This window comes from Dendrobates tinctorius, unplaced genomic scaffold (assembly GCF_039654945.1).
Source record: "Dendrobates tinctorius isolate UK_male_01 unplaced genomic scaffold, ASM3965494v1 ptg000011l, whole genome shotgun sequence".
Classification (NCBI taxonomy): Eukaryota; Metazoa; Chordata; class Amphibia; order Anura; family Dendrobatidae; genus Dendrobates; species Dendrobates tinctorius.
The window spans coordinates 79199001-79271089 of NW_027361679.1; the positions used below are offsets into that span (position 1 = coordinate 79199001).

Consider the following 72089-nt stretch of genomic DNA (forward strand, 5'->3'; position numbering starts at 1 on the left):
GCCTGTGTTTGGGCTCTATCTGGTGAGTAAAATCTTATTAGAGGTATCTCTTAATACCCAGATAAGACACTATTGCGCTTTTAATTTCCTTCCAGCTTTTTATTGAAGGGTTAAAAGTTGACCAGCTATTTCTAATTTTTCCAATCAAAATTTACAAAATCATTTTATTTAGGGACCACCTCACATTTGAAGTGACTTTGAGGGATCTATATGATAGAAAATACCCAAAAGTGACACCATCCTAAAAACTGCAACTCTCAAGGTGCTCAAAACCACATTCAAGAAGCTTATTAGCCCTTCAGGTGCTTCACATGAATTTTTTGAATGTGGAAAAAAATTAACATATAAAATTTTTCACAAAAAAATTCTTTTAGAAGCAATTTTTTTTTATTTTCACAAGGGTAACAGGAAAAAAATGGACCCTAACATTTGTTATGCAATTTCTCCTGATCATGCCGATACCCTATGTGTGAAGGAAAACCACTGTTTGGGAGCATGGCAGAGCTCAGAAGGGAAGGAGCACCATTTGACATTTTGAATGCAAAATTTACTGGAATCATTAGCGGACGTCATGTCCCGTTTGGAGAGTCCCTGATGTTCCTAAACAATGGATATCCTCGACAAGTAACATTGAGCTGTGAAATTTTTTTTTAAAAAAAAACACAATTTTCCCAACAAAAATGTTATTTTAGCTCCAATTTTTTTTTATTTTCACAAGGATAACAGGAGAAATTGTACCATAAAATGTATTGTGCAATTGCTCGTAAGTATGCCGATACCCCATATGTGGGAGAATACCACTTTTGAGGCACAGTGCAAAGCTCAGAAGGGAAGAAGCACCATACTGGAGTTCATATTTTGCTGGAATGGTTTGAGTGTACCATGTAACATTGGCAGAGCCCCCTGAGATGCCAGAACAACAGAAATCCCCCCACATGTGAATTCATTTTACAACCTACACTCCCCAATAAATTCATCTAGGGGTGCAGTGATCAAATTGAAACCACTTGTGCCTCATAGAATGTTACACCATTAAGCCGTGAAGAAATAATAAATTACATTTTTACCACTAAAATGTTGTTTTTAATTTTTCTGAGGAAATTTTGAGGTCCATTTTTTCCTGAGTGCTACATGTATGGGAAATATTTTTCAGGCAGAGTCCAAAACTCCGAAGTGAAGAAGCGCCATACTATAGTCCAGATTTTACTGTTATGCTTTGCGGGTGCCATGACCCACTGAGAAAGCCCCTGATTTGCCAGAACAGCAGAACCCCCCCCATAAGTGACCCCATTTTACAAATTACACCTCTCAACAAATTCATCTAGGGGAGCAGTGACCATATTGACAACACGGGTATGTCACTGAATTTTATTCCATTGGGCAGTCAAGAAAAAATAATTACATTCTTACCACCAAAATTTTGTTTTAGGACCAGATTTTACATTTTCACACAAGAAGTGGATAAAAATGGCAACAAAACTTGTCTCACAATTTCTACTGAACGTGACAATACCCCATATGTGCCTGTACAGTACTGCTTAGCCATATGGAGAGACTCGTGAGGAACGGAGTGCTCTTTGCCTCCTGAAGCTCAGATTTTCCTTGAATAGTTTGCAGACTCCATATAAAGAGCCCCTAATTGCTAGGAGAGCAGAATTTCCCCTCAAGTGACCCCATTTTGGATTTATACACCTTTGAAAATTTATCTATAGGTATAGTGACTATTTTGACTCCATGGGCATTTTCCAGAAATAAGCAGCAATGACTGTTGCCGAATGAAAATTGCAAATTGCCGTTGTAGTGACCAGTACGTTGCAGTCACCACTATGTTATGCATAGCTCATGCTTCTGGAGACATGCACCCTTAAGTTAGGTGAGCTCTCATCGCTTCAGAAATGCCAAACTTATGGACGCTATATGTGGTTTAGGAACACTTGGCAGTGCATAATTTGCTGAGTTTTCTTTTGATGGGTGAGGAGTCATTTTGCTTTTCCAGAGCCATTGTACTACCAGTAACATGGAAGCCCCCTATATTTCTATTAATAGATGACAGACCTGAGCGTGGGCTTGCATTTTTTATCGATTGAGTTCAAGCTTTAATTGGGAACATTTTACATAACATTTGGGATCACATTCACTTGGTGCTCTACGCTGAGCACTTACATTTGGGTTTCCAGCTAAGTCTCCAATTGATGTGATTTAGATGAATCCCCCGAGGGATCCATTCACTATAATGAGGCAGCAGAGTGAGGGTACCGTTACACTAAGCGATGCACCAGCGATCCCGACAACGATATAGATCGCTGGTGCATCGCTAAGTGGTCGCTAGTGAGCTGCCACACAGGCAGATCTCACCAGCGACATAGCAGGGGTCGGTACTTACCTGTCAGACGCAGCGATCCTGACGTCCTCCCGCCCGCGTCCACGCGTCGCTCGTCAGTGCCACAGGAAGCCCAGCAGGAAGCGCCCGACGAGAAATGGTCCAGGACCTTCTCGCGCGATCAGCGATAATCAGCGGGGGAGCCGGTCGGAGGTAAGTATCACATGTAGCGATATCGCTAGCAATATCACTGCTACGTCACAAAACCAGTGACGTTACAGCGATATTGCTAGCGATATCGCTATGTGTAATGGGGGCTTTACTCTGGACTCCGTCTGGCCTCTGTTCAGCGGTGTCCTTTTCAGAAGTGCACAAAACTGTGGCCAACGAATCTTTTTGCAATCTAAAAAGACGGACACCGCCAGATCAAAGGTCCTATGGCATCCACAGAGCCTCTATTTATCTCACTAAAGGGAATCTTTCAACGAGTTTCATCTAAATCACGTATTTCAGAGATTTACATGGAAACTCCGGGGTAAGCACTCAGTGCAGAGTGCAGGATAAATGTACGCCGAGCCTTACTGCGATCTTTGGGAGACAGAATGAACAAATCAACAGCAGGTGAAGAATTTATTTTACTAATTTTTTATGCCATTCCTCTTGCAATATAGGTGCTTAGATGACTTTATGCTTCGGGTAGGTGCTATTACAGCGATATCAGACGAATATCTTTTTTTATGTTTGGCATCTGTCACACACTAAAAGATGCTTTTTATTTTGAGAGCTATAATTTTTCCATATTTTGGCCCAGTCACGTGAGGGCTTGTATTTTGCAGGACGAGAGGACGAGTTGACATTTTTATTGGTACCATTTTCAGACACATGATTTTTTTTTTTTATTGTTTTCTACTACGATTTTGGGGATGTCTTTGAAATGCAGAATGAATAAAAACCAGCAATTCAGGAATTGTTTGGAGGGGGGTGTTTATGTCATTCCACGTGTGGTAAAATTGATAAGGTAGTTTTATATTTTGGGTCAGTATGAATACAGCGATACCACATTTATATCTTTTTTATGTTTTGGCGCTTTTACACAATAAAAATTATTTTAAAGAAAAAAAAAAATTTTTTGTATCGTTTTATTCTGAAAGCTATCACTTTTTTATTTTTCCGCTGATTAAGCTGTATGATGGCTTGTTTTCAGCGGTACCATGTTTATGTATACTTGTCTTTTTGAACGTGTTTTATTCCATTTTTTGTTTGGCGATATGATGATAAATCATTATTTTTTTGCCTTGTTTTTTAATAATTTTTTTATGGTGTTCACTAAAGGGGTAAAGTAGTGGGACAGTTCTATAGGTAGGATCGTTTCAGACACAGCGATAACAAATATGTGTACTTTTATTGTTTCTATTTTTTCTCATAAAAACATAACAAAAGATTCTTGTTCTTGGCGGTGCATCGTCCTGTGTAAAAATCGATTGGCACTGACGAGAACACTGGCAGCCTAGACGCAATGAGTAATATACTATAGAGAGCTCAGTGGTCTACTTGCGTAGACCGGAAGTTAAGTGATTACCGATCCGTAAAAGTTTAGAAATCGGTATTGTGCCACCAGTTGGTCCATGTAAACAGACTTTAAGGCTGAGTTCACACGTGGCGTTTTTTTCGTGTTTCCGCGGCGGTTTTAACCGCGCGATTTTGCCGCGAAAAATAAGCATCCCATGCATTCCTGTGGGATTCCGCAATGCTGTACTAATGCTGCGGAATGTATTGTTCCGCTTACTTTCCGCATGTGGCTGTGCACACCATGCAGAAAGTAAGCTGAACAATTGCGGATGGTACCCATGGTCCGGAGGAGAGGAGACTGTCCTCCGGGCTTTGGGTACCATATCCCTGCAAAAAATAGAATTTAAAAATATTGTTATTCTTACCTTCCGGCGTCCCGCGCAGTCTTCCTGCTTCTCTTCACGCTCTCGTTCCCAGTAGTCCTTTGCGAAAATGCCCGCGATGGCGTCCGTTCTCGCGGGATCGCGAAGTCTCACGGTCATTCGCGCGACGTCGTCGCGATCCCGCGAGAACTGACGTCATCGCGGGCATTTTCGTAAAGGATTACTGGGAACGGATGCGCGGGACGCCGGAGGGTGAGAATAACACTATTTTTTTTTTTTTTTACATTCTATCTTTTACTATTGATGCCGCATAGGCAGCCTCAGTAGTAAAAAGTTGGTCACATTCGTCAAACACTATGTTTGACGAGTGTGACCAACCTGTCAATCAGTTCTCCAAGCGATGCTACAGATCGCTTGGAGAACGCTAGCATTTTGCAAGCTAAATACGCTTGCAAAATGCTAGTTTTTCTGCGGGAAAATTGCGGGAATTTAAAATGCGATTTTCCCGCGGACTGGAATTCCGGAATTCTCGCGGTAATTTCCGCGAGAGTTCCGGTACGTGTGCACTTAGCCTTAGTCCTGTCTGGAAAACGGACCAGCAGTAGTACATGTCCATCTTTTTCACGAAGACTAGTAGTATGCCGAAAAAAGCCATGTGAATAGTTCCATAGAAAATAACGTGCGTTTGTAAGGCCTGTTTTACACATCCGTTTGTCTCCATCAGTCAAAATCCGCCGTTTTGCAAAAAAATGGATCCGACATTTTTCTTGGCGGATCTGTTTTTTTCCCCTTTCACTTGCATTATCGGCGGATCTTGATGGATGGTCACCCGTTGGATCTGTTTTTTACGGATCCGCCAAAATTTTGGCGTCCGCTGACATGACAGGACGGATAATGAAACGTTTTTTATGCTGGCCGGATCCGCATTTGTCACTGCGCATGCCCGGAAGCATTGCCTTTGCCGGAAATTTAACCCTAAATTTCCCCCCCTGGGCACGAGTTCCTTTAAAATTTCTGCTTTCCTCGAATCCGTCAAAGCAACGGTCCGGTAGCACACGTTCTTTCAAAACAGTTGCGGATCCGTGTTCCGCCATTTTCGCGGATTGCAGCTGATGTAAAAAACGTATGTGTGAAACAGGCCTAAAGAAAAAAAACAGTATACAGACAAAAGGCTTGTTCACGTGCGTTTTACACGGACCTGAGATAAAATTGGATGGCACATTGACAGCGCAGCAACCGATGTTATGGAACAGGGCTGTTCCGATTGTCTTTGTGAAAACAGTGTCAGCGTGCACTATCCTCATCCGTGTGTAGGATGAGACTCGCCTATACAAGTCTATGGGGGCATAAAATAATTGGATCCCATCTGGGACATCCATAATCCATATTCCATCCCATTGTTATGGATGCATTGCCATTAGTAACTGAAGAAACTGATCCTGTACGTTACATTGTTGATGTATAAATACAGATGGCACAAGGATGGAAACACGGACAGAATACGGATCACAAGCCATCATACACTCGTCTGCAATGACATCTGACTAGGCCATGTAGTGACATCGGTCACCATAAGAATCAGTATTAAATAAAAAGCATACACATTTAACACGGACATTTTTACTGGAGCCCTGTAACTGGATTTCTGAAGCTGTGCAGTGTGGGAAATAGCAAAAAAAAAAAGTCATTTTATGTAAACTACAGTGTGTGACAATGGAGGGCTCCTAGCTAATATGTGTGCTCATGGCATACATGAGATGCTTATTATTAGGTTTTACTATACGCAAAGCTGCTCCAGATAAAAATAGAGATTGTATGCAAATGGTGAGGCGTTTCCTCGTCCGCCTTCCCGTCACCACAGGCTCGTGTGTTACCTCACAGAAGCTGAGGCCGCCATACACTGCGCGTGACTGACGTATTCTTTACACTGGCGGCGGGAAGTTGACACAAGCCTGTGGTCACACTACAGCTCACGTCTCGCTCTATTCTGTGCGCTCTTTGTCTCTGTGAAAGGCAGGAAGCAACTGCAGAGCCGTCTCCTCCATTCACACACGTCTCCTCCTCTCCGCTCTTATGAATGGGCGCGCTGGGCCGGCTTCATGTCCCGGCCCTGCTCTCCTGGTGACGTCACGCCTCATTAATGGCGCTGCCTCCCCTGCCCCTCTCATTCAGTAAAACGAGGGCAGATGGGCGCGTCCCTAGTTGTTGTGAGAGGAGGGGCGACATGCACGGGAATAAATGAAGAACTAGAGGTTAGGACAAAGGGGGCTGTTTGGTAGACCAAGAAGTCGCCCAGCGGTCTCAGCTCCATAGCTGCTGCGCACAAACATGGCGCAGCCAGGAGAATAGCTGCACTCAGCCCTTGTGGTGTAGGTGGCAGTCATTAGTGCAGGGTGCCCCATAGCCAGCGGTGAGGGCCGTGTATTGATGGATAATTCCTTTCATCATGCCCTTCGCACAGATGGCGCAGGGCGCTCTGATATTCTGTCAGGTTTCTGTGGTACACCTTCCTAGTGTACCAGAGGGGCAGGATGGTCGTGGATGGAAACTGCTAGAAATACGAGTGTTCCCGGCTGCCCTGAGCATATGATGCCATGTACCAATTTGTTTGTTCCCTCTAAAGCCGGGGTCACACATGCGAGAAACTCACATCAATACCCGGGCACTACTCGGGGCCAGAGTGTGCGGCTGCATAGAAAAACATGCACAATACACTGGCATTGAGGACGCCGGATCAGTCTAGTTGGAGTGTGGCCTGGAATGTGCATATCGCATACGTGCGGTCACACGACGGCTGCTCCCGACGCTGACACCAGAGTCCTCACTGTGCGCGCTGTGAGGATTCCCAAGTCTGCAGTCGGATAGAGTGACTGCAGACTCGTCATTTTATCCTGGACAGCCCCTTTAGGCTGTGTGCACATGTTGAGTGAGGCTGTGTGCACACGTAAGCGTTTTTACTAGCAGAAACACTTAAAAAACACTTACAAGAAGCATCCCATTCATTTTAATGAATTCTGCACTTCTTGTGCATATTGATGCGTTTTTCTCCGTGAAAAAAACGCATCGCGGTAAAAAACGCAGCATGCCCATTAATTTTGCGGGAAAGTCCACGTTTTTAGCTATTTTCTATGAGACTGGGGACGCGTGGAAAAAAACGCATAAAAACTGCGCGGAAAAAAACGCGTTTTCTGGGAAGGAGTCCGGTTTTCATGCAGAAATTTTCTGCATACGTGGGCACATAGCCTAAGGGTACGTTCCCACGTTCAGGAGCTGCTGCGGGTTTGACGCTGCAGAATGTCTGCACCATTTTTGCCCCTATTATGCAAACTAGCGGACACGCATTTATGTTTTTTACACATGCAGGTTTTCATTAATGCAAATCCACATACCCACAAAAGAGATTGACTGCGGATGTGAGATACGCGCTGCTCGTCAGTGTCTATGGGTGATCTGCAGGCGACTGTGGATGCATAGTGGACATGGGATTTCTAGAAATCCCATCCACTATGATGTAACATCTGGCCGAGGCAGTTTCGACACTGCATAAATACACAGCATCAAAGCCGCTGCAATTCCTGAATGTGGGAACGTACCGTACCCTTGATGGATGCAGTAAAAATGGCAGTTTATTCTATGTCAAATCAGAGGCTGGGTGTAGCTACAATAGGTGCAGGGGTTGCAATCGCATCCAGGCCCAAAAAGACCCTTTGGCCTATACGAAAAGACCAATACATTATACAGTGTGTATATATATATACACATACAGGGGTGGATTAAGGGTAGCCAGGGCCCGGGGCAGTTCAGACTCTGTGGGCCCCCCTCGTCACGTGACGGGGGTCACGAATCGTAGAGCCACACTCTACATAGAGAATAATGGGGCCTCCAGCACCGACCTCCACCCGCAGAGCCACACTCTACATAGAGAATAATGGGGCCTCCAGCACCGACCTCCACCCGCAGAGCCGCACTCCACATAGAGAATAATGGAGCCTCCAGCACTGACCTCCACCCGCAGAGCCACACTCCACATAGAGAATAATGGGGCCTCCAGCACCGACCTCCACCCGCAGAGCCGCACTCCACATAGAGAATAATGGAGCCTCCAGCACCGACCTCCACCCGCAGAGCCGCACTCCACATAGAGAATAATGGAGCCTCCAGCACCGACCTCCACCCGCAGAGCCGCACTCCACATAGAGAATAATGGAGCCTCCAGCACCGACCTCCACCCGCAGAGCCACACTCCACATAGAGAATAATGGGGCCTCCAGCACCGACCTCCACCCGCAGAGCCGCACTCCACATAGAGAATAATGGAGCCTCCAGCACCGACCTCCACATAGAGAATAATGGAGCCTCCAGCACCGACCTCCACCCGCAGAGCCGCACTCCACATAGAGAATAATGGAGCCTCCAGCACCGACTTCCACCCGCAGAGCCGCACTCCACATAGAGAATAATGGAGCCTCCAGCACCGACCTCCACCCGCAGAGCCACACTCCACATAGAGCAGGGTTTCCCAACTCCAGTCCTCAAGGCACACCAACAGATCATGTTTTCAGGATTTCCTTTGTATTGCACAGGTAAAGCAATTATCACCTGAGCAATACTAAGGAAATCCTGAAAACATGATCTGTTGGTGTGCCTTGAGGACTGGAGTTGGGAAACCCTGACATAGAGAATAATGGAGCCTCCAGCACCTACCTCCATCCGCACTCCACATAGAGAATAATGGAGCCTCTAGCACTGACCTCCACCCGCAGAGCCACACTCCACATAGAGAATAATGGAGCCTCCAGCACCGACCTCCACCCGCAGAGCCACACTCCACATAGAGAATAATGGAGCCTCCAGCACCTACCTCCATCCGCACTCCACATAGAGAATAATGGAGCCTCTAGCACTGACCTCCACCCGCAGAGCCACACTCCACATAGAGAATAATGGAGCCTCCAGCACCGACCTCCACCCGCAGAGCCACACTCCACATAGAGAATAATGGAGCCTCCAGCACCTACCTCCACCCGCACTCCACATAGAGAATAATGGAGCCTCTAGCACTGACCTCCACCCGCAGAGCCGCACTCCATATAGAGAATAATGGAGCCTCCAGCACCGACCTCCACCCGCAGAGCCGCACTCCACATAGAGAATAATGGAGCCTCCAGCACCGACCTCCACCCGCAGAGCCACACTCCACATAGAGAATAATGGAGCCTCCAGCACCTACCTCCATCCGCACTCCACATAGAGAATAATGGAGCCTCTAGCACTGACCTCCACCCGCAGAGCCACACTCCACATAGAGAATAATGGAGCCTCCAGCACCGACCTCCACCCGCAGAGCCACACTCCACATAGAGAATAATGGAGCCTCCAGCACCTACCTCCACCCGCACTCCACATAGAGAATAATGGAGCCTCTAGCACTGACCTCCACCCGCAGAGCCGCACTCCATATAGAGAATAATGGAGCCTCCAGCACCGACCTCCACCCGCAGAGCCGCACTCCACATAGAGAATAATGGGGCCTCCAGCACCGACCTCCACCCGCAGAGCCGCACTCCACATACATGGCTGCTCTCAGTGCTCTGTGCTGTGCGCACAGGACCTGTGATGAGGTCACAGGAGGGGAGGAGACAGGGGTCACATGATCAGGGGCCCTGACACCTTCCCTCCTGTGATCTCATCACAAGCCTTTGCACGCTACCAGCAGCATCAGCGTTCACGCTACTTGTAGATGCTGCTGGTAGCAGAGCACATAATGCCGCCCCCACGGTCACTCACTTTTAGGTGGGGAGAAGATGGAGTGCCATTGCAGCAGCCAGCAGGAATGTGGTGGGGGCCCCGGGGCTGAAGCCCCGCCTGCCCTGCCTATAATCCGGCCCTGCGCGGTGGCGGATTATAATGGGGCAATTTACTGGCCTGGGCTGTGGGCCCCTTAACCCCACTGGGCCCGGGGCAACTGCCCAAATTGACCTCATTATAATCCGCCACTGATATATATGATCTGCAATAATTTGGGGCCCCTTTAGATAGTCTGCATTGGGGCTCATGAGCTTCAAGCTACGCCACTGGTAAGAGGGGTTGTCCATTATTAGGAAAGCATGTCTGCTTTCATCTAATAACAGTGACACACCTGTTCGCAGGATGAAGGTGGTATTACAGCTTAGCCCTAGCCTGCGCAATAGTGCTGAGCTGCAATGCCACCAGGTACGGACTGGCACTGAAATTCAGCCCTGGCATGTGAAATCACACAGGCCCATGCTGTCCCTATCCCCAAGCACCAGATGGGACATATTCCTAATATTACCCTGGATGGAGGAAAGCAAGATTTACTACAAGACCAATATTTCTAATGATACCCGTGGCCTGCTGGGGTAAGTGATGGAGTCAGCGACTTGGTGCTCCATCACAACTCTTAACAGTATGGGTGTCTTGAGAACACTGATTCTGTTAACGTAGCAGACAAGGCAGTCCATGGCCAGACAGGGCCTTCTGGCATTTGCCAGAATTGCCAGATGGTCAGTCCGACCCTGAATACCACACTCAACCTGTGGACAAGTATGGCAATGATTCTGGAAGACAGCTGCCATTTTGCTAATGCTGGACACTCCATTTAAAGGGGTTGTCCTCTTCCAGAAAATCCGGGTCTGCAGTATGTAAAAAAAAAAGTTGTTCTTTCTTCACCCTCCCGGGGTCCAGCACTAAGCTGCTGCTCCCAGTCTGATATTTGCTGCACTGACCAGTAAGCTCAACGGCTCTGAGCGGGATGATCTGTCTACACAGGCAGAGCCTGATTGGCTGCAGCGCTGTCGACATCACATCAGCGCTACGGATAGTGACAGACGGCGGCGATTAAACAGTGCAGTAAAGCGCAGTTTGGGTTTACTAACAAACTGCCCGGGGACCAGGCTTTTTGTAAGACCCCTTTAATTTAGTAGTCTCCCCCTTTTTTTGCATTAGAACAGCACTGCCATAGTAGTTGCCCCTAGCAACCCGCTGACTACTCTGCACTCACACACGGTGCTCCCCGCGCTGTGGCTGTGGGGCTTGTGCAGGGTGAAGCTGATAACGCCCCTCCCCCTTCTACTGTCTCTCCCAGCTGTGGGCGGGGACTGGGACAACGTGCAGCTGAGCCGTGTCACTCATTCGTCGGCGCTGTAGACAGCACGTCAGTGCGAGCGCTCCGGAGCAGGCTTGTGTGAGCGCGGACTCAGTGCTGTGCTGGCTCCTGCCGACTATTATGCTGATCATGGAGGAGCTGAGGGAGATGGACTGCAGCGTGCTGAAGAGGCTGCTGAAGCGGGAAGCCGTGTACCCCAGCAAGCACCACACCAATGGCACCTGCCTGCTGCTGGACTGCAGACCCTTCCTGGCACACAGCGCAGGCTTCATCCAGGGCTCGGTGAACGTGCGCTGTAATACCATTGTGAGGCGCCGAGCCAAGGGCTCCGTGAGCCTGGAGCAGATGCTGCCCGCGGGCAGTGAGGAAGAGGTGCTGAGCAGGCTGCGGTCAGGACTCTACTCCGCGGTCATCGTGTATGACGAGAGGAGCCCCCGCGCCGAGTCCCTGCGGGAGGACAGCACCGTGTCCCTGGTGGTGCAGGCTCTGCGGAGGGGCACTGACAGCGCCGACATCTGCCTGCTCAAAGGTAACGCTCCCCCATAGGGTGCTGCCTGCTCGGAAGGAGCTGTCAGGGTGGCCCAGAGACTAATCTGCACTTGGGTACATCAGCCCCTTTCTTATTGTGGGCACTGTGTGGTGTGTAGGCCGCAAGGGCCTAACCCCCAATATGTCACACCTATCATCTTATACTCCTTTCTCCACGATTCCTGGTACCCAATGTGTACAAGCATTCCAGGGTCACATTTACCTGCAAAGATGGCTGACCGAAATGTCACAGACCGTGTGACATTCTAAACCAAGGGCCACGATTCCCCGTCCCTTACAGCTGAAAAAGCCCAAATAACAGCGGTGGTTGTGTCTATATGCAATATCATCAAATCTCTCCCACTGTATTTTACCTACAGGAATGACTGGAATTCTTGGGAAAGCAAAATATATCTATATATTTTTATATAATGACATAGATGTAGCACTTTGCTAATGAGTAACATGACCTCGCTCCGTGACATACACACGTCCATTATTGATAGAATGGGGTGTGTGGGTATAATATATATTATGTGTGTGCGTCTTATAGATGTATTTATACAACTAATTAAAAACATATAAAATGATTTAGCACGTTGCTAATTTCATAGGATCCAATATATTCAGTATGATGTATCACCTAGCATTAGAGTTATGTTGAACTGTAAAATGTGCTCCGTTTTCCCGCTGACATTGCTGGCCAGTGATATTTTCCCAATCTAGTATCATCTTAACAGTTAGACACCTGTTCTCTGCTTCTCCTCTCTTCAGGCTTGGCCTTGACCCCTATTCCTGCACAGTATGAGAACATGCCTTCTGTTATTCCCTTGTTTGATCTTTTCATGTGCGTCGGACCACAATGCTGTATTCTATAAAGCGGCCGAGCACTGGGCTGTCAGATGAAGAGCGATCTGTTTACGTGAATTCTTTACCATTGCTCACTCCATTCTTAAACGTGTAGTTATTGTTTCTAGTGTTGTTACATTTGGTTTAGCAAAGGTAACAGTCTGATGATAGTGAGCACATCACATTTGTGCTAAAGCAAGGCTTTCTTTCTGTAGCCATCTTCTTCCATTCATAACTTCTTGACAGTAACCATTCATAATTTTGCTTTTCCACATCTCAACCATTGTTTGATATTTACCTATTTTCATCCCCTCTCACTAGTTTTGATAAATTCTCTCTTAGCAGGGCCATTGCTATGTTTCATCCTCCCCTCCCCGACTTGAAATATTTCCCATCCAATTTTAGAATTCTTCTCTTGTCTGATTATTAACAACTCTTTACTACCCCCACACCTTCAGCCTGGTATTATCCAATGAAAAGACACAAGGGCTGCTGCCTTCTTGACAATCGAGGAAACCCTCAATAGCAATTAGCCTCCTGTTATTATAACATACAATGCAACATTGTTATTGCTTTTCACTCTAATTTACTTATTTGTAGAATTGACTCATGGTACAGTGTCACAAGGGGGTCAATATTTAGTGGAATGACAGGATATCTTGATTATCTTTATTTTTTTTTTTATGGATACACTGTCGAGAACAAAGAAAAAGACAAACCTGATGCCTGATCTGGTGTGCTGTAAATTTTTTAAAGCTCCGTGATAAAGTGCTGTGCATGTAGATAATTTTCTTGTGTACAGAATGGCTACTGGCATGCATTGATACAATTTATAAACAAGAAATGTAATCTGGACATTCTACATAGTAAAGTGTGACTATAGATTATAAGCATGGGAAAACAAATTATTGCCTAAACCCTTCTGATCATCTAGAACAGACATAACTGTAGGAGAAGCAAGAGAGATAAGAAGTCATGCGCTAATGGCAGAGATGTATGTGTGTGTGGCGAGCCACTTCCTTTCTTGTTTTCCTGTCCATGTTAATGAATTTTTTTATTTTTTTTATTTTACCAAAATATACTCTTGTCCGGTATATGCTAAAATTCCAGATTCTTACTCACTTTTGACAACCTTTTTGTTCTTTACATAGTCTTCCTGGACATAAACATAAGTGCCTTCTTACACAAGACACAATTTTTTGGGTTGATCGAATAGCGCTTGCCGAATAGCTGCATTGGGAACCCGGATACCTGGAGCGCTCCTGATGATCAGCTGTTCGGCTCCGCAGCTGCATGTGTAGCGGCTGTTTCACTGTCACAACACATGTATGGAGAGCTCAACAAACAGGCTTCTCCATGCATGTGTTGTGACTGTCACACAGCCGCTACACATGCAGCTGCGGAGCCGAACAGCTGATCATCAGGAGCGCTCCAGGTATCCGGGTTCCCAATGCAGCTATTCGGATAAGCTCTTATCCGAAGTTATTCGATCAACCCTACTTATAGTCTGTCAAATTCAAATGACATGGGTGGGGGGGTATGTTGACCAAGGACCCAGTAACTAGAATGAGATGACTGCAGTGCTTAGTAATATGTATGTGAAAGAAGGCAAGACTGAAAATTATTTTTTTGTTTTATTCCAATTTGAAGTAAATAGTTTGCCAGTGTCCAGTACCGCTCAATCTCCTACATTCTAGGAACTGGGAGTTTGAGCACTGACATCCACTTTCGCCACTGAAAGATCTTCTATGACGCGGTCAGGATCGCTGGTACATCGCTAAGTGGTCGCTAGTGAGCTGCCACACTGGCAGATCTCACCAGCGACATCGCTGGGGTCAGGGGTCGCTACTTACCTGTCAGACGAGGCGATCCTGACGTCCTCTTGCCCGCGTCCACGCGTCGCTCATCGTCACAGCAGGAAGCTGACGACGAGAAACTGCCCAGGACGTTCTCGCGCGATCAGCGATAACCAGCGGGGGAGCGGTCGGAGGTAAGTTTCAGACATGGCAATATCGCTATAACGTCACAAAAACCAGTGACGTTATAGCGATATTGCTAGCGATATCGCTTAGTGTGACAGACCCTTAAAGGGAATCTGTCACCCTTTTTTTTTTTTTTTTTTTTCCCCCCCCCTATTAGCTGCCGGCATAGACATCGGGGGCTTATCTACAGCATTCTGTAATGCTGTAGATAAGCCCTTGATGTAACCTGAAAGAGAAGAAAAACACGTTATATTATACTCACGGAGGTGGGCGGTCCGGTCCGATGGGTGTTGCGGTCCGGTCCGGCGCCTCACCTTCTTCATGCGATGCCGTCCTCTTCTCCCGTCCTGAAATGGCTTCGGGGCAGAGCAGAATTCTGCAGTGCGCAGGCGCCAGACCTCTCCCGACGCCTGCGCACTGCAGGACTCTGCTCTGCCCTCAACAGGGCAGAGCAGTGCGCCTGCGCCGGAGCCATTACAGGACGTGAGAAGAGGACATCATCGCATGAAGAAGGGAGGCGCCGGACGGGACGGCGACACACCACCGGACCGCCCACCTCCGTGAGTATAATATGTGTTTTTCTTCTCTTTCAGGTTACATCGGAGGCTTACAGAATGCTGTAGATAAGCCCCCGATGTCTATGCCGGCAGGTGAAAGGCCAAAAAAAGGGTGACAGATTCCCTTTAAAAGGCCTTTTTAGGCTTTGTTCCCACAATGAGAATTTTGGTGAGTTTTTCAAGCTGTGTATTTTCGCTACTTCAAAAATGCATGGCCTTACAGTTCCAGCAAAGTGGATAGGATTTATAGAAATCTCATGCGCTCCGTGCTTTTTTTTTTTTTTTTTAACTCCTGAAAAATGCAACATGTCAATGAGTTTTGTGTGGATATTCCCCATAGACTTGCGTCAGATGTGGAAAATCCACAGGGAAAAAAAAGCATGTAATCTGCACATGACTATCAATAGTTTTGTTAAAGCCAAATACCAGGGAGTATCAAAAACAAAGCTGCTTTGTTTAAAACATGACCTACCATCAAGAGACAAAAAAAATGCATGTAAGGCCCCGTTCAAACGTCCGTACCTGGAAAAAAAACAATACCTGTGTCATCAGTGTTTTTTCAGTATGGAAAAATAAACTACAAAGGTTCTCCTCTCCCTTGCAATGTTAAGGCCCCTTTACATTTAGCGATGCACCAGCGATCCGACCATGATACGACCCGGTCAGGATCGCTGGTGCATCGCTAAATGGTAGCTAGTGAGCTGCCACACAGGCAGATCTCACCAGCGATGTAGCAACACAGCAGCGGTCGTTACTCACCTTTCACACGCAGCGATGCTGACGTCCTCCCGCCCGCGTCCACACGTCGCTCGTCGGCGCCAGCAGGAAGCGCCTGACGAGAAATGGACCCGGCCGATCTCGCGTGATCAGCGACAGACAGCGGGGGAGCCGGTCGGAGGTAAGTATCACACATAGCAATATCGCTGCTGCGTCACAAAATCGGTGACGCTTTAGCGACATTGCTAGCGATATCGCTATGTGTAAAACCCCCTTAAAACACAGATGCCATCTGTGTTCTGTATGTGTTTTTCACAGACTTGTATTGGCCCTTGTCCTTCGTGCTGCCGGAAAAACCGGACATGTCTCCGTGTCATTTACACAGACACACGGTCCGTGTAAAATACCGACAAGTAATTAATGGGTACTTGTGGTATCCGTGAAAGAAACAAATGCCACACGTATCGGAGTCACGGATGTGTGAAGGGTGCCTTCTCCCTGCCACACTCTCCTAGACTTGACAGTTCTCTCCCTGTAGACAGTGAGAGACACCTTGCAAGTCAAGGGGAGCAGCAAGAGACCTACGTCTTGGACTAGTCATCCAAGCCACCTCGCCCTTGGCTGGCTGCTAAAAGTATATTTTCTCTGGAATGCACATGTAAAGTGCCATGGAATAGATGGAGCTATATAAATGTATAATAATAAATGTGTTGATTCCGAGTAACACATACATGGCTGGTAGAATAGAATTGTTCTCTCATGCATGCTGCCAGTGGTTTGAGCATAATAAATCAGCTGTTAGTTTCACTTTAATATTTAGGTATTTCCGGCATTTCATCATCATGAAATTTGCCGCAAGCTTGAAATGCTTTTTGGCCTGCAGTCTTTAGTCAAATCTAGAAAGTCTGAGTGCATGAAAATTGTGTGTATAGTAGATAAATGTAATACACTGGACATAAAATGTGCAAGAATATAGGAGTGTAGGTGTTAGGATGCCATTTAAATGGTTACTCCCTTCTTCCTAAATGAGTATTGTTGGGCAGGGCTTTTAAATCCAAGCAATTTTGAAGTTTACTGCTGATTAACATTTTCATCTGTACTTTTATTTTAACACTTTTTTTCTTTTATATTATAACTTGTTGCCATGGATACCGACAACCACTGCTGGCAGCAGAACATGTCCAGTGCTTACCGTAAATATTTTACAGCTGGTAAGCATTGCTGGAGCGTGTTGCTGCCTCCTAATCGTGGGCAGCTTCAGCGCTATACTTACAGCAGCGGTGGTCAGTCTCCTAGCAGTAAGCTTTAAATAAAGTGTTACACTGTAATATCTCTAGAATGGCTGCATATTGTAAAAGTGCTTGTTTTTACAAACAATATCATCTATGTAAAATAAAACTTGGACTTCTTGAACTGGTCAAGAGCTTCCCTTGGAAAATTTCTCTCCACTCTGGACAATAGACTGTCTCCTCATGGTGTTTTCTCCCTTTCTCCACCACCAGCATTAATATGTAAGCAGTTTTAGTTCTGTCAGGCTGTGATAATATCCTGGTTGGTGTGATCTTGCATTTCCTTTCTGATCATTTGAGCAGTCAGCTGTTTTTGTCTTGGTAATTTTATGACAGTTGTCCCACAACCTGTTTGCTAGTCTTCAGGATCTAATATGTATTTGCAAGTGGTTAGGCCCTTTTAATCCTAGGCAAATGTTTTGTTAAGAAATACACATGACTGTTTATTATCCATACTTTGTGATACTCTTCATTTGTGCTATTGTATGGAGTCTTCTTGCAGACTTTCTTAGTTGAAGGCCTTTCCAATGACTAAATGAGGTTCCTTCAGTACATTGGCGGTTCTGTTATTCAAAACATACCTGTTTGAATTATTTTATTTTTTTTTACATATGGACTCATTCCTGCTATCCACTTTTCTTGCAAGATCCTTTAATGGTTTGTTAGGCACTGCCAAAAGTCAGTGTGATAGTCTGACCTCTGCAGTCAGTGACTTAAATGAAGAAGTAGATTACACATTAGAAGCAAAGTTACCCTAAGGCTACATTCACACGTAGCGGAACTCTCGCGGAACTTACCGTGAGAATTCCGGATTCCATTCCGCGGGAAAATCGCATTTTAAATTCCCGGGATTTTCCCGCGGAAAAACTAGCGATTTGCAAGCGTAATTAGCTTGCAAAATGCTAGCGTTTTCCAAGCGATCTGTAGCATCGCTTGGAGAACTGATTGACAGGTTGGTCACACTCGTCAAACATAGTGTTTGACTAGTGTGATCAATTTTTTACTACTGATGCTGCCTATGCGGCATCAGTAGTAAAAGATAAAATGTAAAAAATAATTTAAAAAAATATTGTTATTCTTACCTTCCTGCGTCCCGCGGCAGCCTTCCCCGCCTCTGTCCACGCTCCCGGTCCCAGTAATCCTTTGCGCGAATGACCGCGAGACGTCGCGCTCCCGCGACGTCATCGCGAGACGTTGCGCTCCAGCGAGATCTCGACGTCATCGCGGTCATTCTCGCAAAGGATTACTGGGACCGGGAGCGTGGAGAGGCGGGAAGGCTGCGCAGGACGCCGGAAGTTGAGAATAACAATATTTTTTATTTTAATTCTATTTTTTACAGGGATATGGTACCCACAGCCCGGAGGACAGTCTCCTCTCCTCTGGGCCGTGGTTACCATCTGCAAATGTTCTGCTTACTTTTCGCGTGGTGTGCACAGCCACATGTGGGAAGTAAGCGGAACAATGCAATCCTATGGGTGCGGGATCGCCGTGATTCCGCTAAATTAATGAGCATGCTGCATTGTTTTATCGCGATGCGATTACGCCGCGGAAAAAAACGCAGCATTAGCGCAGCATTGCGGAATCCCATAGGATTGCATGGGATGCTTATTTTTCGCGGCAAAATCGCGCGTTTAAAACCGCCGCGAAAAAAAGCGTGTGAACTCAGCCTAAGGGTACATTCCCACGTTCAGGAATCACTGCGGTTTTGACGCCACATATTTATGCAGCATACATGTATCAATCTACTACATTGCAGCATAATGCAGGTATATGGGCTAGCATTGTGAGCTGCAGGCTACCATGCCATGACTACCTCTTGAAGCTCATCAAGAGAATGCCAAGAGTGTGCAAAGCAGTAATCAAAGCAAAAGGTGGCTACTTTGAAGAACCTAGAATATAAGACATATTTTCCCTTCCCCATGACAGCACCGCAGACGAGAGATGGTATCCGCCCCCAGGAAACAGGAAACCTGTAGCAGAGACATAAGAAGGCGGCGGCACCTCTCTTCCTCAGTTTGGTTTCCTGTTTCCCGCAGGCGAATGCCGGGGGCAGAGTCCGTACCTCCGGAGGAATCCCCTTCTGATGTCTGGTCAGGAGGCTGAGGTCCGCGGGGAGAGGATGGCAGCGAGGCGCGGTGGCGCGCGCCTGTCAGCCCAGCTCGGTGGGCACTGTGAGCGGTGTCCTCCTCGTGAGATTCCCCGGCGGCCACTGCAGTGGGAGGCTGGGCTGGGGGAGGCGTGGCCACCACGACGCTGGCGCCGACTGAGTGGCGACGGCTTCCGGGGTCGCACCGGAAGTGACGTCACACGCCGGGGGAGCGATGTACTGGGCACTTCCGGGTGGGAGCGGTCCCAGAAGCGCGCACCGCTCCTCCATAAAAAGAGGCAAGGCAGGTGCCACTGGTCCCTGAGAGGCTTCACACAGGCTCTGGAGTTGTAGAGCCAGATCAGCAGCGGAAAGCAGATGGATCCTGAAGGCGAGATGCGCGCGCAGGAGGAAGAGCTACCGGGGTACCTAGAGGACCGGGTGAGTGCCTTTGTAAGGCAGCACAATATATTAACTGCCCTATGTATGTCTTCTGTAGGGAAAGGCCACATCAAAGCAAAAGAACAAGGAATGTGCACTATGCAAAAAGGCCCTAGCTAAATCTTATGAGAAGCTACTTTGTCGCTCGTGCATTAAAAAAACAGTGGCCGAAGAGTCACCATCCCTGCTCCAGAGCATTAAAACTATGATCCGGGATCAAGTAAAGTCGACGGTAAAAGATGAATTAAAGGAACAGACTATACTTGGCTCCGATATAACTCCTGCTTCACCCCTGCCCCCACCTCCTCCTCTCCCTCCCACAGAAATAACTACAGACATAGAGTCTGAGGAAGAAAAAGGGGAGATAGGGCCCTCGGACTCAGACCTGGACTCCTCAGAGGAGGAAAAGCGTCGTCCATATTTCCTATCTGAGGACGTTGGGAAATTACTAAAGCTTGTAAGGTCCACAATGGGACTTGAAACACCAAAAGAGCCAAAGTCAATTCAAGATGCTATGTTTAGCAATCTTGAGGGGAAAAAACGAAGGGTTTTTCCGTTCCATGATAGCCTGTTAAACTTGATCAAGAGGGAATGGAAGAAACCCAACAAAAAAATGTCCATACCGCAGGCGCTCAAACGTAAATACCCGTTTGATGAGGAGGTTTGCGATAAATGGGAAAAAGCTCCCAGACTAGATGCCGCCATTGCTAGTACATCCAGGGGAATAGCATTGCCATTTGAGGACATGGGCGCCTTAAAAGATTCCCTTGACAAGAAAGCAGACGCTTTTCTAAAATCTGCTTGGGAAGCATCGGCTTGGTCATTTAAGCCGGGGGTGGCCTTCACTTGTACAGCGCATGCTATGGTCAAGTGGTTAGACGAATTAAGTGACCAAATTAAGAATAAATGCCCAAGGGAGACACTGCTGGAGGCAATACCTTCCCTACAGAAGGCAGCGGGATTCCTGGCTGACGCCGCAGTAGATTCCGTCCGAGGTGCCGCCCGTGCATGCGCCCTTTCAAATTCAGGCCGCAGAGCACTTTGGTTAAAGAACTGGTCGGCAGACTTCCAGTCAAAGGTTAAACTCTGCGCCGTCCCATGTGAGGGTCAATACCTATTTGGGAAAGCATTGGACGAAATTTTAGATAAAGCGTCAGATAAGAGAGAACATTCCACCGCCTTTCCCTAGGCGTCGGTGGACTGAAGCTCGCTTGTCCTTTCGTGGAGCAGGGAACAGAGGGAGCCAAGGGCGGCCAGACGATAGAACCACGCGGGGCAGACCCTGGAGGGGAAAAGAGAGAGAGGATTCCTCTTGAGTAAACCCACCCCGAGACCCGATACTAAGCAATGATGCCAGGGCAGTTGGGGGGAAGGCTTCGGTTCTTTGTCCATCAATGGGTAGCATTGCCCGCCTCAAAGTGGGTAACCAACCTGTTAGCCGAGGGCCTACGACTAAGTTTTCTAAGCCTTCCACCTCAAAGAGTAAAAGTGACCCGGGTAGCCAAAAAGAATCAGGCCACACTAGAAAAGGAGATTCAACTCCTCATGCAAAAGGAGGTACTAATGAAAGTACCGTGTCATCAAGTAGGGAAAGGATTTTACAGCACTCTGTTCCTCACGCCAAAACCAGATGGGTCACTAAGAACAATATTCAATCTCAAAGCCCTGAATCAATACATCAGAACAGAGAAATTCAAAATGGAGACCTTGTGGTCAGCAATGAAGCTACTCGACCTGGGTTGCTACATGGCAGTAATAGATCTTACCGACGCCTATTACCATGTCCCAATATGGGGGGAACACCAACAATATCTAAGATTGGTAGTAAAGATTGCTCAAGTCCCCACTCATCTACAGTACCAGTGTCTACCCTTCGGGGTATCGGTGGCCCCTCGTATATTTACAAAAATCATCGGGGAAGTAGCGTCCGTTATAAGAAGGGAAAATATCCTGTTGGTTCCCTATCTAGACGATTTCCTCGTCATAGCAAAAGATAAGCAAAATTGCGAAAATGCAGTTACAAAGGTCCTGGAAATATTAACCAGGTTAGGCTGGATGATCAATCTAAAGAAATCCAAATTAACTCCAGTGCAGTCACAAGAATTCCTTTGAATTCAATTGGACTCATTAAAACAGCAGTGCATTCTTCCAGAAAGGAAAGTTGGGGCTATCCAACAAAAAATTCAACGGATACAATTCCGTCGAGCCATATCGGTAAGAAAGGCAATGTCGCTCCTGGGCACGTTAGCAGCAACAATCCCAGCGGTCCGGTGGGCACAAGCCCATACGAGAGAACTACAGTGGCAGTTCCGATCCGAACAGGAGAAGGGTCCTTCCAACTTAAATCGGGAGATCATTCTCTCACCTCAAGTGCAGAAGTCATTAAAATGGTGGCTGAGCACAGAAAACTTCAGATCAGTGCCCTGGACTACTCAAAACTCTGTGGTACTGACCATGGACGCAAGTTCGAGTGGTTGGGGGGCACACATAGAGAAACGAACCCTACAGGGACAGTGGGAACCCGGAATGAGGGATGTATCCTCAAATCTAAAAGAACTGGCGGTTGTGAGGCGAGCCCTTCCCCTAGTAAAGCGAGAAGTGCAAGGGAGACATGTCACCATATTATCTGACAACAACACTGTCATGGCATACATTAACAGACAAGGGGGTACAAGGTCGGCAACCCAGGAATTATTCGCATGGGCGGAAAACAATCTTCTGTCCTTATCGGGTACACATTTAAAGGGGGCAGACAATTATCTGGCCGATTATTTAAGCCGTCATGTACTACACCAGGGAGAATGGTCCCCAAGTCAAAAAATATTTGGGGAAATCTGCGCTGCCTGGGGCACACCAGAAGTAGACCTGTTTGCTACCAGGGAAAATCGAAAAGTGGACAGGTTCTACTCCCTAAATCCAAGAGAGCAACCAGAGGGGGTGGATTCGCTACTACACCGGTGGAAATTTCGTCTGGCCTATGCGTTTCCCCCCCCCCCCCCCCCATTTCCATTGATTCCAGTAGTCTTGAAAAAGATCCGACAGGACAAAGCTCGAATAATCCTGGTTGCGCCCTTCTGGCCGAAAAGGGCATGGTTCACATGGCTCGGACGCATGTCTATCTCGGACCCATGGATCCTCCCAGATACCCCGAATCTGCTATAGCAGGGCCCACTAGAACACCCCAGGGTTCACATGCTGCACCTCACTGCGTGGAACTTGAGAGGGGACTCCTTCTAGCAAAAGGGTTCTCAGTCCCGTTAGTAACCACCCTGCTCGCTAGCAGAAAGGAGGTAACTTGACGTAAATACCAAAAAAATTTGGGAAAAATTCTTGCAGTTCACGGGCCGACAATGGACTGGGACAGCCCAGAAAATACCAATAAAAGAGATCCTAGAGTTCCTCCAGAAAGGACTGGAAAAAGGACTGTCCACAAGCACCCTAAAAGTGCAGGTATCGGCCCTGGGTGCGTCGTTTGATCAAAAACTGGCTGATCACCCATGGATCTATAGATTCATTCGGCCCTCCTTTACATCCAGGCCCACAAAATTAACATCTAAGGTAGCTCCCTGGGATCTAAATTTAGTATTATGGGCACTGACCGTCTCCATTTGAGCCTATTGCTTCCATCTCAATAAAGGCACTAATGCTAAAAACAGTACTCCTGGTGGCCCTAACCTCAGCTCGTCGTGTCTGCGAGCTGCAGGCAATATCTGTAAATCCACCGTATACCACCTTTTTGGATGATAGTGATCATAAAAACTGATCTAGCCTTCCTACCAAAGGTAAATTCCAAATTCCACAGAGAGCAGGAGATAATTTTGCCCTCGTTTTGTCCAAATCCCAGGGAGAGAGAACCTTCCATTGCTTAGATGTCAGACGTTGCCTGCTTCAATCTATAGAAGCCTCAAAATCATGGTGACAGTCTTCAGCCCTTTTTGTCTCCTTTCAGGGGACAAACGGGTAAGAAAGCTTCAAAATCAACAATTGCACGATGCCTACGTATGGGTATTGCACTGGCTTATTCTTTAGATCAGACTCCCCCACTGGGTGTAACTGCTCACTCTGAGAGCCATAGCCACGTCCTGGGCTGAAAGGGCAAATGCTTCGGTTGAGCAGATCTGTAAAGCAGCAGTATGGTCCTCACCATCCACTTTATTCCGACACTATAGACTAGACCTATGGCCCTCAAATCTGGCCTTTGGGAGAAAAGTGTTGTCTGCTGTTGTCCCACCCTAGGAGTCTATTCTATCTTTCCTCTCATGTCTGCGGTGCTGTCATGGGGAAGGGAAAAAATGATAATTACTTACCGGTAATTTGATTTTCCAGAGCCATGACAGCACCGCATTGTTCCCGCCCTATCTTGGTGATGGTTGTGTGGTGCACCAGAAAATTTAAAGTTGTATCTGGATATGTAAATCTATGTGAAAAAAATAAAGATAAATAATAAAGGAAAAAGGTGAATATTAGTGACACTTCTATAACATGTATGTAAACTAATAAGGCGGTTACCTTTGCATACTGTGAAACAAACTGAGGATGAGAGGTGCCGCCCCCTTCTTATGTCTCTGCTACAGATTTCCTGTTTCCTGGGGGCGGATACCATCTCTCATGTCTGCGGTGCTGTCATGGCTCTGGAAAATCAAATTACCGGTAAGTAATTATCATTTTTTCAGTTGTTTCACACTTTTTTGTTAATTATATAATTCCACATGTGTTAATTCATAGTTTTGATGCCTTCAGAGTGAATCTACAATTTTCATAGTCATGAAAATAAAGAAAACTCTTTGAATGAGAAGGTGTGTCCAAACTTTTGGTCTGTACTGTGTGGTTTTTTGTTTTTTTTTTAACCCTTTCTTACTATAAGATTAATAATGGATAGGTCTCTTATTGACGCCTCTCCATTATTAACCGGGCGTAATGTCACCTTACAATAGCAAGGTGACATAACCCCTTATTACCCCATATGCCACCGCTACATGGCAGTGGGAAGAGAGGGGCTAAGTGCCAGAAATTGGCGCATCGTACAGATGTGCCAGAAATTGGCGCATCGTACAGATGTGCCAGAAATTGGCGCATCGTACAGATGTGCCAGAAATTGGCGCATCGTACAGATGTGCCAGAAATTGGCGCATCGTACAGATGTGCCAGAAATTGGCGCATCGTACAGATGTGCCAGAAATTGGCGCATCGTACAGATGTGCCAGAAATTGGCGCATCGTACAGATGTGCCAGAAATTGGCGCATCGTACACATGTGCCAGAAATTGGCGCATCGTACAGATGTGCCAGAAATTGGCGCATCGTACACATGTGCCAGAAATTGGCGCATCGTACACATGTGCCAGAAATTGGCGCATCGTACACATGTGCCAGAAATTGGCGCATCGTACACATGTGCCAGAAATTGGCGCATCGTACACATGTGCCTGAAATTGGCGCATCGTACACATGTGCCTGAAATTGGCGCATCGTACACATGTGCCAGAAATTGGCGCATCGTACACATGTGCCAGAAATTGGCGCATCGTACACATGTGCCAGAAATTGGCGCATCGTACACATGTGCCAGAAATTGGCGCATCGTACACATGTGCCAGAAATTGGCGCATCGTACACATGTGCCAGAAATTGGCGCATCGTACACATGTGCCAGAAATTGGCGCATCGTACACATGTGCCAGAAATTGGCGCATCGTACACATGTGCCAGAAATTGGCGCATCGTACACATGTGCCAGAAATTGGCGCATCGTACACATGTGCCAGAAATTGGCGCATCGTACACATGTGCCAGAAATTGGCGCATCGTACACATGTGCCAGAAATTGGCGCATCGTACACATGTGCCAGAAATTGGCGCATCGTACACATGTGCCAGAAATTGGCGCATCGTACACATGTGCCAGAAATTGGCGCATCGTACACATGTGCCAGAAATTGGCGCATCGTACACATGTGCCAGAAATTGGCGCATCGTACACATGTGCCAGAAATTGGCGCATCGTACACATGTGCCAGAAATTGGCGCATCGTACACATGTGCCAGAAATTGGCGCATCGTACACATGTGCCAGAAATTGGCGCATCGTACACATGTGCCAGAAATTGGCGCATCGTACACATGTGCCAGAAATTGGCGCATCGTACACATGTGCCAGAAATTGGCGCATCGTACACATGTGCCAGAAATTGGCGCATCGTACACATGTGCCAGAAATTGGCGCATCGTACACATGTGCCAGAAATTGGCGCATCGTACACATGTGCCAGAAATTGGCGCATCGTACACATGTGCCAGAAATTGGCGCATCGTACACATGTGCCAGAAATTGGCGCATCGTACACATGTGCCAGAAATTGGCGCATCGTACACATGTGCCAGAAATTGGCGCATCGTACACATGTGCCAGAAATTGGCGCATCGTACACATGTGCCAGAAATTGGCGCATCGTACACATGTGCCAGAAATTGGCGCATCGTACACATGTGCCAGAAATTGGCGCATCGTACACATGTGCCAGAAATTGGCGCATCGTACACATGTGCCAGAAATTGGCGCATCGTACACATGTGCCAGAAATTGGCGCATCGTACACATGTGCCAGAAATTGGCGCATCGTACACATGTGCCATTTCTTGGGTGGCTGTGGGCAGGTATTTGTAGCTGGGGGGGCAATATCCATGGCCCCTTCCTAGGCTATGAATATCATCCCGCAGCTGTCTGCGTAGCCTTTCTGGCTATAAAATATAGGGGGACCCCACGTCATTTTTCGGGGAGGTCTCCCTATTTTAATAGCCAGTAAAGGCTATGCAGACAGCTGTGGGCTGATATTCATAGCCTAGGAAGGGGCCATGGATATTGGCCCCCCTGGCTACAAATACCAGCCCGCATCTATGGATATATCTATCTGTCTATCTGTGTGTGTAATGGAGTGTGGGTTGGACGTAAAAGAGGAGGTTGTACCAGAAATGACATCACAAATCATTTTTTTTTTTTTTTAGTTAAATAACGTATCTTTATTTAGCTTACAAAACCGCATACAATCCACCTGAAAAAGCGCATCATACACGTGGATTTTTACCTGCGTTTTCTGCCAAGAGGTGCAGAATATTCTGTAGGCAAATCTGCAATGTGTGCACATATACCCTAAGTTAGGACAAAGTAACATGAAAAGTATTTAGAAAACATGAGCCCCTAGATCTGCCAAACACAGGGTTTTCTGCTTTTGGTTGCATAATGTGTAAGTAGGTGATGGCAGTAGCATTAGTCATTGTTTATAATGTGTTCATGACAGGAAGATAGTCCACAGCAAAATGTTGCAGTATTTGTTTGCTCAGATCCAGTCAAATAGATTATTGCATTATGAGTATATATGTTTCCAGGTGACTCATTCAGGATGGCAATGCATGTTTTCTGGAAATCTATGTTGAAACTTAATAAGGTTAATTTTTCCTGCACATACAAAATGCAATTTTATCTCAAAGTACCAATTTGAAAGTCTTCAGTTCCATTGATGATCTAAAATGATGCTTGAGGAAAATGATTCTAGAGAAGTCCTTGTTTTCTTGTGTTAACCTCTGAGTAACTTGTGTGGTGATGATCTGGCTAATATTAAGGCCTAATCATGACTATCAATTAAAAACTTCTGATAGTGTTTTGGGACCTGACAGTCCAACTGAAATATTAAACGGAATCTGTTTAAACCACCACCATTTGGTATTTACGACCTTACACCTGTATTAAAATTTATTTATTGGGCTATATAAATGTACCTATTTGTAAAAATCAACTTGTACATTGCCACAGAAAATATACAAATTAAAGCCAACCTGTCAGCAGGATTGTGCAGAGTAACCTACAGACAGTGTCAGGTCGGAGCCATTATACTGATTACAATGATACCTTGATGATGAAATCCGTCTTGTGGTTGTTTAATCTTTATTTTCAGTTTTGAATTAATGATATGCTCGTGCTCTGAGGTGGCCTTTGAGGGGGGTCTTCATGTGGTGCTCTGATTAGATATTCATCAGTATTGCTTCTGACTGGTCACTAATCCATAGGTGACCTGTCCCATATTGTACATAATGAGTAAATATATGTGTGTATGTGTGTGTGTGTATGTATATATATATATATATATATATCACCTTCTGCAGTATAATCTCATCTATAATGTGCATTTATTCATTTTCTTTGATAGTATTAAAAAAAAAAATCAGTTTGAAAATGGCACTGACCACGCCTGTGCGGAAGCAGCTATTGGTGATTCGATAGCTGCTACTGCTGTGCAGGCAGTGCAAGCTTGCTACAGAAGAAAAAAAATTGCCTCCTCCGCTGATAGATACTACTGTGCAGGCGCAGCTGGTGCCATTTTCAAACTGATTTTGTTTTTCTCTAGTCACCTTCCACGACGGTATACGGAGGTTGCCTCTTTGCCCTGATGGGGGACAGGAAACACAGAGAGGATAAAAGGCCCTCCCACCTGCCAGTGTCTTTCCTGTTCCCCATAGGGCAGGGAGAGGTCCGCATACTCTGGTGGCCGGCGGCTACAGTAGCATAGTACAGGGGTTACCTGTCAAAATGCCGGGCAGCGGTGGTCGCTTCATGCCTCCTCCTAAGCTGCTCCCATCGTTCCCGCTGGTGGTGACCACGGGACCCGCTCTGGCCTTCCCGCACCCCCGTGAGGGCAAAGCAGGCCAGGGATCCCCGGCCGGGGGCCTCCCGGAGCTCCCCGGTCCTCTCCCCCTCCAGCGCGGCACCCGGGCGTCAAGGAAGTGACGTCGGGGGACAGCTCGCGTCACTTCCGGTATCGGCGCTCCAGGAGGACGCCGACTTCCGGCTAATGGCCGCCCCCATACCGCACATGGTGCCCGCTCCCAACGCCGGCACATGGACCCAGGAGGGGGAGGGGGGGGAAACCGGAACACTGGAGGGCAGGTGCTGGCTTCGAGCACAAAAACCCTGCCGAAGGCTGCACGAGGTAAGACAGATATCCCTCAGTATGGATAGCACTTCATGCCCTGCATCTGCAGAGCCCAGCGCTGCCCCTGCTACAGTGAGTATTGCAGGGAAGGGGTCCGTGGGATGGTGGTTTCACTAGGGGCCTCCCCCTTTTTATCTGACCTGTCTCCCCCTTTTATTTTAGGTAGAAACGTCTACCCCTAAAGCCGCAACCAGGAAAAAATGCCCGATCTGTAACATTAAAATGCTCTCTTTATGGGATAAAAAACTTTGCCGGTCATGCACCGACAAAGTAGTTAGAGCGGAGCAGCCATCCCTGCTGGACGAGATTCGCTCCCTGTTCAAACAGGAGGTGCAGTCTTCCCTATCGGCTTTTACTCCTCCGCCACCATCCCATTCTCCAGCAAGGAAAAGGAAAATGCAGGTTGAAGACTCTGATTCTGAATCCGACCTGTCTCATACATCGTCCTCGGTGAGATGGGAGGAACCCGTATCACCCAGGGCTGCTGAGATTAGAAAATACCTCTTCTCCTCTGACTATACGGAGGAGCTGGTATCCGCAGTACGCAGCACCCTGGGTTTAGAAGAAGAACCAGAGCCTCAGTCCATTCAAGATCAAATATTTGGTGGCCGTAAAACAAAAAAACGCATAGGGTTCCCAGGGCATCATATTAGACATGATTTCGCAGGAGTGGGAACTGCCGGAACAATGCCTCAGCACTCCCTCAGAAATGAAACATAGGTTTCCCCTCGAAGGCGATTCTATAAAATGGGACATCCCCCAAAGTCGACGTCCATGTGGCGAGAGTCGCAAAAAGAACTGCGCTCCCAGTTGAGGATTCTTCACAATTGAAGGACCTGATGGACAGAAAAATAGTCTCCTAAAGAAATCTTGGGAGACATCTACGGCCACGTTAAAGGCTAACATCGCCTCCACCTGCGTCGCTAGGGCTTTGTTTCGTTGGCTTGAGGAACTGGAAACCCACATATCACAGGGTACCTCCAGGGGTGAGTTATTAGACACTCTACCCATTCTGCATAAAGCTGCAGGGTTTTTAGCAGATGCTTCCATGGAATCCGTTAGGGTGGCTGCTAGATCTATGGTACTGTCCAATTCAGCCAGGAGAGCGCTCTGCCTCAAGATGTGGAGCGGTGACATCACCTCCAAAGCCAAATTATGTGGCATACCCTTTAAAGGTGAATACGTTTTTGGGCCGGCCCCAGACAAAATACTGGAGAAAGCCACCGACAAGAAAAAAGCCCTCCCAGAACAGAAACCTTTCAAAAAATGGCCCTTTCGTGCCCCACAGGCTCAAACCTCCCAAGCAAGAGGCAAAGGCAAAACAGGGAGATGGATCTACGCAAAGGGTAGGGGGAAAAACATTCTCGTCCCACAGCAGCAGCAGGCCCAACTGGAGAAGCAATGACTCTGACCCGGTGTCATCCCAGATTGGCAGCCCATGTCCAGTGTATACAGAAAGCTGCCAATCAGTGGTGGCTACAGAGCTCATGTATAGGTTTGACTACATGGCAGCAGCTTTACTAGTCCTCTGATGAGAATCCTTAGCTGATCAATCAGGGATTTTATTCAAAAATACACTAAGCAGCTAAGTCATTAAGAAATCACTGAAATGGGGGTCTATGCCCCTACATTATGCTTCTCTAAAACCTGGTGACATTCCCTTTAAGACTCCAGTATGGTAAGAAATCGGTACACATTCCCACCATCCCATGTCTGTTTTGACAGTCTGGGAAATATAGACTATTTTACAAGTTTAAGTACAGGTTGAGAAACCATCAGACTTCTGCTGTGGATATTTCATTTACCGTAAATTGCTGTGGTATTCAGGTGCCTGCAATCCATATTCTTTAAGTAACATAATTTATTTTGGGAATACTGTTTCGTTGGAAGCAATGGGGTTTATTTTGTCAGCTTTTTCTCACGCAAATTTTTGCTGCACAAAAATGTGCAATTTTCACCCTAGAACCAATCTGAAAGCGCTGCTTGAATATATACGTAATCTCATAGGGACGTCTTGCTGTCACATCTAATTGTGTATTTTATTATCATATAAAGTAATGGCTTATTTTTTTGCAAGGTGCCATCACTTTCTGGTTGGTGGAGGACTGATTATCAGGACTGGCAGGTGATGGTGCATCGGCATCATTCATATTTCTATTACTATTGTAGTGTTATATTGCATTTGCCGTCCATCTGCATAACACAAGCTACTTGCAATAAACAATGATTAACCAGCTGAGATGACCTAATCTCTTCCTTTCATGCTCACTTCGTCCTCCCCCTTGCTGATATATACTGCCTGCTACCATAGAAACTGATCTATGCAATTGGTATATTCGTTGATAGTATTCTGCGCAGCTTTGCCATTAATATGAATCATTTCAGTGTTGGATAAGACTGTCAGCAAAGCTTCTCGCTGCAGGCATATTGACGATAATTAATGGACGTGGGAAGTCTTTCCTTGGATGCAGTTGCAACCTGGGTCCATTCAGAAAATTCTGAGCCACCCTTGGGAAATTAAAACTAGGCAGCTGCTTCGCTTCCTTCCTGAGCTTGTGTTTCCAGTTGTATCTGAGGTGTTAATCTTGCCTCCCACTCAGATTTTCCCTACGGTTCATTCACAAATGTGCACACAGCTTTCCATGCCTTATCTGCAGCGCAAGTTTAGCATTTATTAGAAACCAAACAACCCCTTTTGAATGTAGCATACATTTACGTGTTTGAAGCTTTGTGGCGATGGAAAAGTAGACTATTACATTATTCTTGATATAGTGATTTATAAAGTATCCATGCTCTCCTAGGTACACTTCAACTATTAGAGACAATCTTCAAAAAATTCCATTAAATCACATTGTATGATTTTTACTTAATTTAAATTTTATTGTATGAAATAAGTATTTGATACAATGAACAGAACTTAATATTTGGTAAAGAAACCCTTGTTTGCAATAAGAGGTCAGATGTTTCCTGTAGTTCTTGACTTAGTTTGCACACATTGCAGCATAGATCTTTCAGGTTTTGGGGCAGTGGCTAGTCAACATGAGTTTCATCTCCCGCCAAAGATTTTCTATTAGGTTCAGGTCTGGAGACTGGCTAAGCAACTCCAGCACCTTGAAATGGTTCTTATAGAGCCATTCCTTAGTTGGCCTGTCTGTGTGGTTTGGGACCTTGTCATGCAGGAAGACCAAGCCACAACCCATCTTCAATGTTCTTACTAAGGGAAGGAGGTTGTTGGCCAAAATCCATTCTTCCTTCAATACAGTGCAGTCATCCTGTCCCCTTTTGCAGAAAAGCACCCTCAAAGTATGATGTTTCCCTCACCATTCTTCACGGTTGGGACGGTGTCATTGGAGTTGTACTCGTCCTTCTTCCTCCAAACACGGCAGGTGGAGTTGATACCAAAAAGTTCTACTTTGGTATCATCTGACCACATGACTTTCTCCCATGTCTCCCCTGGATCATCCAGTTGGCCATTGGCCAATCTTCAAATAGGCCTGGACATGTGCTGGTGTAAGTAGGGGGACCTTGCCTGCCTTGCCGGATTTTAATCCATGATGACGTAGTGTGTTACTAACAGTAATGTTTGAGACTCTGGTCCCAGCTCTCTTCAGGTCATTGACCAGGTCCTCCTGTGGGTAGGACATTGAACTGGAAATGTCTGACCCGGTGACCATTGGAAACCACAAATCTGAGGAACTTCCCGTGGTCCGGATGGATCGGCACATGATAGTATGCATCCTTCAGATCTACTGTAGCCAATACCCAATTCCATCCAGTGAGCGGAATTGCTAACCTGATTGATTCCATTTTGAATCGTCTGTATCTGATCACCTGGTTCAGGGGTTTTGGATTTATGATAACCCTGTGTTTCCCCGAGGAATTTGGAGATGTGGCGACTGCAGGGAGGTAATTCTCAGGCATTGAAGGGGAGGACTCTCTAATTCTAACCTCAGACCATCCCGTATGGTATGGAGAACACACTGGTTTGTGGAAATTGCAACTGGGTGAGGAAATGCGAGCGTCGACCGGAGAGCAGTTGTTGTTTGTCCGGGGTTTGTTGGTGGTGGGAAATGAGAATGTTTTTGCCCTTGCTACCTTTGGGATAACTCCATCGCTCTGTTTTTCCCTTCCCCTTGAACTCCCTCTGGGATTACTGGTCACAGGGGGACAAAAGTATTAAGTTACGTACCGGTAACGGTATTTTTCGGAAGCCCATGACAGCACCACGAGAGAGGGGATCCGCCCTATAGGAACAGGAAACCTACAGATACAAAAGGGCGGCACCTCTCCCACGCATCAGTTGGATTACAGAGCTTGAGAGGCTACCATGGTTAGTACACAACATATAATATATACAACCTATCTACCCTATTTACCAGAATTATTTTACACCATCTCCCACATAAAGTAATTTTATGAACAATCTTCTAAAGGAGTGCACCCCTATACGTGAACAAGGGAGGGAACTAAGGGTGCTGTCATGGGCTTCCGAAAAATACCGTTACCGGTACGTAACTTAATACTTTATTCGGACTCCCATGACAGCACCACGAGAGAATTACAGATATGTAAACTAACTTAGGGAGGGACTACAGCCTGCAGCACCCTTAGCCCGAAGGTGAGGTCTGAGGAGGCACCCATGTCTAACCGATAGTGGTTAAAAAAGGTGGAAGGAGATGACCAGGTGGCCGCCTTACATATCTGATCAATTGATACTCCAGATCTTTCTGCCCAGGATGATGCCATGGCCCGAGTGGAATGCGCCCTCAGATTCTGTGGAGCTGGGCCGCCACCTGCTGTGTAGGCAAGAGAGAGAGCCTCCCTAATCCACCTTGCTAACGTGCGTTTTGATACTCTGTATCCTTTCCTGGGACCTTGGAAGGATAGGAATAATGCGTTCTCCTTCTTCCAAGGATCCGTGGCTGCTAAATATGTAAGTAAGCATCTCCTAATATCTAATGCCTGAAGTTTTTGCTCTTTAGGGTTGGTTGGATTAGGGAGGAAGGAAGGCAGAACTATCTCCTGTGTCCTGTGGAATTGTGTTGCTACCTTGGGAAGGTATGCTGGATCTGGCCTTAAGATTACTCTATCTTGCAAGAACTCTGTGTAAGGGGGCAATCTGGAAAGTGCCTGTATGTCGCTCACCCTACGTGCGGATGTTATCGCTACCAGAAATGCTGCCTTAAGAGATATAACCTTTAGTGAGGCAGAATCTAAAGGTTCAAACGGACTTTCCGTCATGGCTGTAAGGACTAAGTTTAAGTCCCACGGCACACATCTGTTTTTGTGTATAGGTCTCGATCTGGCCGCTGCTCTGATGAACCTTGCTACCCAATAATTTTTTGCAATATCACCTGCAAACAGGGCCCCTAAGGCTGAAACTTGTACTTTTAACGTACTTGTGGAGAAACCCAATTCGAAACCTTTCTGGAGAAATTCCAGAATATGTTTCGTGGGAATTCCGTCTCTGACGTCAAAGTGAAAGGTGGACAGGAATCGTTTCCAGGTCCTAGCATAGATGTTAGTGGTAGTTAATTTTCTGCTCTTTAGGAGGGTGTCAATTAAGTTCTTGGAGAACCCTCTATCCTTTAATAGTGACCTTTCAAACACCACGCCGTCAAATGAAGTCCCGCTACTTGTGGGTGGCTGACTGGCCCCTGGTAGAGGAGATCCGGAAGGTTCGGCAGTACCCAGGGATCGCATACCGACATGGTCCTCAACCATGCGAACCAGGTCCTCCTGGGCCAAAAGGGGGCAATTAGTATGACTTTTGCCCGATCCTCTCTGATCTTCCTGACTACCAGAGGAAGAAGATTCAATGGCGGGAAGGCGTATGCCAGAGAAAATCCCATCTTATCAGGAGGGCATCCACCGCCAGGGGATTTTCCCTGGGGTTCAGAGAGCAGAACGATTTTTCTTTTCTGTTTTCTCTGGTGGCAAAGAGGTCTACCTCTGGCTGACCCCATCTGCGGACAATCTGGTGGTAAATATCTTTGTTCAAAGCCCATTCTCCTTGCCTTAGAGTCTTGCGGCTTAGAAAGTCTGCTCTTACGTTGTCCTTTCCGCTGATGTGGAGCGCGGTTAAAGATAGAAAATTTCTCTCTGCTATCTGAAGGAGCCGTTCTGTTATCTGCATCAGAGCGCTGGAGCGGGTTCCACCTTGGTGGTTGACATATGCTACCGCTACCTGGTTGTCCGAGTGTATCCTCACGTGATGGCCCTGTAGGTACATAATGAGTTTCTTGACTGCCCATTCTATCGCCAATAGCTCTCTCTGGTTGGATGAGATTTCAGAATCAGAATCCCAATGTCCCTGTACCACTATGTCCCCCATATGGGCTCCCCAACCGAAGGAACTAGCGTCTGTGGTTATAATACGGGTTATCTGTGTTATCCAGGGCACCCCTGATGCTAGGTTCTCGCTATCAAGCCACCATCTAAGCGATGTAACAGCTGAGGGGCTTAGCAACACTCGACCTTGTAAGGAGCCTTCCAAGGCCCTGCTATTAACCAGGACGTCGTTCTGAAGGGCTCTAATATGGAATTGTGCCCACCTGACTGCTGGGATGCATGAAGTTAGAGAGCCTAACAGGGACATGGCCTGTCTGAGGGTCATAGACGGATTATCAATTGCCCGAAGAACCTGCTCCTGTATCTTTTGCAATTTATCTAGTGGCAGCAGGCACTGCTGAGTTTCTGAATTTAGTAATAAGCCTAGAAACTTCTGTATTTTTAAGGGCTGGAGTCGGGATTTCTCGTAGTTTAAAATCCATCCGAGGTTTTCTAATCTGGATTTAGCTTTTTCTATCTGGGATCTACAATGACCCACCGATTTTCCCACAATCAAGAAATCATCTAAATATGGGATGATTAAGACGTCAACCTCCCGTAAATGAGCCATAACTTCGGCCACTATCTTTGTAAATACCCTGGGTGCTGCTGAGAGACCAAAGGGAAGGGCTCTATACTGATAATGACGCACTGTGCCACCTACTGAAACCGCCACTCTCAGGAACTGCTGGAAGTCTGTATGGATAGGTACATGATAGTACGCATCTTTCAAATCTATGACTGCCATAAAACAACCTTTAAACAATATTTTTATTGTTGTATTAATGGACTCCATCTTAAATGTACGATTAATCAAAAACTCGTTAAGGAAATGAAGGTTTATAATCGTTCTGAATGTCTTATCAGGTTTCTGGACTAGAAACAGGGGAGAGTAGAACCCTCTTCCTCTTTCAGCTTCTGGAACCTCTACCAGGACATTTTTCTGGCATAGGCTCAAGACTTCCGCTTCTAAAGCCGCTTGTTCGAGAGGAGAAGATCTTAAAGGGGTTAGTTTAAAGGTATCCCGCGGGACCTGGGTAAACTCCAATCTAAGCCCGGTGGATATTACCTTGCGCACCCAGTCACTATTTGTAATCTGTGACCATGCCGGGAAGAAGGATGACAGTCTACCCCCCACGGGAATTACTAGTCATTGATTTGGTCTCTTTTGATCTCTCGACAAGCGTGTGAACATATAGCCCGTACCTCTTCTCCTTCTGTCTTCCCATCTGGGGCGATCTCTAATAGGCGAAGAGTTGTGCCTTCTCCCCTGGCCGAATCTCCTTCTACCAAATGGACGACGGTAGGACTCAGACGAAAGGTTTGGGAATTTTTTCTTGTCGTCCCCTGCCTTCTCAAGCAGCTCGTCTAGGACAGCGCCGAACAAATATTCGCCCTCACATGGATTCGCACAGAGCTTTGCCCTGGACTGAATGTCTCCCTGCCAGCACTTTAGCCACAGGGCTCTACGAGCTGCATTAGAGAGACCTGCTGCTCTGGCGGCCATTCTCACTGCATCCGCTGAGGCATCTGCTAGGAAGGCTGCTCCCTCTTGGATGGTTGGTAGGGCCCCAAGAATTGTCTGTCTTGATGTACCCTGTTTTATTTGTGACTCCAACTGGTCCAACCAGACCATCATGGACCTGGCCGTGCACGTTGAAGCCACTGCTGGTCTTAAGGACCCGGCCGCCATTTCCCAGGTGTTTTTAAGGAAAGTATCTGCCTTTCTGTCTAGGGGATCTTTAAGGGATCCCATATCCTCAAAGGGTAGCGAGGATCTTTTCGATGCCTTTGCAATGGCTGCGTCTAATTTGGGGGCTCTGTCCCAAGTATTCACTGCCGTATCGTCGAAGGGGTATCTGCGTTTGAGGGCTGGTGGTAGCGACCCTCTTTTATCCGTTTTTTTCCATTCTCTGTGGATCAGATCCTGGATCTTTTGATTTAATGGGAAGACTCTCCGCTTCCTCTGTTCCAGCCCACAGAACATGACATCCTGCATGGATAATTGGGGCTTAGGCTCCTCTACCTCCATTGTCCCTCTGACTGCTTTGACCAGCTTGTCTACCCGGTCAAGAGGCAGACAAAATCGCCCCGAGTCCTCTTCTCCTGAGGAGGACGAGGGAGATGAAGCCTGGGAGTCTCTGCTTTTTCTCCACTCTACCGAGGAATCGGACTCCACCGGGACCTCGCCCCTTAGACTTCCCGGCTGGGACAAGGACTTTAGGGTTTCCCTCATTTCTGCCCTGACAATGTCCCTTAAACTCGCCGCTACCGCGGGTCGACTCTTCTGCCACCGTCTGCTGAATACAGGGGGGGCACAATTTTTTGAGGCATTGGTCCGGTAATGGGCATGCATTCCCTATGTTTAGTCTTACTTGTAGCCTTTTTCCCCTAGAAAAAAACACAGAAGGGGGGTCCCGTCACTGAGTGAACTTTCACAAAGATCACTTACCAGTGCCACAATCAAGTACCGGAGAATGAGGGGGATTTCTCTCAGTCGATGCTCCTGTCTGCCTGGAGGAGCTCTTACGAGTGGACTGGTCACTTCGTCCCGCCCGCTCATTACTGTCACGGGACACCTTTTTTTTTCTGTTTGACCTGCCGAAGGTCATCCAGGGCCGGCAGTGATGCTTGCCGCTGCTGTCGCCCTTGCTTCTGTCGCTGCTGCTGCTGCTGGTGTTGCTCTCGATCACTCTCCATTACCACTGCTGCTGCTGTACGCTGCTGCTTGTAATAATGTGGCCAAGGCAAGGTACCATGCCAGGGTCCTGCCTAAATACCCCTCCTCCGGTCAGCAGTATCCATGCCGCGCCCCTCCCCCCCCCCCAACAGGGCTCCCTACCCCAGCTGGCGCCGCACCTGGTCCGAAAGCCGATGCTATCGGTGTTTCCGATGGGCGCCGCCATCTTGGATTCTTCGCGCATGCGCAGTGGCGCGCCGACCCGGAAGCGCATCCTCCGCCCGCCCCCTGACGTCACCGCTACCCCGGGAAAGATCGGAAGTCACGCGGGACGCCCGGGAGCCCCGGAAGCAGCGCCACCCGGTCACAGCCACCTGCTGCCGCCGTACCTGCGCCGCCGGAGACGGGAACCCCCGGGGGGAACATACTCACTGGCCTAACCCCGGAGACGGACATCCTCCGGACGCCGCTCCCTGCTGAACACGCCACTGCCGTGCCACCCATCCTGGGCCACCGTGGCGTCCTCCAGGAGATCCGCACCAGGCCGAGGTAGGAGACCCCCCTCGCTACCGGTAACGGCTGGCCGGCCTGGGATCCGGTCTTCTGTAGGATCCCGTCCCCTCAGGAACAGGAAACCAACTGATGCGTGGGAGAGGTGCCGCCCTTTTGTATCTGTAGGTTTCCTGTTCCTATAGGGCGGATCCCCTCTCTCGTGGTGCTGTCATGGGAGTCCGAATAAAAACATTTCCTAGAACTTTTCTGCTCGGGAAGTGCATATACCACACTTGCTGTTGTGCACCTTATCCTTAAGAGCAGGGACCTTTTCTCCCTAACAAGAGAGAAGGTATACTAAGTAACCTGTGGGCTATGAACACCTGGACACCAAGGGACCATCACCCAGTTCTTAAAGCAGGAGGGTGAACGCTGGGCTCTGCAGACGCAGATAGAGGGAGGGTTTGTCGCCGTCCATGTGGTCAGTCTGTCACCAGTCACAGGGGAACATAGACAATGCATCTTACTTGGAGGCTACCTCAACAAGGATTTAAAGAAACCGAGGTCCCAGTGTGATTCTGCACTCCTCCCCTCCCCCCCCCTTCAGGTCCAACAGTGGGAATTTCAAAAGTACACCACAAAGTATGGCTGCTATTCGGATTAAGCCAGCATCTGCCGGCTGCGCGTGCGTTCCAGCGTGGAACGCATAGGGGGTAGACCGGAAGTTTGGGCTGATGTCACATCCGCTGCGCCCGAACTCCTGGAATCAGCCGCACGGAGGGGGGAGGACCACGGCTGCAATTCACCGCCCCGCTTTATCCCCTGAGGGAGCGCAGGAGGGGTGGGAAAGGTCCCTAGCCACATGAGGATCGTGGAGATGGGAGCAGCCCACAGAGGAGGAGAGCAGAGCCCCGACCTTGGCTGCCCGGCATTGAATAGGTGAGTCGCAAGGTGCTCCAGATCGCTGGCCACGGCAGCACCATCGGAACCTCTTCATGCCCCATAGGGGACAGGAAAAACACTGGTGGTTGTTGGAAGGGGAGGGGTATTTAAACTCTTGTGTTTCCTGTCCCCCTTTAGCGTGGGGAGACATCCTCGGATGCTGCTGTCATGGAAGGTGTCTAGAGGAAAAGAGAAAAAACAGACAGCGTACTGTACTTTCTCGCAGATCACTTACCACATGGACACTTTATACGGTTACCGGATCTGGAGGTTGTATGATGTCAGTAAGGTCCCCCCAGAGACTATCAACTCCTCCTTTCTAGTATTATGATGGTCCGCCTGTGTGCTTCCCGAGTGGCCCCCACTGCTGCTGCAGCGCGGCTGCTTGGGTCTTTGCCCTCTCCTGTCATGAGGACGCAATGGATGTTTTCTGTCCTGCTTCTGAGGCAACTCCTGTTGCTCCTGGACTGGCTGTTGCTCCAGTGTCTGAGCCTCCATGTTGCCATCTTCTGACTGCTGTTGATCCCTTTTATATGATACCTTGTGGGAATCACCAGCCTGCATGCAACGCCCCTCTCCTTCCCCCCCCCATTGGTGGCAGGAGTGAGATCTCAATCCGGACAAACCCCCCTGGCGTGCTTCTGAACTTTGTGCATCACCGGAACGAAACTTCCAGGACGCGCTCTTGGACCCTGTGCGTTATCGACACACGACTTCCGGTAATGCTCTGACACCACGCGTTACTGGAAGTGACTCTCTGTCCGCGTGCCAATGGAGGAAGGACCCGTTGGAGGAAAACTACTGCGCTGATGGGTGAGCTTAGGCTACTTTCACACTAGCGTCGTGTGACGTACGTCGCAATGCGTCGTTTTGGAGAAAAAAACGCATCCTGCAAAGTTGGCCGCAGGATGCGTTTTTTCTCCATAGACTTGCATTAGCGACGTATTGCCACACGTCGCATCCATCGTGCGACGGATGCGTCGTGTTTTGGCGGCCGCGACGCACACAAAAACGTTACATGTAACCTTTTTTGTGCGTCATGTCCGGCATTTTCGACCGTGCATGCGCGGCCAAAACTCCTCCCTTTCCTCCCTGGACATTACAATGAGGCAGCGATGCGTTCAAAAACTACATTCGTTGCCCCCGTTGTGCAAAACTTTCACAACGTGCGTCGGTAAGTCGCCCCAACGCATGGCGACGTACGTCACACGACGCTAGTGTGAAAGTAGCCTTATCCGTCTCTTACCACCTGGTCCGTCACTGGCTCTGCTGGGGAAGTGAGGTCTGGACACCCCGATGTCCTGGAGTCCAGCCTCTAACAGGTCAGGGAGGGCAAGTATATCCTGGCTTCCTTGGCGCTACCGTCACCTTGGTGGCGGCCGCAGCGTACCGTTGTCGGCCAAATCTGACCGCCCCAGGCATCCTTTTCCATATTTCTTCCACCCAGGCACCGATGTCATCCTGGGCGGCGTGGTCTGGCAAAAAAGCCTCCACACGATTTGCTCAGGGAGGGCATGCTATTGTGGCTTCCGAGGCGCAACTTGCATCGGGCGACGGCCGCAGCAACCCAGATCTGCCAAACCCGGGCCCAGGCATCCTCTTCTATCTTCCTGATCTTATCTTGAGGATTCCTCATCAAGAACAGGAAACCAACTGATGTGGAGAGAGGAGCCGCCCTTTTTATCTTGAAGGGTGTGTCATTGCAAGGTGGATCCCCTCTTTTGTGGTGCCATCATGGGTGGCTGAAAAAAAAATTTTTCAATGAACTATATGTTAAAATTCTTGACTATAGTCACAGATGGACAATGTGAGTAGTCTTGGCTCGCTCCTCTTTTGGTGACAGTTAAGATGTTAATGGTCATGCAGAACCACAGCATTATCAATGGTATGCATTCTGTTTAATTTGTGCAATTACTTATTGTCTTACATGGACCTCATGATTTCATGTGATATGCCTCATCAAAGCATAGCCAGCTCAGTGTATAGGATATTGGACTAGTGAAAAGTCCATTAGTGCATATACAGTCAACACAATTGTTTTTTTTATGGCTTCCACCAATTCTGTTGACCATTTCCATATATCCAGTTTGTGAATATTCAGTTTTTTATTTTTTTATTTTTTCCCCTCTATACTGTTATACCTGTTTTAAAAAAAATAACACTTGACATTTTGAGTTAACACTTTGGTATTCTGGTGCTATAATTTTATTGTCGTTAAATAAGGTTTCATATTTACTTACATGAAAAAATACATAAATTCATGCAATTCAACCTTTCTTAGATCATTTTTACTTCATTCATTGATAAATTAATTGCAGCCCTCAGCTCCATCTGTCATTAGATAATCTTTTTATAGAACGTTATTTTAGTATCTGCCATTTATATGTAGTAAAGCTGTATTGGCACATCCAGTTTGGTTTCTCCTGAGTTTCAATCTCCTTTTAATCCTTGTTTTGTGTTTTTTTTTGTGTGTGTGTTTGGTTCAGGAGGATATGAGAGATTTCATTCTGAGTATCCAGAATTCTGTGCAAAATCCAAATCCATAAACAGTATTTCACTACCTGCTTCTACCAGCATTGAACCTGCTGAAACAGGCTTCAGTTCATGTACAACACCACTACATGATCAGGTAACCATGATGAATAATTTACTTGCAGTACATACAATTTCCCCATGGTGGGACGATTAAAGGATTATCTTATCTTAAATGCTCTACACAATAAGCAGAATTGCTACCTTTTTTTGTTAAAATACTTAGTGAGCAACAAGTTGTGAAATGGTACAAATGAGGAATGCACAGCACACCTCTACATTCTCAGATGTAGTGCATGTCTGTTAAACCAATGACAAAAGACAAAAATTGAACAGATCAGGTGGAGACTAAAGGCCCCCATACACGTTAGGAGTCGGAAGAACACCGATTTCAGCATGATCGGCCAACCATCTTATGTGTACTGGGGCCTCTTGAGTGTTCCCCCAACAAGTTTTATGTTGAGGACATACAGTGGGAATTCATTTGCCCTTTCCTTTTTATTGGAGCTGAGCCCAAGCATTCCTGTGTTTAGGGAAGTCATTAGAGCTTTCAGCTGGATGGTCGTTCAGCCCCTGCTTATCTTTTATGTATGGCCTGCATTATTCCTGTTTTCTCTGTAAGATACAAGACGACTTGGTTGCATAAGTCACTTCTAGGTTTCATGTTTATTCCCATGTCAGTAAAAATTTAAGGAAACCTTAAAAAGGACTTTGAGGTGACATAGTTGGCTGAAATGTCATTAATATCCTCCTTTTTTTCTGTTTTGAACAGGGTGGACCAGTAGAGATCTTGCCGTTCCTTTATCTTGGCAGTGCATATCATGCTGCCCGAAGAGATATGTTGGATGCCTTAGGTATCACCGCCTTACTGAATGTATCTTCCGATTGCCCCAATCATTTTGAAGGCCACTTTCAGTATAAATGTATACCGGTAGAAGATAATCATAAAGCAGATATTAGCTCTTGGTTCATGGAGGCAATAGAATATATTGGTAAGTGGTTTTATATGAATTGGTTTCCTCTTGCCACAATAAGTTTATCATTTTATTTTTTTTTATTTGAGTAATCAATTGCATGTAGAGATGGCCCAATAATCACCACTTCATAGAATGTTCTAATTCTATGAACTGTCTAATAAAAAAATACGAATATATATGTAAAGGCGGGTACCATCAATAATACTTATGTGGGATCACCTTAATGAATATCCATTAATATCAAAGCATACTAAAAGAAAAGACTTATATGCGCACAAAAGGGATCACCAAAGATTAAACAATTTTATTTAGAGAGCTAACGAGTTTTAAAAACGCTTGAAAAGCATCCAAACAATGGACTGCCAATTTGATCCACAATAAATATCCATTTGTTAATAAAATGCTCCTAACAGACAGATGACATCAAAAATTGATATAATAATCAAAATTCATATAAATCAATTTTCCATACATAGTCCCAGTCGTAACTATAGTTCCTAAACCTTAATAGTTCTATTTAGATGTTTATTAATATGTCATAATTGCACAGCACATAAAAAATCAATATATGTGCCAAATGACTATAATATATGCTGTCAGCACAATGAGAGGCAGAAAAATAAACAAAAAATTGACAACAAAGTCCATGTCTCCTTCCTAGCCGGCTCCGTACATATGGGTTTGAACTCCATTATCCACATGATTCATGCCCTGTCATTTTTGCCAGGCCGTTCCTTGACTTGCTTTTTTTATTTTATTTTTTTTCTATTTTTCTTTTTTATGTCTTTTGTTCTCATTTTTTGGTGATCCCTTTTGTGTGCATATGGTCTTTTCTCTTTGTATGCTCTAATAAAAAAAATTCATACTACTTTGTTGGCAATAATTACTATATAAAAGCAAAAATCGAAATAGTGCAGATTTCAGGTTCATGCTTGGTTGAAACTCCCTTCAAAAATAAGAAATTCCATCATTGGTTAATGTTTAATATAGCAATACTGCTGAACAGATATTTATATTTTAATGAATGTCTGCAAAAGAACTATAGAAACATTTGTAGGGAAAGGTCAGTGCTTTTCATGTTCTTTTTGCCAATGATTAAAAGTTGTTTTTTGTATTTTGTTTTTTTCAGATTCAGTGAAAACTAATCATGGACGTGTACTTGTGCATTGCCACGCTGGCATTTCTCGTTCTGCCACAATCTGTTTGGCTTACCTAATGATGAAGAAAAGAGTAAAATTGGAAGAAGCCTTTGAGTTTGTGAAGCAGCGCAGGAGCATAATCTCTCCGAACTTTAGTTTCATGGGACAGTTGTTACAGTTTGAATCTCAGGTCTTGACCACTACGTGCGCTACAGAGGCTGCCAGCCCTTCGGCTACTCTTTTAGAACGTAGTAAAAATTCCTCGTCGCCCACATCTCCTTTTGTCTTCAGCTTTCCAGTATCAGTAGCAGCTACCAGCAGCCTTCCTTATCTTCATAGTCCCATCACAACTTCACCCAGTTGCTAAAAGTGCGGGAAATGAAGCAACTGACTTTACCCTGTTTTGGCTATTTTAGGCCAAATGATCTTTTATATAAAAAGCTGAATTTTCATCAAGGAATAATGTAAATTCCAAAATAATCAAAGGGTAAAACCTAATAAGCAATAATAATTTTACGTTTTCCATGTCCAAAGCCATTTGAGCTTGTAGTGTTTTTCTTTTATTTGTAGCTTTTATTGGTTTCTCTTCTCTTTTTGCTTTTATAAATATTTATATATAAACATTGATATTTCATGTTCAACTTGTATTTATTACTTTTTTATTACGAAGTGGCTTCAGGGCAGCTTTAAGTTTTAAGATAAAGTTTGGGAAATTTTAAATTTTCCCAAAGTGCCTATTTTTTATTTTGTTTAATCCCACCTTCCCCTTTCAACCTCAAACTGCAATTTAATTTTTTGTATTTAAAAACTTTGTCCTCCAAGGTATCAACATGCAATAAAAGGAAAAGAAAAGCAACATTTCTTGAACAATAATATTTCTATATAATCTAATCAAGAGCACAAGGAGGGGTTAGATTGAACTTTTGGCATTAACCATCGTAGCTGAACACAAAATGGCAGCAATTCACTGTTGTGTTGAATGATGTTATTTAGGCACCATTATAGTATTTCTTACCTAAGAAGATAAATGTTGATGTTTTTCAGTATGTTTTACGCAGATACCCAGGGTATTTATTGGGTTTGAAATATGGCACTAGACTTATTATTTTCATGAAATAAGCTTGCAGTATACTGGCTTTACAAAACGTATGTAATTTTTTTAGCCAGTTGTTCGACATAGTGTTAGATATGAACCCTCTCCTACTTTACAATGTATATGGCAGAGTGCATTGTTTTCGGATTACACATTATTTGTTATGGTAACGCATGAGTGATCTACGTATTCATGTGACCCTAAAGATGCCACCTCTTGCCAAGGGCAAACAAGTCAACCATATCAAAAAATTATGTGCCCATAGATTTTACCAGATTCAGTATTTGCATGTGTCCGACATTGTCGGACCTGTAATGATCCTCTTGGTGTATTTAGTATCCTATTTAAACCGACTGTCTTATTGATTGGCTTTCATTGTCAAATGGACATAAGGTGTCATTTGAATGCCTTCATATAATCTCCACCCTTTTATATTATTTATAGGGCTGTCAAATGTATAATTCTAAAAACCTAGTGATTACAATCTAAAAAAAATTAAGACTATACAATCATACACATGGGCATAATCTCATGTAGACTCCCTGATCATATTCTTGTAGCATGTATAATTCTTAGTGACATATTATACAGGGCCATTATCACTTTTCAGTGGATAATTCTTTGCAAAGTAGAATTCATTGGCTTTTTTCTGCCTTTTTAATCAAGCAGCAATTTCTGAAATTGTATTATTGCGCTTGCGTTTCCTCTTTAATTAGTTGCATTTTTCTTCATATAGTAGTGTTTGTTTTTTTAAAGTCATTAGTTCTGTTTAAGAGCAGGTTTTAGTAACTGATGTAAACCTCACCCTAAAATTTCAAGACCTATGGTTGGAGTTGTCTGCTCCACTAATATAAGTAATATTTCCCTTTGACTCCTCCTATGATTTGTTTATGTGAAATCTAATGGTATATGTCGAGACAGAAAACCAGAAACTTCATTCAGTTGTGGTTGACACCTGTGTCTCGGTGGGTAACATTTCACAAAATTTTGTCTTCCCATTTCGCTGTGAACATTGCTTTCATTTTGACAGCATTCTTTTTAGTAAGCTGATAAATATAACTCCAAATTCATCTCGGAAATGCCAGAGGAAGCTTCTAAATCGTGCAATTAACAAGTCATTAATCATTCATTCCAGTCCTAATGAAAGCCTTTATAATTGAGAAGCCATTACAGCTCTACTTCCACTGTGGTGACAGTAGTTTACTGCAGTTACAACCACTGAACAGCGAGCTAGAAGCAATGTAAGGTTCTTATTGCGCGCGGATGTATCATTGTGTTAAATGTTCGGGGGTACAAGCAATCTTCTGACACAACCGCCTAACTAATCCAACTAGGTCTGTATCTAGCACACACATTTTCTTATTGAAGCACAACAGTCACGAGGTAATATATTCATCTGCTCACGGGCCTCACTGATTCTAGCAGTCACCTTAGTAAATGAGAGTCAACTTGAAATCACATCAATTTCCTCAGGATATTATGTCATCTAAATGGTTTTAAAAGTAGGGCAGTAGAAGTCACCTATATGTCACACAATTTTCATTATAGCAAGACCTTTCCCACTATTTTCTATATATTCAATTTGGCTTATAGGGATCTGGGGATCCGAGCTACTTGCACTTTCACAAAATACATACACTAAATATGTCTCCTCCAACTCACTCCCCCTGCACTCCCCAAAAAAGAGCGTTAGTTGCTAGGTTACAAAAACCGGTTTGCTTATAGCATGAAAAAGGGTGCCATGTCCAATTAATAAAGGGCTTGTCCGATACTGGTCAACACTTTCACAACTAAACAGCTAATTGTACCCACATGTGAAATATATACATATACACTTGCCTCCCGGCCAGTGCCACTTCTTCTCTGTTGGTGCTGTGTAGCCCAATGGTCAAGTGGCATTGACACATGTCCACTACAGTCAATCAATGTTTGCAGATCAGCTGCAGTGGTTCAGTATTCTGTCAGAGTGGACATCCACTCTGGCGGAATAGTGAAATGCTGCAGCTGATCAACAGCCACTGATTGGTCACCTGACATAACATTATGAATTGACCATCAGAAAAGACAGTGTCACCTTTAGAGAATTGATGCCATTCAAGAACGTAAGTATATGTTTTAGATTTTCTGTGGGGAAAATTGGCTATTAAGAAAATTTAACAAGTTGTCCAGCTGTGGACTCCCCATCAATACATTCAACAAATACTTGACAAATTATGAATTGTTACCTTTATCACACATCAAGTAGCATTGTTTATACGAATCATCCATCCATTACCAATAAGTATCATAGTGGGAGTTTAGTTTTAGACAACGTAATCTACCTGTGGTCTTTGTTTAGTTTTCCACAACTTAAAGTAGAGGAATGAAAGACGCATCATAATATGTCGGCTGGCATTAGTATGGGAGGGAGGAGGAGGATAGTCGTTTCCACTGGAAGTGTGAATTCTAAAATCAATGCAATAGTGTGTTTCTATACTTTTTATTGTAAATATCCTGTCATCATTTAAAGTGGATTATTTTATTCTGTATAAGGGCAGCTGTATGTTGTATATATGTGTTCTGATATTTAAAATGTTTAATTTATTGCCTGAAGGGTTGATTGAAGAATAAAACCATGAAAAACCTATAAACCTTTGTAATTTGTAATTTTTTGTTCTGTGCGTGTTGCAGTTAATACCAGCAATGGATGAAAACCATTAGATACAATTTTTTTAAATGATTCCATTATGAGATGTCAATAAACATATCTGTTAAGATTTTCAAGGGACTCTGTCAGCACAGTATGACTGCTTAGTGTTTCGTGGTGTGGCCAAATCTTTAGGTGCACATTTCCACCTGCTTGTTTTCCCCCTATTTCGAATCCCCCCACCTCCGCCTCTTTTGATAGCACTGACTTCATAGAGCCAGAGAAGGTTGATGATAGATGGAAAATAAGTAGGCAGGAAGGTGTATTTAAAGGGACTCTGTCAGCACTTTATGATTGTTCAAACTCCTGCCGTTCGGTGCTTCATGTCGGGGCCAAACCTTTAAATACACCATCCCACCTGCTTGTTTTTCCTGAATCTCAGCCCCCTTTTTTATTGACCGCTCTGGCTTTATAGGGCCAGAGAAGGGTGGAGATAGATGGAAAACTAAGCAGTTGATAGGTGTGTTTTAAATGACTGACCCCTCATGAAGCACCAAGCTCCTGTACTTGGTTTGAACAGTCTTACTGCGCTGGCAGAGTCCCTCTGTTGGCTTCAGATGGTCATATTCTGGCCAGTTACATCTGTAGCTCCATAGTCACCAGATATTCACATGTTCCGGTCTGTAAAATAGAACAGAATAGTGCATGCAGCGTTTTTTTCCACGCAGATCTAAGGCAGTAGCACAATGGGTACAACTGGTCTGTATGTGTGTGCAATGAACTGTACATGGAACATTTTTAGACTGTGTGCTATATGAGTGATTTACCAGACAGACCTCAGATCCTTTCCGATGTATGTGTGTGCTCAAAGAACTGCACTGGACACATACCAATTGTAGCCTATATGCTTGTGCATATAACCACATTAGCATTTTTTGCACTCAGACCTCAGGTCAAGATGGAAAAAATAAAATGGTTGCATACGTTAGTCTTGTCCACTTTTTTTCAAGACTAAGGCCTCGTCAAAAAGTCACAAAGAACAGTTCGACTGGAAATTAAAATGACTTTTGACTTTGTGCCAAAGTCATGAATCGTGCGCAATTTTGAAGAATTTAACAACAAATTTGTTCATGGGATCAGCGTAGGATAACAATGACACTAAGGCCGGGGTCACACTAACCGACGCAAAATACGGTCAGTATTTTACATGCGTAATAAGGATGACAGACCCCTAAATAGTGCTCCGTATGTCATCCGTAATCAAGGTGTGGTCGCGTATTTTGCGCATGTAAGCATCCGTATGGCGAGATTTTCTCGCTGGCTTGCAAAATCGACATATAATGGAGCCCTATGACAGGTTTTATAACAGAAAGCAAAGAATAGATATAGACACATAGAATACATATATATGTGTGTGTGTGTGTGTGTATATATATATATATATATATACATATATGTGTATATATCTATTTATTTATTAAACCTGTCAGTGTGAGTTTACTGTATCGCGCACTGAATTGCCGGCTTTGCTAAAAGACACCTGGTGCGTATTTCTCGCAAGTCACATGTGTGGTCCGTGTGTAATGCGTATTTGTTGTGCACCCATAGACTTGCATTGGCGTACTACGGCCGTAGTACGCTGACAACACGGACCGTAGAATACGGATGAGAAATATACGGCTGGTGCGAGGGACCCCATAGAGAATCATTGGTCCGTGTCTAATGCGTGCTTTTTGCGCCTCTCACTCGCCCGTATTCCTCACCAGTGTGACTCCGGCCTAAAGCCCCGTCTCACATAGCGAGATTGCTAAAGCATCACCGATTTTGTGACGCAACAGCGATCTCGGTACATGTGACACGTAGCAGCGACCGGCCCCCCCGCTGGATATCGCTGATCGTGCTGGAATGTCCTGGGCCATTCTTTCAACTCGTTGGTGACGCAGAACTCAGGGACGCAGGCTGGAATCGTTCAGAATAGCTGCTGTGTGACAAGGTACCAACGACTGTCGAGGTCGTTATATGGATTGCCGGATCGTTGCTGCGCCGCTGAAGAGATCTGCCTGTTTGGCAGCTTACTAGCGACACACCAGCAATCCTTACCAGGTCGTATTGTCTGGATCGCTGGTGCGTCGCTATGTTAAACGGGACCCTAACCTCAAATTGCCTAAGGCAAAAAAATCCTAACTAAAGATCCCTTATACTAAAATATAACCTTTATTAAATCTTATACAGTGGGGCAAAAAAGTATTTAGTCAGTCAGCAATAGTGCAAGTTCCACCACTTAAAAAGATGAGAGGCGTCTGTAATTTACATCATAGGTAGACCTCAACTATGGGAGACAAACTGAGAAAAAAAAATCCAGGAAATCACATTGTCTGTTTTTTTTTTTTCATTTTATTTGCATATTATGGTGGAAAATAAGTATTTGGTCAGAAACAAGCAATCAAGATTTCTGGCTCTCACAGACCTGTAACTTCTTCTTTAAGAGTCTCCTCTTTCCTCCACTCATTACCTGTAGTAATGGCACCTGTTTAAACTTGTTATCAGTATAAAAAGACACCTGTGCACACCCTCAAACAGTCTGACTCCAAACTCCACTATGGTGAAGACCAAAGAGCTGTCAAAGGACACCAGAAACAAAATTGTAGCCCTGCACCAGGCTGGGAAGACTGAATCTGCAATAGCCAACCAGCTTGGAGTGAAGAAATCAACTGTGGGAGCAATAATTAGAAAATGGAAGACATACAAGACCACTGATAATCTCCCTCGATCTGGTGCTCCACGCAAAATCCCACCCCGTGGGGTCAGAATGATCACAAGAACGGTGAGCAAAAATCCCAGAACCACGCGGGGGGACCTAGTGAATGAACTGCAGAGAGCTGGGACCAATGTAACAAGGCCTACCATAAGTAACACACTACGCCACCATGGACTCAGATCCTGCAGTGCCAGACGTGTCCCACTGCTTAAGCCTGTACATGTCCGGGCCCGTCTGAAGTTTGCTAGAGAGCATTTGGATGATCCAGAGGAGTTTTGGGAGAATGTCCTATGGTCTGATGAAACCAAACTGGAACTGTTTGGTAGAAACACAACTTGTCGTGTTTGAAGGAAAAAGAATACTGAGTTGCATCCATCAAACACCATACCTACTGTAAAGCATGGTGGTGGAAACATCATGCTTTGGGGCTGTTTCTCTGCAAAGGGGCCAGGACGACTGATCCGGGTACATGAAAGAATGAATGGGGCCATGTATCGTGAGATTTTGAGTGCAAACCTCCTTCCATCAGCAAGGGCATTGAAGATGAAACGTGGCTGGGTCTTTCAACATGACAATGATCCAAAGCACACCACCAGGGCAATGAAGGAGTGGCTTCGTAAGAAGCATTTCAAGGTCCTGGAGTGGCCTAGCCAGTCTCCAGATCTCAACCCTATAGAAAACCTTTGGAGGGAGTTGAAAGTCCGTGTTGCCAAGCGAAAAGCCAAAAACATCACTGCTCTAGAGGAGATCTGCATGGAGGAATGGGCCAACATACCAACAACAGTGTGTGGCAACCTTGTGAAGACTTACAGAAAACGTTTGACCTCTGTCATTGCCAACAAAGGATATATCACAAAGTATTGAGATGAAATTTTGTTTCTGACCAAATACTTATTTTCCACCATAATATGCAAATAAAATGAAAAAAAAACAGACAATGTGATTTTCTGGATTTTTTTTTCTCAGTTTGTCTCCCATAGTTGAGGTCTACCTATGATGTAAATTACAGTCGCCTCTCATCTTTTTAAGTGGTGGAACTTGCACTATTGCTGACTGACTAAATACTTTTTTGCCCCACTGTATATACGGGTGTGTGCTCTATTAAAAACATATATAGTGTGAGATAATTATGCTATTTGTCTTGTCCTTTATTCCAGGAGATTCTGTTTTAACCTCTTCGCGCCGGAGCCCATTTTCGTTTTTGCGTTTGTTTTTCGCTCCCCTTCTTTCCAGAGCCATAACTTTTTTTTTATTTTTCAGTCAATATGGCCGTGTGTGGGCTGAGTTGTACTTTTGAATGACACAATTGGTTTTACCATATCGTGTACTCAAAAATGGGAATTGCAAGTGCGGTGAAATTGCAAAAAAGTGCAATCCCACACTTGTTTTTGGGGGGTTTTTTTCACGATGTTCACTAAATGCTAAAACTGACCTGCCATTATGATTCTCCAGGTCATTAGGAGTTTGACACCAAATAAGTCTAGGTTCATTTTTATCTAAGTGGTGAACAAAAATTCAAAACTTTGTAAAAAAAAAAAAAAAAATTGCGCCATTTTTCTATACCCATAACGTCTCCATTTTTCGTGATCTCGGGTTGGGTGAGGGCTTATTTTTTGCGCACTGAGCTGACGTTTTTAATTATACCACTTTTGTGCAGATACGTTCTTTTGATCGCCAATTATTGCATTGTAGCGCAATGTCGAGGCGACCTAAAAACGTAATTCTGGCGGTTTGATTTTTTCTCGCTATGCCGTTTAGTGATAAAGTTAATCCTTTTTTTTTTTTTTTTTCTTTTTTTAGTTTTGGCATGCTTCAATAGCCTTTATAGGAGGCTAGAAGCTGTCGTAACCTGATTGGCTCTGCTACAAAGAGGCAATGCTCAGATCGCCTCTATGTTGCTGAATTACTGCATTGCTATGAGCGCCGACCACAGGGTGGCGCGCATAGCAATCCAGCATCAACAACCATAGAGGTCTGTCCTGCAAAAGTCTGCTTATACACGAGTATATACGGTATGTAAATTGACTTGCACTGAGATCTTAGTGGCAAAATTCACTTGTTTGTATACAAGGACTAAAACTAACTGCTGGCTTTTAAATAATTTCACAAGTGATATACTTTCTATATTATTGCTATCTGAGCTATTCTAATTACTCCCAATATTATAGAGATCAATGACTGGATTCACTTAATAAATCTCACTTATAGCAATAATTTTCATAAATTACGGTATTATTGCATCATGTGGCCGCGGACCACACGTTAATGCTCTATGCCAATTGACCAACACAATATTGCTTATTTAAAATGAAGAGCCAGCCGCCTCCCCAACATGTTTTACAATTACTGGCTTCATCAGGGGTAATGAGGCTGCAATGGACGCTGGGCAAGATCTTTTAAAGAGTAGGTTTGTGAGGTCACAGAGATCATCCTGTCAGTGTATGTTCAGTGTACGTTTATAATCTACTAATCCTCCATTTTGTTCCTATCCATAAGACTACTACTGATAGGCCAGGAAACAGTGCCTATGAGAGGTACATATAGTTAGATCTTACCTGTCCAATAAGGTATAGGGTCTGTCTGAAGGTCCTTTTAATTCACGGATCATAAGTGACCAGCAATTACCAACCAATTGAAAATCATTGCAGCAAAGTAGGGACCAATACCCCAATCCTTCCGGGTGACCCATGTGGGTAATGTTGTATCCATACCTGTATAATGAAAGCGTTGATCATTGTTGGTAAGTACAGGACCTGCGATGTCACGTGACGAGAAGCTGCGCATGCGTCAGAGCAATTGCTCAGATTAGGCACTAACATAACAGGACCTGTCAAATGTTCATGTCTCCAGGACCTACCAGAGCGTGCATCATGTGACACAAGGTGGCGCGGGTGACATGAGTGTTGGGCCTGTTACAGGGAGACCAAGGAAATAATAAACTGAAAGAATCAGTAAATATGTGGATGAGCTGCTGTCTCCACTTGTTCAGGCGTTATTACCATCCTATATCCGTGACAGTAAAGACATGATTTTGAAATTACAGGATGCCACAGTACCAGATTCCACAATTCTCACAAGCCTCGATGTAGAGACATTGTATTCAAATATCAAACATGCAAGATGAGTATCAGTGGCGCTTGTGCAAGAGAGTATTGGAGCAGCAATCGCTTAGACACTTGTCACACGGTGTCAAACGGATATGTAATAGAGCACAATGTAAAAAAGCATGCGCATAAAATACTCATAGAAAAAAATGGGGTATGAGCACTTATAATAGTCACACAACAATATGAAAGAATCAACTCTCTATCCCACATGAAAAATATAACAGTATTTAGAATCCAGAGGATGCTGTCCGCAATATTAAAAATGATGATCCAATATTCATGCAATGAAATCTCAAGCACCAAAGCATGAACTTAATAATTATAAAGCAGTACCTGTAGCCATGATGCAATGGAAATCCTCCTTCCGGTGAGCACATTGTTCTCTATTAAATATCAAACATAACTTGGGAATTACGGCAGTCACTCAATTTCTCTCAGCCAAACTGTTTAAAGCACATGATGTTTTTATTTCATTTATAATGTTTGTTTTCACTCAAAATTATTCTACCTTTGGCAGTGCCTTTTACCATCATGTGAGGGGCATCGCCATGGGTATTTCTCGTGCACCTACTTATGCGAGCTTATGAATTTGGGTCCTAGGAGATGCAATTCTTGTTGTCATAAAGGTTTGAATGAGGGCTTTACCTATACAGCCTTCTTATAAAAAGGATGCATTTACTCCCTGATGGGAAATATGATATAACTTTTTACAGTTGATACTTACCAACATTCCCATTAACCACATTCCCACCTGAGACCTACCCATACATCCCTGTGACCTGGATCTTATTGACCTGGGACTTATGGGTACATTCCGTCGATTTTGCGTGCACACTGGTTGTGCACGCACAATCGTCGCCAGGTGTCAGCTGATTCTGATAGCTGGCACTAAGTGCACTTAGGTCCCGCACCGCTCCCTGCACTTTAACCCCCTAAATGCTGAGATACACATATTTGGTATCGCCGCGTCCAGAACGACTCGACCTATGAAACTTTCCCACTAGTTAACCCCTTTGCTGAACACCATAAAAAAGGAATAAAATAATGCTTTATCTTCATACCGCTGAACAAAAAGTGAAATAATAGACAGTCAAAAAGACGAATATAAGCAAAAATGAAAACTCTAAAAACGTAGTCTTGTCCCGCAAAAAATAAGCCATCATACAGCTCCATCAGCGGAAAAATAAAAGTTATAGCTCTCAGAATAAAGCGATGCAAAAATAATTTTTTTCTCTAAAATAATTTATGTAAAAGCGCCAAAACATTAAAAAAAATATAACTGTGGTATTCCTGTAGTCGTACTGACCTGAAGAATAAAGCTGCCTTATCAATTTTGCCACATAAACCCTCAACCCAAAAAAATTCCTGAATTGTTGTTTTTTGTTCATTCTGCCTCCCAAAAATTGAAATAGAAAGCAATCAAAAAATGTCATGGGTCTGAAAATAGTACCAATAAAAATGTCAACTCGTCCCCCAAAACAAGCCCTCACAAGACTCTGTGGACTGAAATATGGAAAAATTATAGCTTTCAAAATGTGATTTTGCAAAAACTAGTTTTTGCAATAAAAAATTATTTTACTGTGTGACAGCAGCCAAACGTATAAAAATTAAATCTGGTATCACTGTAATTGCACCGACCTAATGAATAAAGTTGTCTAATTACTTATACCGCATGAGGAATGGTGAAAAAAAAAAAAAAAAAATTCTTCACCTGCTGTTTTGTTCATTCTGTCTCCCAAAGATCACAGTAAGGCTCGGCACATTTATCCCGCGCTCTACGCTGAGCGCTTACACCGGGGATTCTATGTAAATCTCTGAAAAACGTGATTTAGACGGAACCCTGGCTGAAGATTCCCCATAATGAGGCAGATGGAGGCACTGTGGATGCCATAGGACCTGTGCTCCGGCAGTGTCCGCCTTTTTAAGATTGCATAAAAGTGCAGTTGGCCACAGTTTTGTGTAGGACAGACGAAGTCCAGAGTAAAGGCCCTTTTACATTTAGCGATGCACCAGCGATCCCGACCACGATACGACCCGGTCAGGATCACTGGTGCATCGCTAAATGATCGCTAGTGAGCTGCCACACAGGTAGATCTCACAGCGATGCAGAAGCGATACAGCGGACGATACTTACCTTTCAGACGAGGCGATCCTGACGTCCTCCCGCCCACGTCCACATGTCGCTCGTCGGCGCCAGCAGGAAGCACCCGACGAGAAATGGAGCTGACCGATCTCGCGCGATCAGCGACAGACAGCGGGGGAGCCAGTCGGAGGTAAGTATCACACATAGCGATATCACTAGCGATATCGCTGCGGCGTCACCAAATCGGTGATGCTTTAGCGATATTGCTAGCGATATCGCTATGTGTAAAACCCCTTTAACTCTGCTGCCTCATTATAGTGAATGGATCCCATGGGGTTTCATCTGAATCACGTCACACAGAGATTTAGATGGAAACCCCAGAGTAAGTGATCAGCGTATAGCGCAAGATAAATGTGATCCCAGACGTTATGTAAAATGTTCCTAATAAAAGCTTCAAATCAATCAACAAAAAAGCAAGTCCTCACTCAGGTCTGTCATCTGTTAACCAAAATATAAGGGGCTTAGATGTTAGGCTGCTTTCACACATCCGGCTTTTGGAATCCGGCACGATGCGGCGAAATTTGGAACAACCGGATCCGGCACCGGATCCGGTTTTGTCCCATAGAGTTGTATTGTCGCCGCACCGTGCCAGATGGGTATGCGGCGCATTCTGTTTTTGCCGGATACGGCAAGAAGTAGCCGTCCGGCGTCTGCAACAACGTTCGCTGCAACGTTTTTTGACAGCGCCGGACCGTTTTTTCTCAGAGTGCATGCGCGGAGACTGTGAGTCTCGCGCTGCTCTTTTAAATGTGGGTGCCACCGTATCCGGCCACGCAGGCATCCGGTGTCTCCGGCACATCCCGGGTTCCTTCCCTACGGCTTTTCGCCACATGGCGCTGGAGACACAAAGCCGGATGTGTGAAAGAAGCCTTACTGGTATAAAATACCTCTGGAAAAGAGAAATGGCTTCTTGCCCCTCAAAAGAAATTCAGCAAATTCTGCGCTCCTAAATCCAAATGTCACCCTCCCTTCTGATCCCCACAGTGTCCTTAACCACATAGCGGGTCCACATGTTTGGCATTTCTGAAGCAATGAGAGCCCACCTAACTTATGGGTGCATGTCTCCAGAAGCATGAGCTAGGTATAACATAGTGGTGACTGCAACGTGCTGGTCACTACAATGGCAGTTTGCAATTTTCACTCGGCAACATCCATTGCTGCTTGTTTCTGGAAAACACTCATAGAGTCAAAATTGTCACTACAACTGTAGATAAATTCCCAAAGTGGTATAATTTCCAAAATGGAGTCACTGGAGGGGGGATTCTGCTCGTCTAGCAATTAGGGGCTCTGTATATGGAGTCTGCAAACTATTCTCTGAAAATCTGCGCTCAAGGAGGCAGATAGCACTCCGTCCCTCCCCAGTCTCTCCACATGGCTAAGCAGTACTGTACAGCCATATATGGGGTATTGCCACTTTCAGTAGAAATTGTGGGACAAATTATGGTGCCATTTTTATCCACTTCTTGTGTGAAAAAATGTAAAATATGGTGCTAAAACAAATTTTGGTGGTAAAAATGTAGTTGCTTTTTTCTTTACTGCTCATTGGTATTTAAATTCTGTGAAACACCCATCAATATGAACACTGCACCCCTAGATGAATAGATGAATTCGTTAAGAGGTGTAGTTTGTAAAATGGGGTTCTGCTGTTCTGGCACCTCATGGGTTCTCCGAGTGGGTCATGGCACCTGCAAACTATAACAGTAAAATCTGCACTATAGTATAGCGCTCCTTACCTTCTGAGCTTTGCACTGTGCCTGAAAAATATGTCTTGATTAGGCCTCTTTCACACTTCAGTTTTTTGTGTCAGTTAAAATCCGCCAAAAAGGCGGGCAAGCGGATCCGTTGTTAACTGATGTGAACGGATGCCACAGGATCCGTTTTTTGACGGATCCGCAAAATGAGGAAATTTAAAGGAACCGCTGGAGAGAGAGAGAGAGAGAGAGAGAGAATCTTGTTTTTTGTCCGGCACCCAGACAGAATTTCGGGTTAAATCAGTGTCTGGAGGATCCGCCGGCCAAAAAAACGTTGCAAGCTCCGTTTGGAAATCTTTGAGGATGTTGACGGACAGCAACATTATGGCGGATCCGCACAAAAACGGATGCAACGGATGGCAATCCGTCAAGATCCGCCAATAATGAAAGTCAATGGGGGAAAAAACGGATCCGCAAAAAAAAAAATTGCGGATCCGTTTTTTTCAAAGCCTGGCGGATTTTGACTGATTGTAAAAAACGGAAGTGTGAAAGAGGCCTTACCTGCAGGGTATTGGCACACTCAGGAAAAATTGACCTGTTTGTTTAACCCCTTACCTACAATTGACGCAATATTCCGTCCATGTGACCATGGACCTAATTACCATGGACGGAATATTACGTCATCGCGATCAGCGGCGCCCACGTGGTGAGCGCCGCTGATCGCGGCCGAGTGTCAGCTAATTATCATAGCTGACACCCGGCACAATGTGTCAGGGGCGGTCACGGACCGCCCCCAACACGTTAACCCCTTGCACACCGTGATCAAACACGATCGCGGTGTACCGGGGGTTAAAGGGAAGCATCGGCAGGGAGGGGGCTCCCTCCGTGCTACCCTGAGCCCCCCACGGCAGCGCAATGTGCATCGCTGCTGCCGGGGGCTCCTTTCCTGCAGGTCCCCAGATCCAATATGGCGACGGGGACCTCCGGGGGCCTGCAGGAAGCTGGCTTCCTCAGTGCCTGCAAAGCGCAGGCATGAGGAAGCCTGTGCAGTGCCTGTGACAGATTGCTGATCTGTCTCAGTGATCTGTGATGTGACAGATCAGCGATCTGTCACAGGACAGTTATGTCCCCCCTGGGACATTGTAATAAAGTAAAAAAAAAATAAAAAAAAAGTGTAAAAATAATTTTAAAAAAAAATCGCTAAATAAATTAAAAAAAAAAAAAAAAAAAATATTCCCCAATAAATTCATTTTTTGGAAATAAAAACAAAACAATAAAAGTATACATATTTGGTATTGCAGCGTCCGTAACGACCCGCCCTATAAAACTGTCCCAATAGTTAACCCCTTTAGCGAACCCCTTAAAAAATAAAAAACGAAGCAAAAAATAATGATTTATTATCATACCGCCGAACAAAAAGTGCAATAACGCGCGATCAAAAAGACGCATATAAATATCCATGGTACCGCTGAAAACGTCATCTTGTCCCGCAAAAAACGAGCCACCATACAGCATCATCAGCGAAAAAATAAAAAAAGTTATAGCTCGCAGAATAAAGTGATGCAAAAATAATTATTTTTTATATAAAATTGTTTTCATTGCATAAAAGCGCCAAAACATAAAAAAAGGACCTAAATGAGGTATCGCTGTAACCATACTGCCCAAAGAATAAAACCGCCTTATAAATTTTACCGCACCCGGAACGGCGTAAACGCACCACCCAAAAGAAATTCATGAAACGCTGGTTTTTGTTCATTCTGCGTCCCAAAAAACGAAATAAAAAGCGATCAAAAAATGTCACATGCCCGAGCATGATACCAATAAAAGCATCAACTCGTCCCGCAAAAAATAAGACCTCACATGACTCGGTGGGTCAAAATATGGAAAAATTATAGCTCTCAATATGTGGTGATGCAAAAACTATTTTTACAATAAAAAGCGTCTTTTAGCGTGCGACAGCTGCCAAACATAAAAACGGCCATAAATAGTAAATCAAACCCCCCGTTATCACCCCCTTAGTTAGGGAAAAATAATAAAATTAAAAAAATGTATTTCCATTTTCCCATTAGGGTTAGGGCTTGGGCTAGGGTTAGGGTTAGGGCTAGGGTTAGAATTGGGGGTTTCCACTATTTGCGCACATCAGGTGCTCTCCAAATGCAACATGGCGTCTGATCTCAATTCCAGCCAATTCTGCGTTGAAAAAGTCAAATGGTGCTCCTTCCCTTCCAAGCTCTGCCATGCACCCAAACAGTGTTTTACCCCCTCATATGGGGTATCAGCCTACTCAGGACAATTTGCAAAACATCTCTTGGGGTCCTATTTCTCCTGTTGCCCTTAGGAAAATAAAAATTTTGGGGCAAAAATATCATTTTTGTGGAAAAAAAAATTTTTATTTTCACGCCTGGGCTTTATAAACTTCTGTGAAGCACTTGGGGGTTCAAAGTGCTCACCACACATCTAGATAAGTTCCTTGGGGGTCTAGTTTCCAAAATGGGGTCATTTGTGGGGGGTTTCCACTGTTTTGGTACATCAGGGGCTTTCCAAACGCGACATGGTGTCCGATCTCAATTCCAGCCAAAAAGGTCAAATGGCGCTGCTTGCCTTCCGAGCTCTGCCATGCGCCCAAATAGTCATTTACACCCACATATGGGGTATCAGCGTACTCAGGACAAATTGCACAATAACTTTTAGGGTCCTGTTACCCTTGGGAAAATAAAAATTGGGGGTGAAAAGATCATTTTGTGGAAAAAATATGATTTTTTAATTGTACCGCTGTACATTATAAACTTGTGTGAAGCCCTTGTGGGTTCAAAGTTCTCACCAAATATCTAGATAAGTTCCTTAGGGGGTCTAGTTTCAAAAATGAGGTCACTTGTGGGGGGTTTCCACTGTTTAGGTACATCAGGGGCTCTCCAAACGCGACATGGCGTCCGATCAGAATTCCAGCCAATTTTGCATTGAAAAAGTCAAACGGCGCTCCTTCCCTTCTGAGCTCTGCCATGCGCCGAAACAGTGGTTTCCCCCCCACATATCAGGTATCAGCGTGCTCAGGACAAATTGCACAATAATTTTTACAGTCCAATTTCTCCTGTTACACTTGGTAAAATAAAAAAAATTGAACCTGAAGTAATTTTTTTTGTGAAAAAAAGTTAAATGTTAATTTTTTTTAAATATTCAAAAAATTCCTGTGACGCACCTGAAGGGTTAATAAACTCCTTGAATGTGGTTTTAAGCACCTTAAGGGGTGCAGTTTTTAGAATGGTGTCACTTTTGGGTATTTTCTATCATATAGACCCCTCAAAGTGGCTTCAAATGTGATGTGGTCCGTAAAAATAAAATGGTGTTGCAAAAATGAGAGATCGCTGGTCAACTTTTAACCCTTATATCTTACTAACAAATAAAAATTTTGGTTCCAAAATTGTGCTGATGTAAAGTAAACATGTGGCAAATGTTACTTATTAACTTTTTTGTGTGCCATATCTCTGTGATTTAAGGGCATAAAAATTCAAAGTTGGAAAATTGCGGAATTTTCAAAATTTTCGCCAAATTTCCGTTTTTCTCACAAATAAACGCAAGTTATATGAATGAAATTTTACCACTAACATGAAGTACAATATGTCACGAGAAAACAATGTCAGAATCACTGGGATCCATGGAAGCGTTTCAGAGTTATTACCTCATAAAGGGACAGTGGTCAGAATTGTAAAAATTGGCCCGGTAGTTAACGTGCAAACCACCCTTGGTAGTGAAGGGGTTAAAAAAAAAATATTAGCCCATAGAAGAATTTAAAACTTGGTGCTAAAACAACATTTTAGTGGTAAAATGTAATTTATTCTTTGTTCACTGTTCAATGGTGTAAAATTCAGTGAGGCACCACTAGATGAATTTATTGGGGAGTGTAGTTTGTAAAATGAGTTAATATATAGGGGGTTTCTGTTGTCCTGGCACCTCAGGGGGCTCTACCAATGTGACATGGCACCCTCAAACCATTCCAGCAAAATCTGAACTCCAATATGGCACCTCTTCCCTTTTGAGCTTTGCACTGTGCCTCAAAAGTGGTATTCCCCCACATATGGGGTATCAGCGTACTCAGGAGAAATTTCTCAACAAATTGTTTGTTGGAATTTCTGATGTTACCCTTGTAAAAATAAAATAAAAGGTGCTAAAATAACATTTTTGTTTGGAAAATGTGATTTTTTTTATTTTCTCGTGTCAGTGTATGTTTAGAATCTACTAATTCTCCATTTTATTCCTATCCATAAGACTACTACTGATAGGCCAGGAAACAGTGTCTATGATAGGTACCTATAGTTCTCATATTAGAACTTACCTGTCCAATAAGGGATAGGCTCTGTCTGAAGGTCCTGTTCATTCACTTATCCTAACTGACCAGCGATTACCAACCAATTGAAAATCATTGCGCCAAAGTAGGGACCAATACCCGAATCCTTCCAGGTGACCCAGTCTTATGGATAGGAATAAAGTGGAGGATTAGTAGATTATAAACATTCATTGACAGGATGACCTCTACGACATCACAAACCTACTCTTTAAAAGATCAAAGGTCTTGCCCAGCATCCGTTGCAGCCTCATTACCCCTGATGAAGTCAGTAATGGTGAAACATGTTGGGGAGGCGGCTGGCTCTTCATTTTAAATAGGCAATATTGTGTTGGTCAATTGGCATACAGCATTAACGTGTGGTCCGCGGCCACATGATGCAATAAAAATGTATGAAAATTATTACTGTAACATTTATCATTGATATCTAGATTTTTGGGGGTAATCAGAATAGCTCAGATAGCAATAGCGTTGAAAGTATATCACTTGTGATTTAATAGCCATCAGTTAGTTTTAGTCCTTGTATACAAACAATTTAGGCAATTTACATATCATAGAATAAAGGACAAGTCAGATAGCTTAATGATCTCACACTATGTATGTTGTAATTGCACACACCCATATATTTTCTAAGATTTAATAAATGCTATATTTCATCTTAAGTAATGTTTAGTTAGGAATTTTTTGCCTTAGGCAATTTGAAATTAAGAGATTTTTAAGTATTTGGCACCAAAAACTGCAACTAATACCATAAAACAAATCATGGAAAGTGACTTAAAAAAACAAAACAAATGATGAATCGATGTCTAGGTGTATGTAAATAACACATACACCTGTCTACTATGTGAATGACTGTATGGAGCCTGATTTTTCATACAGCTGTCTGAACTCTACCTAAAGTTTCCTTACTCCCCATTCTCAAAGGAAAGCATGACTGTACAATTTAGGTAAATTTATTTATTTTTCAATTTTTAAAATGATCAATAATATCACATACAGGGGACAAATACCACCGCACCATGACCACACACCATATTACCACCACATAGTGACCTATAATGCCACATACAAGGAACAAATACCGTCACACCATTTCCAGATCACATATTACCACCACAATGACCGAATAATCCCACATACAAGGAACAAATACGATCACACCAAGACCAGACCACATATTACCACCACATAGTGAAAAAATAATAGCACATACAAGGAACAAATACCGCCACACCATGGCCAGACAACATATTACCACCAAGCAGTGACTGAATACTACAATACTTATCAGTAATAAAAAAACAATACTAATGTCACCATAAGTGCCATTATACACAGGAAATATGTACTTAGTACGCAGTGTCTGTGTACAGGTAATACAGTGATCACGGTGACATTGTACACAGGACCACTGGATATAGTATACAGTGTATAGTTTCTGTGTACATGTAACCCACTGACTCACCAGTGACATCTCTAGGTGAAGTGCTTTATCTTTGCTTTTAATCATCAACCAGCACAGACCGCCATCACTTCTTCCAGCCAGGGCTTGTCTCTGCAGGAAATAACACAGTTATATAGAGCACCACTTGCTGAACACATTACTTATTTTTTTCCCAAATTCTAAACACCAGATGAAGAAAAAAAAGTGACAGTGTTGCTCTGCACAGTAGCAGGACCGCCCACCCATTTAAAACCGTATCCTCAAAAAATAAAATAAATATATCACGGCAGTAATAATATCCCTTAATTAGCCCCTATGGTAATAATATCCCCCATCCTGGCCCCATGTGATGTCCCATACTGCTCCATATGATCTCTCCATCCTGCCTCATTTGTCCCATGATCCTGCCCCATCTGCCCCATGATCCTGCCTCATCTGTCTCCATCATATCCATCCTGCCTCATGATCATACACCATCTGTCTCCATAATGACCCATGATCCTGCCCCATCTGTCTCCATCATATCCATCCTGCCCCATGATCCTACACCATCTATCTCTATCCTGCCCCATTTGTCCCCTGATCCTACCCCATCTGCCCCATGATCCTGCCCCATCTGTCTCCATCCTGCCCCATCTGTCTCCATCCTGCCCCATGATCCTGCCCCATCTGTCTCAATCCTGCCCCATGACCCTGAACCATCTGTCTCCATCCCTCCCCATATTCCTGCCCCATCTGTCTCCATCCTGCAAGATATCTCCATCCTGCACCTTGTCTCCATTCTGCCCCCATGTTTTCCATCCTGCCTCATGTCTCCCATCCTGCCTCCATGTCTCCATTCTGCCCCCCTGTCTACATTCTGGCCCCTTGTCTCCCATACTGCCCCCTTGTCTCCCATACTGCCTCCATATCTCCCATCCTGCCCCCGTGTCTCCAATCCTGCCCTCATGTCTTTATTCTGCCTCGTGTCTCCATTCTGCCCTTGTGTCTCCATTCTGCCCCGTGTCTCCATTCGGACCCCGTGTTTCCAATCCTGCCCCTTGTCTCTATTCTGCTCCCGTGTCTCCATTGTGCCCCCATGTCTCCAATCCTGCCCCCGTGTCTCAATTCTGCCCCCGTGTCTCCATTCTGCCCCGGGCAGGATGGAGACACATGGTCCATGTGTCTCCATCCTGCCAGTGAAACATATTGCGGCTTGCCGCTTTTAATAAAATAAAAAAACAACTTTCCTCTTTCCTTGCCGCGCTCCTGCGGCGATGATCTCTCCTGGCATTTCAAGAGCGCACTTTCCGGCGAATGACAATGACATCAAACGCCGATGACATGCGCACTGATGTCACTGTCAGCCTCCAATTGGCTGGTGGCTTTAACTATTGCCTTGCGGGCCCGCACGCAATAGAGTAACTGAACCTGTTTCTCGGACGCAGGTTCAGTTACTGCACAGGAGAATCCTGCCGCTGGAGCCCGATCAGCAGAAGAGACGGGGCCAATGCAGGCCCCCTCTGCTGACCGGGCCCCATATGCCAGTCAGGGCAGTAATGCCCTGATGGCGGCCCTGCTGCTGTCACATTGTGTGACTGCAGACTTGAAGCTTAAGGTCGAAAAAAACTTTCAGTGAAATTTTATACCTACTGAGCCTTCACTTATTTGCATCTACCATATATCACAGTTATATTTCTGCACCAATAATAATAGCTTGCAACGGAAACGCAAAGATCAAGTTGTAGCTCTGCAGATGGATTATTGCTCCTGTATTTGTTGTCTTATGTGCCAACATATGAGCTGTTTTCTGCAAAGCCATGAATATTCAGCAGTATAAATGTCAAAGTCTCATGTATGTGCTCATTGTAGAACAGAGAAGAACCACGTCAAACTCTGGGACACGTTCCACCTCTCACTGAAGACTTCTAATTCATTCAGGATGCACATTTTAACAAGACAGTTACAGATTTTAATTGGGTAATTAACTTTTTCTTTCATTTACCAAAAATGAGAATGGATCCAAGAAAAGAAGACTAAGGGTATGTGCACATGACGTCTTAACGATACTGGCAGACCCGGCAAGGTTTATCTAGGCAAAGCCACTTCTGAAAAAAGATGGCAGTCATTTTCTAAAGTGGCTTTCTGGTGATTTTGCCACTGTCTTTGTGGTACCGGCATCTTTTTTATATAATTTAAACTATTACCTACAGAGCGGCTTCCTAGTGGAAGCCACTCACCGCTTCACGGTTTCTGAAATTTAAAATGATTAAAAGAGACAGAGAACTGAACATGTGCACAGCAGTGTCGTCTTTAAATCAATTTTTTTCTTATTGAAAAGTTTTTTTTTCCCTCTGAAAGTAGTGTCATCTTTACATTGCTGTGCATATGCTCAATTTTTGCAGGAGGTTTACAACACTTTTTCAGGCGTTTTCCAGATTTCTAGACATTGGCGATACAGATAGCAGTCAAAGGTGCACCAAATTCCTATTAGCATACAGTGTGGAAAAAAAGTATTTAGTCAACCACCAATTGTGCAAGTTCTCCCACTTAAAAAGATGAGAGAGGCCTGTAATTGACATCATAGGTAGACCACAACTATGAGAGTCAAAATGAGAAAACAAATCCAGAAAATCACCTTGTCTGATTTGGCAAGATTTATTTTGCAAATTATGGTGGAAAATAAGTATTTGGTCATTAACAAAAGTTCATCTCATTATTTTGTTATATATCCTTTGTTGGCAATGACAGAGGTCAAATGTTTTCTGTAAAGGAATAAATGTTCGCACAGCCAAACAGGGAGGTAGTAGGTTCCCAAACCTTCTAACCAAGTATCAAATACCGGGCTCACTCAAGGATTTTTGTTGGAAAAAAAATCAGAATTTTAATACATACAGTAGCCAATAGTTACAAACGTTTCGGTCGTGCTAGACCTTCATCAGTGTGCTAGGGTTAATTTCTAGATGCTAGTGTGAGTAAATCACAAATAGTAGCCAAAGATCAGGTAAAGAGTGTAGCCCGGAGCATAGGTGGTCAGTGACCTGCAGTCCGGTGTGCCAAAATAGGTATATGCCGGGTATCCTATGTCACGGTATTCACAGCAAGACAGGACCTCCCACAGTTGATTTCATCACACCAAGCTGCTTGCCTATTGCAGATTCAGTTTCCCAGCCTGGTGCAGGGCTACAATTTTGTTTCTGGTGTCCTTCGACAGCTCTTTTGTCTTCACCATAGTAGAGATTGGAGTGTGACCGTTTGATGTTGTAGACAAGTGTCTTTTTATACTGATAACAAGTTCAAACAGGTGCCATTACTACAGGTAATGAGTGGAGGAAAGAGGAGACTCTTAAAGAAGAAGTTACAGGTCTGTGAGAGCCAGAAATCTTGCATGTTTTTAGGTGACCAAATACTTATTTTCCACCATAATTTGCAAAATTACAAGGTGATTTTCAGGATTTGTTTTCCCATTTTGACTCTCATAGTTGTGGTCTACCTATGATGTCAGTTACAAGCCTCTATCATCTTTTTAAGTGAGAGACCTTGCACATTTGGTGGCTGACTAAATACTTTTTTCCCCCACTGTATAATGCACCCCCACTGGTCCTTCATAGAATATAATGTAGCCCCCCTGGTCCTCCTTTCAATATAATGAACTCCCAATGGTCCTTCATACGATATAATGCATCCCCCAAGGTCCTCCATACTATATAATGCACTTTCTATGGTCCTTGATACAATAAAATGAATAAAAACGTCCCATGGATCTCCATAGAAATTAATGCATGGTCTTGCATACAATAAAATGCACTCCCTATGGTCCTTAATACAATATAATGCACCCCCCATCCTCCTCCATACAATATATTAAATGTCCTATGGTCCTCCATAGTATATAATGTACCCCCCATGGTGCTCCATACATATAATGCAACCCCACTGGTCCTTCATAGAATATAATGCAGCCCCCCTTGTCCTCCATACAATATAATGCATTCTCAGGGGTCCTCAATACTATATAATGCACCCCCCATGGACCTCCATACAATATAATTCATTACCCATGATCCTCCATACAATATAATGCACCCCCTATGGTTCTCCATAAAATATAATGCACTCCCCATTGGCCTCCATACAATATAATGTACCCCCTATGGTCATTCGTACAATATAATGCACCCCCATGGTCCTCCATACAATATAATGCACTCCTCATGATTCTAAATACACCAAGTTGCTTGCCTGCTGCAGATTCAGTCTTCCCAGCCTGGTGCATGTCTACAATTTTGTTTCTAGTGTCCTTCAACAGCTCTTTGGTCTTCACAATAGTGGAGTTTGGAGTGTGACTGTTTGAAGTTGTGGACAGGTGTCTTTTATACTGATAACAAGTTCAAACAGATGCCATTACTACAGGTAATGAGTGGAGGACAGAGGAGCCTCTTAAAGAAGAAGCTACAAGTCTGTGAGAGCCAGAAATCTTGCATGTTTTTAGGTGACCAAATACTTATTTTCCACCATAATTTGCAAAATAAATCTTGCCAAATCAGAAAAAGTGATTTTCTGAATTTGCTTTCTCATTTTGACTCTCATAGTTGTGGTCTACCTATGATGTCAATTACAGGCCTCTCTCATCTTTTTAAGTGGGAGAACTTGCACAATTGGTGGCTGATTAAATACTATTTTCCCCACTGTATAAGTATAAAGGATGATTTATTAACCCTCAACTTATAAACCCCCAATTTATAAAACTCCAATTTTGTCCTTAACTCCTTTACCCCCAAAGATGGTTTGCACGTTAACCCATTTACCCCCAAGGGTGGTTTACATGTTAATGACCGGGCGAATTTTTACAATTCTGACCACAGTCCCTATATGAGGTAATAACTCTGGAACGCTTCCATGGATCCTGGTGATTCTGACATGGTTTTCTCGTGACATATTGTACTTCATGATATGACTTGCATTTATTTGTGAAAAAAAACTGAAATTTGGCAAAAAATTTGAAAATGTCAACATTTTCCAACTTTGAATTTTCATGCCCTTAAATCACAGATATACGTCACACAAAATACTTAATAAGTAACATTTCCCACATGTCTACTTTACATCAGCAGAATTTTGGAACAAAATATTTTTTTGTTAGGAAGTTATAAGGGTTAAAAGTTGACCAACGATTTCTCATTTTTACAACAAAACTGACAAAACCATTTTTTTAGGGACCCCATCACATTTGAAGTCACTTTGAGAGGTCTATATGATAGAAAATACCCAAAAGTGACACCATCCTAAAAACTGCACCACTTAAGGTACTCAAAATCCCATTCAAGAAGTTTTTTAACCCTTTAGGAGCTTCACAGGAATTTTTGGAATGTTTAAAAAAAATGAACGTTTAACTTTTTTTCACAAAAAATTTACTTCAGATCCATTTTGTTTTATTTTACCAAGGGTAACAGGAGAAATTGGACCCCAAAAGTTGTTGTACAATTTGTCCGGAGTACGTTGATATGCCATATATGCAGGTAAACCACTGTTTGAGCGCATTGACAGAGCTCGGAAGGGAAGGACCGCCGTTTGACTTTTTCAATGTAAAATTGGCTGGAATTGAGATCAGATGCCATGTCGCATTTGGAGAGCCCCTGATGTGCCTACACAGTGGAAACCCCCCAATCTAACTGCAACCCTAACCCCCACACACCTCTAATCCTAATCCCAACCCTAACCATAACCCTAACCACAAACCTAACCCTAACACATCCCTAACCCTAATCCCAACCGTAACCATAATCCCAACAATAACAATAATCCTTACTTTAGCCCCAACCCTAACACTAACTTTAGCCCCAACCCTAACCCTAACTCCAGCCCTAACCCTAATCGGAAAATGGAAATAAATTCATTTTTTTATTTTATTATTTTTCCCTAACTAAGGGGGTGATAAAGGGAGGTTTGATTTACTATTTATAGCAGGTTTTTATGTTTGGCAGCTGTCACATGCTAAAAGACGCTTTTTATTGCAAAATATAGATTTTGCATCACCACATTTTGAGAACTATAATTTTTTCATGTGAGGTCTTGTTTTTTGCGGGATGAGTTGACGTTTTTATTGGTACCATTTTCAGGCACATGACATTTGTTGATCGCTTTTTATTCCAATTTTTGGGAGGCAGAATGAACAAAAAGTAGCAATTAAGTAATTTCTTTCGGGGGGTGTTTATACCGTTCCGCGTGTGGTAAAATTGATAAAGCTTTTATTCTTCGGGTCAGTACGATGACATCGATACCTCACTTATTTTTTTATGTTTTGGCGCTTTTATACAATAAAAACTATTTTATCTAAAATAATTATTTTTGCATCCCTTCATTCTAAGAGCTATAACTTTTTTATTTTTCTGGTGATGGAGCTATATGGCGGCTTGTTTTTGGCAGGACAAGATGATGTTTTCAGCTGTGCCATGTTTACTTATATTTGTCTTTTTGATTGCGTGTTATTCCACTTTTTGCTCTGTGGTATGATGATAAAGCAGTTTTCTGCTTTGTTTTTTTTAATGTTGTTCACTAAAGGGGTTAACTAGGGGACAGTTTTATAGGTCAGGTCAATAAGGACTTGGCAATACTAAATATGTGTACCTTTATTGTTTAGATTTTTTATTTAAATAAATATTGATTTTTTTATTATTTTTAATTATTTTTAAAAATATTTTTACAATTATTTAAAGCATTTTTTTTAATTTCTTTCTTACTTTTACACTTTGTCCCACTATGGGACCCTCATTTTTTGCAGGCTGATCACTTCTATAGCATGCAGATCTGCATGCTATAGAAGCTGTCAGCGCTGCAGCTTCTGTGCACTGACCTATGAGACTTCCTGACATGCACTGCACATGACAGGAAGTTTCACAGCTCTGAAGATCCGGATGTCGTCATGATGACATCAGGTCTCCATGGCAGCGATCGGGACCCCGCGTCATGCCGCGGGGTCTCCAATCCAAAGGCAGGGGGGCTGTCAGCCCCTCTGCCGGCTCCCAGAACACTGCTATCATGTTTGATTGCTGTGTTATGAGGGTTAATGTGCCGGGAGCGGTCCGTGACAGCTCCTGGCACTTCGTGCCGGGTGTCAGCTGTGAGAATCAGCTGACACCTGGCCGCGATCAGCCGCACTCCCCCCGTGAGCGCGGCTGATTGCTCATGACATACTATTCCGTCCATGGTCATCCCTGTAGACTGTGAGCGCTCGTGGGCATGGTCCTCTCTCCTTCTGTACTTGTGTATCCCTTGTCTTGAACATGTTTATTGTACTTGTCTATATTTTCCCTTTTCACATGTAAAGCGCCATGGAATAAATGGCGCTATATAAATGTATAATAATAATAATAGGGGCCCAGGGCACATGGACGGAATAGTACGTCAAAGGTCAGAAAGGGGTTAATAATCGAGCCAATTTTTACAATTCTGACCACTGTCACGTTATGAGGTAATAAGGGTGGTTTCACATTAGCTTTTTTGTGCACTGCGTTTCATGCGCACCAAAAAACGCGTGAAAAACACATGACAGCGCATCTTTTTTTCCGACGCATGCGCTTGACGCATATGATTAAAAGCGCAGCGTTTACACGCGTTTGTATGCATTTACGTTTTTATGCGCATGCGATCAAAGAAAAAAAATGGACAGATGTGAAATTCAATGATAAAAACACAACCAATGGGACACAAGTGGGCGGGTCTCATGAGATTACTGTAAATATACCATTGCAGAGAAGAAATCCTCCCATTTTGCTCCTGTCTCCTGGTCAAGATGGATCTTCAAATGGACAGTTTGTACCGCAATCTTGATTTGGATCTTAGCTTGTTTTTTGCTTTTGTAGTAGCTTGTGACGAAGAACGGAAGAGAAAAAGACGGAGAAGCCGGTGTAGGCGATTTTGGCGACACCCTATTGTGGAAGTCAGGGAGAGCTTTGGAGCTTACCACTCTTTATTCACCGAGCTAAATAACAATCCAGACAAATATTATGACTACACGAGGATATGTCAAGACAGTTTTTATTATTTGCTTCGATGCGTTGAAGGAGCCATCACCAGGCAGAATACCCAGCTCCGGAGAGCGATTTCTGCTGAGGAGCGTCTGTTGGTGACACTACGGTACGTAATATTTCAAACTAAAAGCCTCTGATAATTATTATTGTTTGGCAATGTACTTATTTTTTTATTTTTATTTTTATTAGATTTCTGGCTACTGGAGAGACATTAACATCGCTCCATTTTCAGTACCGGATAGGAATTTCAACACTTTCTGGGATTGTTGCAGACACCTGCCAGGCTTTGTGGGACGTTCTTCGTGGTGAATTTTTACCAATACTCACCCCGGAAATATGGAAGGACAAAGCTGCCAAATTCCAAGAATTTTGTGATTTTCACAACTGTATTGGAGCAGTAGATGGCAAACATATCCGGATTACCAAACCGGCAAGAACTGTATCTCAGTACTTCAATTATAAAAAATATTTTTCAATAGTGCTCATGGCCATTGCTGGTGCGGACTGCAGTTTTGTGGCCGTGGACATTGGATCACTTGGACGTGCTAATGATTCGAGAACATTTAAAGACTCAGACATGGGCCAGCGATTATATCTGAATAATTTCAATTTTCCTCAGCCACAACCTCTTCCCAACACTGAAGGACCTGCAATGCCGTTTGTTGTGGTTGGGGATGAGGCCTTTCAGATGTGCGCTAATCTCCTTAAACCATATTCTAGTCATGACTTGGACCATACTAAAAGGATTTTTAACTACAGACTGTCCAGGGCAAGAAGAACAGTGGAGTGCGCCTTTGGTATCCTAGTCTCAAAATGGCGCATTTTGCAAACATCAATTAATCTAAAAATTGAAACAGTGGATGAGGTGGTCAAGGCGTGTGTGGTTCTCCACAACTGCATAATGGCTAAAGAGCGACCCAACATTCAACTTGATGAACCTCTTTCTAACCCATTGCCAGATTACCAGCAACACCCGCTGAGGTCAACAGTTGAAATAGGACAAATGAGGGATAGATT

General features: G+C 44.4%; 1 protein-coding gene and 1 long non-coding RNA gene across 2 annotated transcripts in view; one reads left to right on the forward strand and one right to left on the reverse strand.

Moving 5' to 3' along the window:
• LOC141100099 (uncharacterized) overlaps positions 1-6318 on the reverse strand; it is a 7743-nt gene extending 1425 nt beyond the window's left edge. Inside the window, exon 1 of the long non-coding RNA XR_012234599.1 lies at positions 6087-6318. This is a non-coding gene — a long non-coding RNA (uncharacterized lncRNA). The remainder of the gene's footprint in view (positions 1-6086) is intronic.
• Positions 6319-11267: 4949 nt separating this feature from the next.
• Positions 11268-47585, forward strand: DUSP4 (dual specificity phosphatase 4). The gene is made up of 4 exons (XM_073543604.1): positions 11268-11867; positions 41701-41843; positions 42519-42738; positions 43853-47585. Exons 1-4 carry the CDS (start codon positions 11459-11461, stop codon positions 44227-44229), a joined length of 1149 nt encoding a protein of 382 aa, XP_073399705.1. The 5' UTR covers positions 11268-11458; the 3' UTR covers positions 44230-47585.
• The last annotated feature ends 24504 nt before the right edge of the window (positions 47586-72089 follow it).

Excerpts from the sequence above, each read along its gene's own strand:
- DUSP4 (XM_073543604.1), top strand. The coding sequence starts at position 11,459 with ATGCTGATCATGGAGGAGCTGAGGGAGATGGACTGCAGCGTGCTGAAG. Across the intron at positions 41,844-42,518 it reads CAACACCACTACATGATCAG|GGTGGACCAGTAGAGATCTT; the intron begins GTAACCATGATG and ends TGTTTTGAACAG. Across the intron at positions 42,739-43,852 it reads GGAGGCAATAGAATATATTG|ATTCAGTGAAAACTAATCAT; the intron begins GTAAGTGGTTTT and ends TGTTTTTTTCAG.